The following is a 72,089-nucleotide window of genomic DNA, read 5'->3' on the forward strand; positions in this document are numbered from 1 at the left end:
GAAAAATGTTGGGGAGAGTAATATGTCAAAATTGACAATAGTTGGCATATTCTGTAAGAGCCATTCTCCTAACACCAAATTATAGGTGGATGATACGAAAGAAATATCAAATTTTAAAAATTATTTTTTCTAGATGAGAGAGAACTATCTGTAGGTGGAAGCAAAAAATGATGCGTCTATTGATAAGTTATTTTGAAGATATTCGACTTGGGGTTTATCATATTTTTTTAATAAAATTTTATATATATATATATATATATATATATATATATATATATATATATATATATATATATATATATATATGAATGTACGGATATTTTATATGTGTCATCATATAATTAGGTAATTTTGAATTGAAAATAATATAACACTCAATCATGTAATAACATACATAGATATATATCTATTTTATATACATGAAGTGAATATGTGTAATATTGTCTTTTTTTTTTTTAAATACTCTATTCCACCGGTAACAGACACCTGCCCATAACAAAGCACCGGCTGCCTGGTGCCACTCATCACAACCGGGTCGCTAGTAGCAGACCCGACGCCAAATGTATAAATTGAAGAAAAACACGGGTTATAAAACACTACTGAAAATTTTAAAAGCAAGGGTAGGAGCTGAAGAGCCAGGACATCTGACATAAACAGAATCTTTTGTTACGATTTTTAGGGCTTGAAGAAATTCATTAACTCAGGTGAATATAACCTTTTATCTCTCTTAACAAGTAAGTTCTGCTTCTCTTATGCTTTGTTGTTTGACAACTTACTTTAATCTAATGGTGGAAACACAAATTTAAACTAGCACTGAACAGGTTGAATCTATTTTTTGTTCTTTTTTGGATTTTGACTCTACAAGAAAATAGTTGGACCCAATAGAGCTTTGTGCAAGTACTTGGTTTTTATTTTTATTTTTATTTTTATTTTTATTTTTTTCTTGTTACTTCATATATTGAAACAATATAGAGGCTGAGATACAGATTTTTGCTTTTTTACTTTCATTGCCAGTATTTTCACTATAAAGAAAACGACTTCTGTTTATAAAACTCTACTGGCTCAAATGCGGGTAATTATTGCCAATTTAGTCAATATTATGAAGTGGGTGTCTAATAATTTATGTGAATTTCGAATGTTTCCATGTGGGTATAATAGGGAAACTCTAAGTTTCGATGCTTTCTTAGAAATCACACAGGGATGAGGGCTTAAGTCCATTGTCTTATATTTTGATTTTATTAGCTGAGTGGCTTTATTGTAATTTATGTTAAATTCTTATCTTCTCTTGTTCTTGCTACATTAAAACCATATCTTATGGTGAGAAGCTCATAAAAGTTTATTTCTCTAATATTTTGCTTCTTTGTTTTTTAATTTTTTTTAGTGATGGGATGTGAAGAGGGAACAAGCAATGGTGATACAGAGTGGTTGAAAAGAGGAAGGGGGATTAATGGGATAGAAGTTGGAAGGGTGCAGGATTTTGGTGGAGGGAGGTCAGTTGCAAGTGAGGGTTTTCGGACCTACAAGAGGCGGAAGCATGTAAGGTCAACTGAAGAAGCCAAATTTTTGGAGGATTCCTTCAGAATTCAGGTATGTCTCCAAGAATATATGTGATTAAGCTTGGAGGATCAATTTTTTTTTTTCTTTCTAATAGTCAATCATGAAACTTGTTTTTTCTTTCAAAGTGTTCAAGGACCAAAATGGCTTGGAATTGATGCAAAATTTGTTTTAGTGCTTCTAGTGAGTTGAAACCCTCTGTTTTGAATTAGACACATTGAGAAAAGTTGGCTAATGTTAAAAGCTTTAGCTAACTAATTTATCTTTCATTCCTAAATTTATATTAGGACTACTTTAATGGATAATTAAGGTAGATTAAAAGTTTTATGAATTTAGGCATTCCTATATCTTGTGTTTTCTCATGTGTTGCACATGAATACATACATATATATGGATTCAACTATGTAATTTAGATAACCCATTGCAATCTTAGTGAGTGGCTTGCATTAATCTTCACAAATATCATTCTAATGCTTGGCTATAATCTGTTCCTTGTGCATAATTGACAGTACTATATTCTGTATCTGTCAGAAATATTGCTGGAATTTATAGTGTATCTTAAAATTATGATATTTGGAAGCTATTAGCACAATAGTCTGTGCCGAACCATCTCTATTGGGCAAAGCTTACAATTGCTTCTTTAGTGATGCAGTGAGATTATAGTGAAGAAAAACTTGAATATAAAATTCCAAATATCATTACAGAGAATTATATGCTCTTTAGTATCTTTGCGCAAACTTGAAATTTTGATATCAACTTTTTTTTTTTTTTCACAATTCAATTGCACGTTGTGTCATCTTTAGTGAATAGTTTTTAGAAAGAAAATGTATTCACATGTGTCCCTATCAGCTTATGTGATCTTTAAAGGAGTTTAAGGTATTGATGTTCCAGGCCTATAGAGTTTTGGCACATTGATTAATCAATATGCTAATGCATGGATATGATTGTTTGATTTTGAGCCATGAGCCATCCAAATTTTATTTTTTTCTGCAATTTTCTTAATGTTTTCAGTTGTTTATCTTATTACATGACACGTGGTGTTTTACAAATTGATGAATGGCTGAAATGACTTGGTATTGTAGAATCATCATTAATTGTGGCACATAATCCAACAAAGGTATGTGTTTTGGACAAGAGTTTGGTGTGTATTCATACGACTGAAGTTAATGAAAATTTAAATTTATTTGCAAATGAATGTACTTGCTTACCTAGAATAATTGGCCTGGTTTTGTACTATTTGTTATTGCTATCAAAATAGTGGATGAAGATCCTGCTTTCTTAGATGGGTGTTCAGGAACAAAATGGGGCAATTTATGGATCTCCGTTTTTTAGTATCACTGTTTCATGTTTTGGCTACTATATTGTTGGATATAATTTAATTCTGTGGAATGTGAACCTTAAAGTTGTCAGATGTTTGCTATATTAGATAGGCTTTGAGAGTAATGGAAATAGCGCTACCCCAGGAATCAATTTAAAAATTTTAAATCTGTGAACAATTTTATATAGGCATCATGTGTCCATGAGAAATGAAAATAACCCATGCAAATTGTGTCAGTGTGGTAATTTAATTTCATTGATGGAAAATATAATTGTCTATCTTCTTTTCCCAATGATTGCTTAATGTTCAGTTTGTAAGATCTTTCCTGATGCTTCTTGTCATCATAGAACCAACCTGATGTCCTTTTGATTGTTAGGGAACTGTGGGAAATACTCATAGGCATTCTGCAAAGAACCACCATCTGAGGATAACTTTCAGGCTTTTTTGAATAGTTCATTTGATTGTTTGCAGAGGAAAAACAGAAATGCTGTACTGATTCAGATGCTTGGGTCATTTAAAGGTGTGGGTGGTATAGAAGAGTGTATCCGTGAAGCATTTTTCTTTGATCCAGAAATTGTTTGCTCGACAATTAAGGTCTGTACTGTGACTGAAATTTCTTGTGTTCATTATGATATGAGTTGTTTTTCTATGCTTCCTTTTTTTCTAGATAAATCTGTAAAATTGATTTTTATCTTAGGGATCTGATACTCATGGTCAAGATAGGAACAAATGCTCACAAACTGGGATTCTTAATGGATGTCAGTATTCAGCTAAAGGTTGTAGTGTTGTCTCTGGTGGCCCTTTAAATGCATCTAATCCTTCTATCATGACCAATATGTGTCGGCGGGCTTTCTTTGATATTTTAATTTCTGAAAAGTTCAGCTTACTTTGTAAGCTACTCCAGGAAAATTTTGGAGGATTGAGGTTTGACAAATTTATCGACTTTAGTGTGATTCACGCAAGGATGAAAGAAGGAACTTATGAAATTTCACCTATCCGTTTCGTTGATGATATTCAACTGGTAATATGTGTAATTTTTTCCCAAAATTATGCATCTTATTTGCTTGCTAGCTTGTATTAATGGTGGAAGGAAAAGTGATATAATCTTTGTGTTTTCAAATAGCATAATTCTCAATTGTGTTATTAATGTGTCAATCTTTTGCTACATGCAACTTTCTTTTTGTGGCCTGAGAACATGTTCTAGGGAACTGAAGTGCTTTAAAACCTCTTTTATATCTAGCTTTGATATTTTTTATTTTTAGGTTTGGGGAAAGCTTCAAGAGATTGGTGCTGAAATGATTTCTCTAGCAAATAGTGTTGCAGAATTTTCAAGAACTTCCTGCAGTGAGCATGTATGACTGCTCACTGATGTTGCTGTGTTTAAATATTTTCTTTTATTACTAAATCATTTTCTTCTGATTCTAAACTTTCGTTCTTCCTGTTTATGGTTACTCATAAAACCTTCTTTCTCAATCTTCTCTAATGTTTTCCTTCCAGGTTGGAGGCCCAATAAAGTATGATGAAGAAAAAAATGAGGTAAACTTTCTTAACGTATGTCAGTTTGATTTGCTGTCTTCTTTACTTGGTATTACCAATAAATTGAATCCTCAAGAATCAGATAGATGTGCATTTTTACTGTCGCTATAAGTTATTAGATCGCTTAGGCTGCATTTGTTGTTTTGGAGGATATAGATTCAGAAGGTCTCAAATGACTTGCAATATCACACATTTTTTTTTTTTGCGCATAATTACAATTGGACTTGATGAAATTTTATATCATTTATTGCTGTTAAGGTGCTTCTTAATGATGGTAACATTTTCCTGTTAAAATTTGTTTTGGTATTTGATCACTGTTAAAAGAATTTCAGTCCCCCATTTTGTCTTATATATTACTTTCAATTTATCGTTTTATCTTAACTTTTGGTAGGAACCTTTTTTTTTCTGGCCTGAACCAACTCAGCTGCAATCCTAGACTTATCTTGCTTAAAGTTCTCCTCTACACACTTATCTAGCTTCACCATTTTGCTTAGGTTACATATACACATCTTGAAAACTCAGGGTATAGTGAACTATTATTTCTGTGTCATGGTGAAATTGAGAGTAAGATAACTTGGGCCATGTTAAAAAAGTAATGTTGCAGAGTATCAGGGTGAAACTTTGAGTTTATTAGATGGAAGAACTTTAGAATTTTGCACTGCATAGTTTGATCTTTCTTCTGTTTCCTTTAATGATGTACTAAAATGCAATTTCAGTTGGTCCTGAGTAATTGAAATTATTTTCCCATGTAGCAGTTGTTTTCTGGAGAAACCAACTTTGATGCTAAAATGGCACAGCCAGAAGCAGGTGGCATGAATAAGGTTTGCACTTGCAGGCGCTGTGAGGAGAAGGCTGATGGGAAGGATTGTCTAGTTTGTGATTCATGTGAAGAAATGTACCATGTTTCCTGTATTGAGCCAGCTGTTAAAGAGATCCCACCGAAAAATTGGTATTGTGGGAGCTGCACTGCAAAAGGCATTGGATCGCCTCATGAGAACTGTGTAGTGTGTGAGAGGCTGAATGCCCCCACAAACCAAGGAATTCTGGTTGGTGATGGGACCAGTCCAGCATATGAAACATTTATTGAATTTGAAGGTAAGTCAAACAGTAATACAGATGAAGTCCAAGAATCTGAAGAGAAAAGATACCTGATGTACCCTTGTGGAATTTGTGGAGTTAGGGTAGCATCGTGCGATGAGTTTCAATACTGTGACCACGATTACTGCCCCTATAAGCTCTATCATAATAGGTGTTTAACACCAAAACAGTCGAAATCCTATGGGTCTCGTTGGCTCTGCCCTTCGTGTCTGTGTAGAGGATGCTTTACTGATAAAGATGATGATAAAATTGTTTTATGTGAAGCTTGTGATCATGCATACCATATCTATTGTATGGAGCCGCCACGCAGCTCAATTCCTAAGCATAGATGGTTTTGCAGAAAATGTGAAGCCGGACTCAAAGAAATACGCAGGGTAAAGGAGGTGTATGAAAATAAAAAGAAAAAGAAAGGAGATAAGAATATAAAGGCATATGAAAATGGACAGAAAAAGAAAAGCAAAGAGGATATATCACATGAAAATCTTGAAAAGGATCTGAATGGGAAAAGCGAGGAGGAGTCAGATGGAGGTAGAGGCGGAATGGACATGCTTTTAAATGCAGCTAAGACCTTAAATTTTGAAGAGTTTGGCCGCAAAGAAGAGTTTAAACTGAAGAGGGGAAAAGATTAATATTTGATGGGTTTTGTGAAAATGATTTTGATTTTATTATGATGCTTCTCCTGATACAAGGAATTTCATTTTACCATATTGTTTGGGAAAACTAATATTTTGTTAGGTTAACGATTTTGTTGACTTTCTGATACAGGACTTCTGGGTTAGACATGAATATGGAGGGTGGAGGCTGTATATTGGTGGCTGGCAGTGTGTGAGAGATGACATTATATTGTCTTTGGTTCCTGCCAAAGTGAATTTTCTGGGAACCATTGGATTTTGGTTGGCGGAAATGTTTCATTTAACATGGCTGCTCTTGTTTCCACATTTTGTACTATTGGTACATAATACTGGTATCAGAAGCTTAATGTGAAGGATTTTTTTTCCAGTTTTATAATGGTGTTGTGCAGTTGGATTATGGAAATGCGCTACATTAGTAGCTTTTTGCAAGATAATATTAGATTATTTTGATAATTTATTTTTTATTATTAATATTTATTTTATTTGGTTTTATAATTAATAAAATATTTTAATAATATTTTATTATTAAGTTGGTAAGACAGATAATAATTTAATAATTTTGTTATTTGGTTATACAATTAATAAAATATTTTAATAATATTTTATTATTAAATTGATAGGACAGATAATAATTTGACCTCATATGTGAAAAGATTATCTACTTAATTTTGTTATTCAGATAAAATTACAAATGCCCTGATCCAACACTCACTGCCACCATTGACCACAGCCAACACCCCCCACCAAAAATTACAGAGATCACCAGAAGAAATGGAAAATAGAATTCTTCGGAAAATCTTTCTTGTCTGGTTAACCGATACCATTGACTTTACTATCAATTTGTGATTTTTCTACTTGAATTCTTTAGTGAAGATGAGATAAGACGAGATTAGAACACTAAGTCTTAGCCATCGTCGATATGAAACATAAAATCAATATCGATTTTGTTGATTTTGTCGAGATGAGAATATGAAACTGAGGTGGATTCCATCGATACTGGTGGACTCTTCACTAATTCCCCACCTTTTGATTTTAAGTTGTTCTTCCCTTGCCATTGCTCCTCCAATCTCTTACCCCTTATTTGTTGCGATTTCTCCCCCGTATTCACACTTTCAATTAACTTATTTAAAGGTGTTTATGTACAATTATGTTTTAGGATTATTATATTACTGTATCATCAAATATAATAATTATTTATATAAACTAATTTAATCAAACATAATACTAATATATTTTTAATAATCTTTTTACTAATCTATTTTTATTATAATATTTCGATACCCAAACCAAATATACCTTATGAATAATAAAAGATGGATAATTTCATTTCAGTAGTTACAACATTCTCTAAAACAAAACCATGTGTTTTAATTGAAAATATGTATCTTGCTCTTATTATATCTTTTTAATAATACTATATGTATAACTTTGTGTATAAACAATAATGTATCACAATGTGATTGGATGTTATTTTATCTTTAATTTTTAATTATCCAATTACATGATAAGATATTATTATTTATGTATAAAATTATGTATATAGCATTACTTATATCTTTTTTATGTATTAGCGTATTATATTTACTTCTCAGAATTAGAGAGGAATTGCGGTTTTCATTTTTGTTATTGATTACTAGGGAAAAATCAAAAGAATATGATCTTATGAATGAATCTGAAACTTCCCACTATAAACGGTGTTAATAATAAATTTATTATAGAATAAAATAAAGGCCAAAAGACTATTCCCACCCAAGGTTTAACCCATTTCCAAAAATATATATATGTAGGGTTTTAAAAATCTAAACATTTACCCATAGACTGTTAAATCTAACCAAAATCATTAGTTATAAAGGGTAAAAATGTTATTTTATTATTAAATCCTAAAAACTTTTTTCTCTGTTGACTAAAAGCCATTCTCGTCGTCGGTTGGCCTTCCACCATCTTTTCCTCCTACCGCCGGCCTTCCCCCCAGATCAGTTTAGGGTTGAATGATGTTGTTTTCGTCTCTTTGATCGAATGAAGATGATTTGTCTTTGTCTGACTGATGGATCGACATTAGAAGATTTGTCTGATGCTGATCTATTGATCGCATCTTTGTTCGGTTGAGGAGACAAAGACGGTTTGTCTTTGTTCGACAAAACTAGTATAGGGGGAAGGTTGATTGTTGGAGGAGAAGATGGTGGGAAGACTGACTGATGGTAGAAACGACTTTTGATTGTCGAAGAAAGAAAAAAAAACCTTGGGGGAAAAATAAATTTTTCAAAACTTGATCCTTCGGGAGAAAACATTAGTTTTTCAAAGTAAGAAAGAAAATGATACAAGCTTTTGGAGTTTTAAGGTATAGTGGTAAAATAATGACTTTATCTTCTATAACTAACGATTTTGATTAAGTTTAACAGTCTATAAATATGTGTGGGTATTGAGTTTTTGAAATCCTATATATGTATATTTGTGAATGAGCTAAACTTGAGTAGGGATAAGTCCTTTGGCCTAAAATAAAATAAAAATGTGGTTGGCCGGCAAGTATTTTATCAATAAAAATCATTAACCCTGACAAATAATATGGTGGTGAGTCTATATTCTTCTCATTGTCATACAACTATAAATTACACAGAACGCAAATGAAAATTCAAAAACTAATAAACATAACATAAACCAATGTGTAGCATTGATGTTTGGCTATACCTATTGGATATCATTATCCATTTTTCAGTGACATTTAACAATTGAATGAGCAACATTATATGTATATTTTGAGCATGCCTGAACAATTTCATTCTCCAGGTTTCTTTCGATGTCTTCCTCGAAGATGGTATCATAATTCATTAAAAAAAAAGTTTTTTAGATAATTAGCAGAGGTAAGGATGGACTAAACCCTAAACCCATTTCTTGTTAGCAGAAAGAAAAAATTGTTAGAATCAACCAGTCCGAAGAATATAGAGACCTTCTCGTTTCCAAATAAGTGACTTCCTGCTAATAGTGGAGCTCTTTTTGGGGGAGATAAAGAGGTTCTGATTCCTTCTGCCACCATCACTTTCAAACTCGTCTACTCAAACGAGAGTTTAACTTCCTGATAACCAGAAGTAAAAACAACATCAAAAGAGAGAGCTTCTAGAGGCCTGGTATTTTCAATTCAGTACCTACTACAATAACTCACCAACAAATTAAGCAAGCAGTGTCAATTAATGTTTGCACGACATGGAGTTGCTTTTGCCGAATCCTAAAAATTCATCATCTCTTACAACATTAGGCTTTTTGGAAAGAGCTGCCACTGTGAACACTGATTGCCCTTCTGTTGTTTACAATAGCACATGGTCTCAAACCTATCATCAATGTCTCCAGGTGGCTTCATCATTATCGTCCATGGGCGTCGAGAGGGGCCAAGTTGTGTCTGTTGTGCCTCCGAACGTTCCTTCCATGTATGAGCATCAGTTTGTTGTCCACTATCCTGTACTGTTCTTAACATTTAACAGCATCAACACTTGCCTTGACGGTCACACATTATCCATACTCCTGCGTGACAACGAATCAAAGGTCGTTTTTGTTGATCATCTCTTGAATCCTCTTGTTCTTGAAACTCTATCTTTGCTCCCACGTAACACCAAAGCACGACAACTTATCCTGATTGACGACGACGTAGTCTCAATGACTCAAACTTCCCTTACGGTTGATTTTATCAACACGTACGATGGGATAATCGAAGAAGATGACACAAGGCCAAAGTTCAAGTGGGTCCAACCTAAAATGATTGGGATCTAATGGTTTTAAATTACACATCCAGTACTACATGATCTCCCAAAGGGGTGGTCCTTTAGCTGGTGTACTTATGGACACTACCAATATTTCATGCAAATGGGTGGTGCTGCATGTGGGGTATGGTTGTAATGGGTGAGTCCAAAATCTGTCTACGTAGATTCGATGCATCAACGATCTATGATTTGTTAAAAAAACACAATGTCACCTACATGTGTGGTGGATCCTGCGATTAGATAGAGCATGAAAAGAGATGGCTCCATTCCTGATGAGGTTGTTTTACGAGGTGGGTCAGTGAAGCTAGGTTATTTTAAAGATTCTGAAGGGCATCAAGATGTATGAGCAAGAATGGTTGGTTTTATACGGGATATGTTGGGGTGATACATCCTATTGGTTATTCGGAGATCAAAGATTGATCAAAGGATGTGATTATGAGTGGTGGAAAGAACAAAAGTAGGGTGGGAGTTGAGTCATTGTTGTATTCTAATTAACCCAATGATAAATGAAGTGGTTTTGATGGCTCGACTGAAAAATTTTAAGGTGAGATTATGAGTTAGTGTTGTATACACACCTTATTCCCAAAGAAGCGAACAATCATTCTTTATGACATGAATATGAATATACATTCCTCAAAAGTGAACACCCATTCTAGAAGTCGTCTAACAAACTTTAAAGGATGTTAAAAGATACATAGTAATGCAGGTCTAAGATAATTTATGAAGTAGGGCATGAGCTTTAAACATGCATAATCGGAGTGAAAGCGATAATCAAGTTTAAGAAAAAGTTCATAAAGGGCTTAAGTATACGTTCATAGTTTTCATAAAAACATATCACAATTTTTATGTGCATGAAACCAGTTAAATATTTTACATGTTCTTCAAGTTCTTTAGGGTGTAGAGCCATGTGAGACAAGATCATGTAGAACATATATAGACTTAATATTCCCGTTGATATATGTATAAGACTTGATCTTGTAGTACATATGTAGGCCTAATGTTCCCGTAATATATATGTGGGACTTGATCTTGTTAGTTTTAAAACTTTTATAACATCTATGAAAACATATATTCTTCATATACATATTTATAGTAGAATACACTCTAAATTATGGTGTTATGATGGTCTAATATATTCCTAATATGTTTGTGTGTATGAAAAGAGGGATTATATAGCTTTGTTTTGCACGTGGCTAGGGTGCTGAATCAATCCCTACCTTAATCTAATATGATCAGCACAATTATGATTTTAAGAAAATTTTGTTTTATGAAAATGTTTTCACCAAGGTTTTTATAACAAGATATTCATGCATTACATTCCATATTAACAAGCATTCAAAAGCATGAGACAGTTGCACTTTATCTTTCCAAAGCAGTACACAACAAATCCCTTAAATATGTGTGACAAGATCATTACACAGATACTAAAATAGTTAAACATATTTACCAGCTATCAAAGGTTGAGGTAAATTAAGCCAGAAATTAAGTTGCAGAAAATATAATCTGATTATTATATCCAAACATCAAAGATCGCATAGATGAGGCAAGCATCCCTTCATCCAAAGCACTAAAAATCTTCTTCTTAATATCTTTTCCGTATAATCCATTAACATCAAATAGTAATCTGCTGTTAATTAATATTTATTTTCTCATGGATCGATTCTAATTAATTTGATTCGATCTAATTCTAATTTGATCTAATTCTGATTTGATATTATTATGATTTGATGTATATTATTTTTCCTGTTTCATAAAATTTAATTTTCTTTATTGATTAGTCTGTAATATTATAAATTATATAATATTTTATCAATAATATTTATTCAGTTTACAATCCAATTCATAACCTAAACTTGTTCCTCGAGATATGCCCCTCTTTTTAGAATTTTGAATTCATTCAAGAAAGAAATCAGAGGCAACAGGATATGCCCAGTAGCCATTCATGTAAACACATTGAAATTCCTCGACAAGCTTAATTAAGTTTAGTTGAATTTACACCAACCGCGGCATTCAAAACTAAGAATATAAAATTTTCATTTACCAACACGAATAATTCAGAAAATTAAAAAAAAATCTTTCAGCACAAAAAATAAAAAATGATAAAAAAGCTAACCTGGGCGAGTTTATTGCCCTGGGAATGAAAAGATTCGGCAAGTGGTTTGGTGTCCAAGGGCACACGAGGCTCATTATCACCGTTCTTTGGGAGGTCTTCATCAGCAACGCAGTCGTCTTGGTTAAAAGCGAGAACAGATAATTGTGTTTATAGCCACTTCATGTTGTTCTTTCTTGTTCTTGTTCTTCTTCCATGTTAGTTTCATCTCCTTCTGTCTGCTAATATTTCTCAGCAGCCGAGGTGGTCGTTAAATCAGAATTCAGAACTTCATCAATCAGAATGTGGCTTCGGAAAAGTCCAATTTTTTGTTAATTGGGCAAGGTGATCATAGGCCCAACCCAACCCAATTTTTAAATTAAGTAAAAATTTAAAAATCATAATAACCCAAATTTTAAAAATGGATTCATGGAATCCCAGGAACATCCTGGGAAATTACGCTTTGAAATGTCGATTCAAGACAGAATTCCTTCTGTAATCCGCCTTGTAAGCGAAACACACTCACCAGTGCCCCACACGCCTGCTGTAGAATCCCAGGAACATCCAGGGAAATTACACTTTGAAATGTCGATTCAAGACAGAATTCCTTCTGTAATCGGTCTTGAAAGCGGAACACACTCACCACTACCCCACACGCCTACGGTCATGCAACTGATGAAAATGAAATTAAAGAAATATATCATCCATACAAATGAAATGGATCAGCCATTAGATTACTTTATATATATTTGTAATAATCCATTTTAAAGTTAAATCCCAGTATTCCATCTCTAATTAACAAATTATGTAGGGTCACGCGTTGCCGACTTCCCTAAGTGTCTTTTTATAGTTACTAGAATGAGTAGACAGAAACAACGTTTCCTCTTTCTTCTTCTTTTTCTCCTGTTCAGTTGTTGTCGTCGAAGGAGTTAAGAAGATGGGGCAGAGTTTAAGCGTGGAGTTTTCTGGAGACGGAGTGACACCAAGGTCCCCCAAACATAAAAGGGGTTTGATTCCAGCAAAGAGGATGGTGGTGAGGAAGAAGATATTAAATAACATATTCCAATCTCTTTCTTCTATGTTCCATTTTCGCTGCCCTTCTTCGAGAGCCATTCAAGAAGAGGAATAGCTACCGTCAGAGTGGAAACTTATGAAAATTGTATGTACTTTCTTGTGTGTTAGAATAAATATAAATGGTGGTAGTTGATGTAGTGATGTTCACTGGGTACTTTCGTTTAGAGCGAATTGCCCTTTCTTTTCTGTTTTACGCTGAAAGTAATCTTTGTTTTATCTAAGGATTATTTAATGGCGATGGAGCTAGAATATTTTATCTGCCTGGGTCGATCAGTTTAAGTCCATCAGCATTTATGTGGTTTGTAAATATTAAATCCCATAATAAATTATACGTCAAGTGGTTGATTTATGAATTACGGAGATGAAGAAATTTTAATAAATCATAAATTCTTAAGCACAAAAACATGCCATTTTCTGTGCAGTCGAGGGTACAGCAGATGGAGCTAGGGCCGAGTCAAGCCATTCTTTAGATGTATTGACTTGATTATTATTGAACCGAGTTAAAAAAACTCAATTTCATTTCTCAAATTAAAATAAAATTTGTTGTTCATTTCGGTAAATTTGTAAGCTCACTTAAATATAAATATAATATTAATAAACTTATAAAAATTATTAAAAATCTTATATTTATTAAACTTATAAAATTTTTCTTTTTAATTTTGAATATAAAATAATAATTAATAAATATATAAATTATAATTTATTTTATTTATCTAAAAATTATGTTCAAGCCAAAAACCTTACGGTCCATTTTAAGATTTGTTTTAATATGGTCCAGCTTAAAATAAGTATAACGAGCTTAAAGTATTCGGTGATAAAATTGCTCATTTACTCAGAATTTAATGCGACAAGTTTGATGTCGAAATCCTCACCATGCATCATGAAACACACGGTAAACTTTATTGGGCTCTGTGCCTCATTTTCTTCGGCTCATACCGTCACTGACGACATCATTTTTGTCTTCCTTCGTTTTCATTCCACCACCATCATTAATGCACTTATGTCAAACTTGTTCGTTTCTATAGATTTCAGTAGCCGTCATATTCCTTCTGGCGTCTAGAGTCCAAGCTACCGAGAAATTTACGCAAACGCGGGATCATTGTCCGCATGGCCTTGTGAATTAACGGTGATACCGATGTCTGGTTCGGAAAAGGCTAAATACTATTTTTCACCTAAAATTTAGTATAAAAATTTTTTCACCTATTAATTATAAAAAATTTAAATATTTATCCTCCTATTAAATTATATTATTATGATTAAGAATAAAATTATTATTTAAAAAAATTTTAAAAACTAAAAATTTATCTTTTAAATTTAAAAATTAATAAATTTTTCTCCTAAAATTTAAAAAATTAACTTTTTCTCCTAAAGTTTTTCCAAGATGCTATCGATGGCTAAAGATAATGGTGTTCTCTCTCCCTCTAGGTTTCTCCGTCAACCTTGTTCTGTTCCCGATCAAGCTCGATCGATGAGAGCTAAAGACAAAGATATTCCTTCGTCTCGAGATGAAGACAATGATTTGTCTTCACCGAAGAGAAAGACAATGTATTGTCATCTTCTCTCTGATAATAACGATCATCATCTTTGTCAGAGATAAAGACGAATCGTATTTTTTTCTGAAGACAACCAATTTGTCTTTATCAATTGGTTTTGTAAGCTAGTGATGGCTAAAAAATGAAGCATTGATGAGAGAAAGCTGAGAAAGAGGTAGAATGCAACCGTCACCAGCAATGTCTAGAAAAAACTTAAGGGGAAGATGAAGTTTTTCAAACTTTAGAAGAGAAAATTTTGTTAGTTTTTAAGTTTAAGGGGTAAAATGTGATAAATTTTTAGTTTTTAAATATTTTTTAAAAGACAATTTTACCCATGAGAATAACAGTAAAATTTAACAAAATTATGGGTATTTAGATTTTTGATTGTTAACAAATAAAAAATCATGTTTACACTAAACCTTGGGTGGGAAATAGTCATTTGGCCTTCGAACGTTTATGGAGTGCCACCAACCTGATCAATCTAAGAAATTGAAACAGGGGAAAAATACACACACAAGAGGGGCACCAGTTTTAGCATTACTTCCGCTTCATGAATGGGTCATGGTTACTCTTCTTTATTCACAAAACAACTGTGAATTTGGCCAAATAAATAGTAGATTTTTAATGGGTATAAAGGTTAGGATTTTTGTTTAAATTATCAGATTTTATTTATGAATTTAACGAATTTTAAATTTAAATTGGTTGTTAATTAATAAAAAAAATCAATTTATGGTTTGAAACAGTAATTTTGGCTCAAAAATTATTGATTTTCTAGTCAATAAATGTGAAACATGCAGTAGACACAATTGTAAATACTAGATAGATCATACTTACCTACCCTGTTAATCAAATAAAGGGTATTTGGTAGATGGATGCCTCTAACAAAGAGCAATTTACAATTTGTAAGCGTAACACCTATCATTAGGTAAAATGATAATTTTCACCCAGGGCGAAAGGAATTTTACATTTTTTTTAAAAATCTTTTTACAAAGTATGGTAATTAAATTTTCTAAAATTTTATTTGATTTTTAAATTAATGAAAATTTTGTTTTTTCCCTTTTAATTTCAAATATCAATATTAAGAACACAAACGAAGAATGAGACAACACATATCATAAATTACGAAGCCAACACAGAGATGTTCCACATGATATACCACTTTAAGATGAAATTGGTCGTACGAGGACATAAAGACACTTTAGGCAAGGTTTAGAAAGCTAAGTTAAAGCCAGAGAAAACTTTTTTGTGAGATTTTGTTTTGGACCTTTCTAGATATGGGAGAGCGTCAATTTAGTGTGAGCATCAATTCAATGTGGTCCTCATATCATCCATCTCGTGCTCCTTCAACAAATCAATCTTGGGGACTTGAGCTTAGAGATTTGGTTTTGGCTAAATAACAGTAACGTCCATTTTAGCTCGTTAGAGTTTGTATTGGTGACAAGATTGAGGTTTAGTTATCAAACTGATGTATTATCATATGTGTTAGTCTTAAGGTTGAATTTTTTGAAGAAAACATATTTTTTGGGATGTAGTTCAATTACTTATGGGGATCCATATTTGATTTTTGAGTTGCAAGCATTGAGGGACAAAAACTAGGATGTTGTAAAGATTATTATCCTTTATTTTCTTTACCATGGACTTTTCGGTACAAATTATAGGAAGGTGAATATGGATGAGCCTTTAATCATTTTGGTCAATGACTTGACAACTTTTAGTTGTGACCCATTGTGTGTTTCAATATAGAAATTGATGGTAGTAACTATGAGGTGTGCTATACAAAAGAAGTATGAGAATGTTGCTAACCTATATCTACCTTATGTAGATGTCACTTCGATGCAAAATTATATGATTGTGAGATTCTCTCTAGTGTTTCAGATAAATATTTTCCATTATTACATTTGTTGACTTCTCCTTTCATGTATATGATTTAATGACTAAGAACATCGTTTTTTATTTTTTTATGTATAAACATATGAAACCTTATATAACCTAACATATTCAGTTAAGGCCTTGGGATTAGGGAGGATCTCCTATATGTTGAGGTGGACAAAAAAATCCTAAATTCGGAGGATCTGCCAACTATTTTTTATGATCAGGTTATACATACTTAACACTGTTTAGTATTTGTTTTATTGCCACATTCTCTAAACAAGTCTATGAGATAGGATTCCCGTAGTATAGACACATTCATATGGGATCCTTCTGTTAGGATCTCAAATATAAAGTATAAAACTTGAATTCTGCATTAAAAAGTATAGACTTCTAGTGCGGGATTTATATAACTTTAAGTTCTTTAATCTCAATAACTAATTTTTTAGGTATGGTTCTCTTAAGATTCATATATTGCAATAGCATTGTAGTGTTTACCTAGGGTTAGTAAAGAGATAGACAACTAGCTCGTATGAGCGCTGGAGCTGTAAAACGTAGTGATATATTAGAATCTCAAGTGCAAATATTGAGGCTTGGATTTAATATTAAAAAATATGAGTTTCGAGTATGAGGTTTATATGACCTTAAACTTTCCAATCTCAATAGTTAACTTTTGAGGTGAGATTCTCTTAAAGTTAGTATCACCTTTCAATCATCAAAAAATGAATTGCCACCTACAATAGTCATAAACTATATGATTGCCAGTTCCAACCACGTTCATCTTCTCCTCTTGAAAGGGTTGGATCACATTGCAACCTAGAACCATTGCAACATGTTGAAGAGTTGGTTAACATGATACATCCTCACTTTGGGAGGGATATTTCAGTTGTTACCTGATGAAGCATTAATATTAATTCCAATTTCTATCTTTTACTATTATCATTTCTTACGAGATCTTCTCAACAGTTTTCAGAGATTTTTATCAAAATATATTGACATGATATGATTATAACTTATACAGAGATAAAGAAAGATAAGTATCATAGCTTTCTTTTTTTAGCTTCATCCTTTTTAAGCTGGGCAATTTCATGATATGGTCTATATGGATATTAATTATAAGCTTCCTGCATATTTCAATTCATGATGTAGGCTAACACGTATCGCTTCGGCCACCAAATATGTTGAGATAAGAAGAAATGTGTATTCTTTTATGGTAAACACCGTTTCATTTATGATGACTAATTATTAAGGAAAAATTTTCTTTTTTTTTGAGTTACCCCTTACTAACACGTCTTTTATGACAATTTTGAGACAAATATTTTATTTTTCAGGATAAAATTTTTTACCATCTTTTATAAAATTTGTTGTAGTGGTGGTTGTTGTGGGCTCACGCTGGCGATGGTTGCACCGTGGTTGAAAAAAGCTAAAGGAAGAAAGAGAAGGAGCTGCTTGGGCTTCACTGTAGATTCAAGAAGATGGGTTATTAGATATTTAGGTCAGAAAATAGCAACCTAATGTTTATTAATCCTTATTTATCATATATTTAAAATATGCATATATATATATATATATATATATATATATATATATATATATATATATATATATATATATATATATATATATGTATATAATTAACATAAAAAAAATGTCTTCTAATTTCTTGACAAATTCAACCATAATAATAATAATATTAGCAATAAAATTATATGAATTAAAAGTATAAATCTATGCATAAATGATGATATATTTGGATGTGAGTAATGATTTTAAATTAAAAAATAAATACTAAGTCATTTGTAACAAATTAATTTTAATGCACAAATTAATACTCATGGTAACATTTTTAATTAAATATGTCAAATGAACAAAATGAGAAAACAAAATTGGCATTGTTAGAAGTCCAAGTCTCCGACAGCATCTAGTACCTAATTAAATATGTAAATATTCCATCCTTTAATTATGCCATTTACAAAGCATGTTTCCCTATAGTGCGTTAGTATGCGTCACATGCCATCTTCAAAACACAAGATCTTTTCCTATAGTGCTCTAAAGAATCTATCTTTGATGTGGGATATCTATATATTTTTTCAATAAATTATATATACATATTTTGAGTACGTAAATTGATACACAATTATGTATATTATTACGTACTTAAATGATTTTGAATTAAAGATAAAATAACACTCAATCACCCGATAATATATATAAGTTTATATTTATTTGTATACTCAAAATAAATAAATTAAAAATAATAATTTCTAGTGCAATAGTTATATTTATAAAATTAGCCAAAAGACATATTCCCACCCAGGATTTATTGTAAACTCAAACTAGTGTGTGTTAAGTATTAAATATCTAAACTTTTACTTATAAAGTGTTAAAATTAACAAAAACAGTTAGTTATAAATATAAAATTATTATTTGATCAGTAATATATTAAAAATAATAAAATATTATTTGCTTCTGCATAAGTTTAAAAAACTAGCAATTTTTTCTTAAAATTAAAATTTTAAAATCACTTTTTCTCTTCTACTAGATTTTGCATTTTTTGGCCCTCTCTCCCTTTGGCGACTTTATCTCTTTCTGGCGATGGTCCTCCCTTCTCCCTCTTCTCCAACGTCTTCGTCAGAAGAAGGGGGAGAAGTGAGGACAGTTGGAGGAGGGACATAAGGTCATTAGAGGGAGAGAGGATCGGAAAATGCAAAATCTAGCAAGGAGAAATTAAACTTTTCAACTTTTAATTTTTTTTTTTTTTGGGGTAATTATTAGTTTTCTAAACTTATTGAGGAAATGAATAATATTTTATTATTTTTAATATATTACTAATTAAATAATGATTTTTTCTTGAAACTAACTGTTTCTGTTAAATTTTAATACCTCAGTGATGAAAGTTTAAATTTTTAACACTAAACAAGTACCAGTTCAAGTTTACAATAAACCTTAGGTGTGAATATGTCCTTTGGCCTATAAAATTAGGATCTTAATTATGTATAGTGGTACTTCACTTGTTTACATTAGATTAATTACAGAGAAATTATTTAATTATTTAATTATAGATAATGGCAACAACTTTAGTCCAAATATAATGTTAGAATCTTGACTTTATTTATTTAAATAATAAAATTATATATACATATTTTTTAATATACAGATAATATATTATAACATAATTAAATTATTTTAAATTAAAAATAAAGGAAATTCAATTATATGATAACAAAATATTTATAATATATCTAATAATATCCTAAAAAATATATATACATATAACGTTGCTAATATTTAAAATGTGTTTACTTTTTTTGTCCAAAGTAATTTTTCTAGTTGATTGCCTATTCGTAGGTGACGCGAGGAGAGCTTATTACTCAAATTTTGACCGAATATAATTCGTTCTCTTTTGTCACAGAATAATTCGTCAAGTCTTGGATAAGCATGAGCGAATGCCTTGTGATTAATATAATTAATTAAAAGTCTAAATATTTAATGTTTGAGAATCGGAGTCCCTTGCATTTCACATTTGGCCAGAATATTCGAAGCACTACATATGATGGTAGGAATTAAAAATGGAGATTATTTTTTTTGAAAGAAACATATGATAAACAAGTTCATTGATTAATTGCACAAAGCTTGTACTTCCATGAACTCACATATATGAATTGTGCTCATTATTGTCATGCACTGAAGAAAGTTTGTCTTTGCGAAACGGCTGATAAAATTCAGAATTAGAAACTATAAAGTTGCCTAAATGGTTCTTTATGATTGAGCTCAAAAGCATGGGGACTTTTTAACAGGCATTTTCTATTTTGATTTACACTTTCTTACTTAAAATCTAACGCGGTTAAGGGAAAATAATTTTGACTAATATGCAAAAATTAAAATGCCACACTAACCCTAGTATACACTCTCTCTTTATTCTTCTCCACCTTCTTTATCTTTTCTCCTTCTACCTTTCCTTTCCGCCATCTCTTTCTCTTCCTTCTGCTTTTAATATTCCTTCTAATATTTTGGATAATGTTATGGGTGCTCTGTGATTTTTTTAAAATGTTTTCTATTTGATGATCACATATTTCATTTTGGATTCTTTTGTTGAAGCGTGGAGGAGCTTGAGATTTTTTAATTGAAATTTGAACAAGATGATGCGCTTGGACACCCGGGGCTTAACAAACTTGCCCATATGACATCCCTTACAAATGATTTTATTAGAAGTTAAATGTAACACCCATGATGAGTACGTTTCGAGGGCATTCTGGTTATTTCATTTTATTTGGATTACTTGAATTCGAAACAATTGTGCATCTTGGTTGTATGCATGTTCATGTACTTGAATAATTTATGCAACATGAATGATCGTAAAAGGGGTAAAATAGTAACTTGGACTTGATGAATGACTGTACACTATTGATGTTAAATCATGAGCAACAATTATAAACAAATCATGTCTTCAGGTGTTAAAAAGCACAACCTTAATAATTGAAACTGCCTTGACGATCGGGTATAGGAAACACATGACGATCGTGTAAGGAGAATGCATGACTGTGCGTGACATTTTTATTGAAATAAATTATTTAAAGGCAAGCATCTACGACCGAAGGCTATTTCACACAAAATTTTTATGACATTCTAACTGTTGAAACGCATAAACTAGAGAGAGAGACTGAAAGTTTGAGAGATTACTTCTTGGGTTCATAACACTGTATCCATGCAATTAAATAATGCTTTACAATATGCTAAGCAATATTCTTAGTGAGTGTTTTAATTTCTTCCTTCTTTTAATTATTTTTAACTTGAAATTGTGAACCAGTCTTACATAAATACAAAAACTTATGTCGAACTCAATTAAAACATCGATGTGTTACATTATGTATCTATCTGTATCATTATTTTTTTCTCATCAATTCCAAAGACGGTGAGGATGACAAATTATTCAAACATGAAGAGAGATCTATGATGATTGCTTTAAAGTAAATAGATGTAACACCCATTATCAAACTCCTATATGTTAAATTTCAAAAATTCAAATACCTATCTACCAGCCATTAAAGTTAATAAAATCTGTTAGTATCAAGGATATAATTATCATTTAACTAGTAATATTGAAAATAATAATTTTTTATCTTATTTCCTTACCTTAATTTTAAAAACTAATAATTTTTCCTCAACTTAAGTTTTGAAAAGTTACATTTTCCCTACAGTTAGGGTTAACTCAAAAGGGCAACACATTTTTTGACAGCCTTCTTTATCCGCTTCAGCCACCTTCTTAGCTTGAGACATGCAACATTCTTTCTCTGACGCTTTTTGTCACTCATGACAACCCATCTTCTCTAGAATCACCTTTGTGGATTCATTTTGGACGAAGATGAAGAGCCAATTTGTCTTCGTTGTCAGCTCTTCAAAATTTAGGTTAAGAGGAATTGTTAGTTTTTAAATATTTTATTTTTTTAATATTATTAGTTAAATAACAATTATACCTTTAATGCTAACGAATTTTATTAACTTTAACAATCGACGGATAGATATTTAGATTTTTGAAATTTAGCAAATGAGAGTTTAATAATGGGCTAAACCTTGGATGATAATAAGTCTTTTGGTCTAATTTATAATGCAATAGTTCTATTTATAAAATTAGGATCTTAATTATGTATCGTGGTAATTTACATGTTTACATTAGATTAATTGGGAAAAAATTATTTACTTATTTTATTATAGATAATGGCAGCTACATTACTCGTTATAGAATTAGAATCTTACTATATATTTAAAATGTGTTTGGTTGTTATCCAAAGTAGGTTTTCTAGCTGATTGCGCTTAGGTGCAGGTGTCGTAAGAATAGAATTCGTTTTCTTTTGGCACCCAATAATTCGTTATGTCTAGGAATAAGCATGAGTGAATGCGTTGTGATTAATATAATTAATTAAAAGTGTACATATGTTTGAGAATCAGTCACCAGTTGAATTAAAAATGGAGAAATTATTTTTGAAAGGAAAATATAATAAATAAGTTTATGATTTTGAGGAAAATGCAAGTACAGGAAAGAATACGAAATTAAAGAACTTCTTTTTCGATCCACATATGTATGAATGAATTAGTTTAAAAAATAAAAATGAAGTTTAGTTGATTAATTTGCACAAAGCTTGTACTTCCATTAATGCACTTATTTGAATTGTGCTTATTCTCATGCACTGAAGAAAGTTGTCTTTGCAACAGTTATAGAAACTACATAAAGTTGCCTAAATGGTTCTTTATGATTGAGCTCGAGAGCCTTAGGAATTTTTAACACGCGTGAATTACATTTTCTATTTGACTTACATCTTCTCACCTAAAATTTAAAGCGGTCAAAGGAAAATGATTTTGACATAGATGCAAAGAATTAAAGTGTCGTACTACCCCATTATACCATCTCTCTTGCTTCTTCTTCTCCTCCTCCTTCTTTATCTTCTTCTCCTTCCTCTTTTCTTCTCCGCCACCTCTTTCTCTTCCATCTGCTTTTAATATTCCTTCAATTCAAATATTCTGGATAATGCTCAGGATGGGGCCTGTGATTTTTTGAAAATATTTTCTTCTTTCTATTTGATCCTCACAATATTTGAATCCTTTTTTTGAAAAGTGGAGTTAAGCTTGAGATTTGTCAATTGAAATTTTGAACAAGATGATGGGCTTGGACACCTAGGCCTTACACAATCTTACCGATACTTACCAAAGAATAATAATAACAAAATGGATAAATGAATAAATAATATATGCTCAATTAACATTCTATTGTGATAAATGAATAATAGTGATACTTAATAATGTGGTAACATGTTGTATATCAACACAAAGTACAATTTTTTGTTATCAAGGGGTGGAAAGTGTTTTGGGTCAAATCTTGTGTGGAAAAATGTCATTTACTCTTTTAACGTCGATAGAGCTCAAGATTTGTGTGATTCAACGACAATGAAATGTTGAACCCAAAAGAGACGAGTGAGAATTATTACCCTACTTAAACAACTAATGAGTACTAATTTGAGCACGTATGATAATATTTTAATTAAATAATTTTAAATTAATAATAAAGTAATATCTAATCACGTAGTAATACATCATCATTGATATCCAAATTGACATTTGTTATAAGTGTATATAGTATCACTCCTTATTTTATAATTTGATCCCACTATTCTAAAAGTATAATTAATTTTCATTTTAATTTCTTGTAATTGTCATATGATTTCCAATTTTTTATTTCTTGGGTTCATAACACTGTATCATGCAATTATAATTTATAGAGATTGAGTAATGTTATGTGCACAATATTGTGTATAAATAATGACGTATCATTATATGATTAGATAGTTGAAAATTAAATATAAACCACTCAATTATATAGTGATCACTTTTGAATACATTATCAATCGAAGTTATAGATAATTTTTTTTCAATTAAATCTGTTAATTTCTTCGAAAAAAATAAAAATAATTAATTAATCGAGAACAACAAAGCGTCACCTTTGAAAAAGAAAAAAAATGTTCTCAATTACTTGTAGAAATTAAGCTTACAAATCGGTATTAGCTAAAGAAGATAGTGCTTGCTTTTCGTACTGCTTTAAAATTTGAAGGGTGGAAATTTTTATCCCAATAACCATCAATTTGCTAGAATGTATAATCTAATTAATTACGCAGATTTGATGATCAATGCACCATTACATAAGGCTTTACGTAATTTCCTTCCACTGGTGGAAAGTACGATTCCAAAACACCACCGTCCCAAGTCTTTCTTTCAACGGATTTCAATGAAGTTGGCTTGATGCTTCCCTTCAGCATGCAGGATGTCGACTCTTAAGCTTGCTATATAAATGAACTCATAGTCACTTCTAATTCCTTAAAAGCCGATCGAGCTTCCAAAGCTGCAGTGAAGCATTATACACAAACAAGAAAGGGTGGACATATATAAGGTACTTCTCTTAAAGCTTGTCTTTGATTTCATTTATGGTACTGAACAGACTTTGAGATTATACAATTTAGCACTAGGGTCGTTTCTCAAAAAGGCTTTCTTATTTTTTATTTATTTATTTTCTGTGTTTCCGTTTTACTGATAAAGATGGGTGACAAAACTGCTAATCAGAACCAAGTGTCCATTGACTTGGATCGTCAAGGCCGCTCCAATTCCTCCTATGATGATGGTCCTCTCAAGCCAACTGGTAGCTTTGTTTCTTAAGCCTAGTTTCTTAACGCCATTAAAAGTATATATATATATATATATATATATATATATATATATATGTATACGTATACGTATATATATGTATATGTATACGTATACGTATATGTATATATGTATACGTATACGTATACATATACATATATATACGCATATGTATACATATACATATATATATATATATATATATATATATATATATATATATATATATATATATATATATATATATATATATATATATATATATATATATATATATATATGTATATGTATACGTATACGTATACGTATATGTATATATGTATACGTATACGTATATGTATATATGTATATGTATATGTATATGTATATATGTATATGTATATCTATGTATATATATATATATATTTTTCTGTTAATAATATTATGTTTCCTAACTAGGAACTGCTGTGTGGGCTGCGAGTGCTCACATAATAACGGCTCTTATAGGATCTGGAGTTTTGTCATTGGCTTGGGCCACAGCTCAGCTTGGGTGGATCTTTGGACCAATTGTCATGCTCTTTTTCTCTCTTGTCACATGCTACACTTTTACTCTTTTCGCTTATGCGGTTTGTCTCCATTCTGGGAAACCTGCCACCCGGGAAAGAAACTACACTTACATGGACATTTTCCAATCGGAGCTTGGTAAATTTTTCACTTCAGTAAATATATTAACAAATTGACATACTTTTTGTTACTATTAAGCAAAGTCATGACATTTGATACCTTATTTTTAACTTCTTACGTACTTTTCTCAGATGGGATTCGGTTCGAGATAAGTAGAGTTGTTTATTACACAAGCCTTTTTGGAGTTGCCAGTGGCTACACTACAGAATCATCTGCAAGCTTAAAGTGGGTTCTATATTTTCCTTTTCTCTGTATATTTTAATTCTTGTACTTATTTGGTAATGACTGATGAGTCTACTAATTTTTTGTCAATCAGTGCTATCCAATGGTCAAAGTGGTTTCACAGTGGTGGTGACAACGGCGGTGAATACCACATGAATCGCAACCTATGTGTGGTTATTTTTGGTGTAATACAAATTTTTTTTGCTCAAATTTATGAATTTGGAAAGTTAAGGTGGGTTACAGTAATGGTAACCGCGGTCACATCCCTTACTTACTCAATGATTGGTCTTGGTCTCAGTGTTGCTAAAGTTGCAGGTAATTACATATAGCTTTATATGTTAATATATTGTTACAAATTTCAACTAAGTTGGAGTTCATTTCTAGTCCATGCACAGCTGACTAGGGTTTTTTTCTCTCTTTAATTACCAGTAACTGGGAAATTCATGGGAAGTCCAACTGGTATAAGCATTGGCACTGTTACTGAGACCCAAAAGATATGGAGGGTCTTCCATGCAATTGGAGTTATTGCATATGCGTATTCTTACTACATCATCTTAATTGAAATACATGTAATATCTTATTGCTTCTTTTTTATTAGAACAATGATATGAAACCAATTTTGAGTATTCAATATAATGTGTAATTATATGATTAGGTGTTACGTTATTTTTAATTCAAAATCACCAAAATCATATAATCATACATTATTTGAGTATCCAAAATTGATTACCTATAGTTTTATTATTTTTAATATTACCAAAAACAATTTAAAAAGAAAGAAAGAAAGAATTGGAATCTCGCACTATAAGGAAAAGATAATATTCATACCCCTCCACATATTTATCATATTTGAAGTTTTAGCCTTTAATGAATCTCATATAAAATTTAATTCTACATGTACTCAAAATAATTTAATATATATACGGGATTCTTTCATGACTCATGTTGTTTAAAACTAATGATGTTAGAGGTATGTATAATTCGATGCAAATAGTAAAATTGAACCAAATTGCTTAAAAAATATGATTTAATAGATAAAACTATATTTAATATAATTTTTCAATAAGCAATTAGATGTATAATATTTTTTTTTATTTTGTCATTTTTTTACATGTATATTGTATATATATTTCATATTTATTTTATATGTTTATATTATATTCTAGCAAACTATAATTCAATTAATTTTATTAAATATTGTATATTTAGAAATAAATGATTTTAATATATTTAAACCGTAATCCAAACTAGAGCAAACTATATTTTTTTCAATTTGGTTTGATTTGAAACCTAAAATGGTTTAGTTTGATTTGAACAAATTTCAAACCGTTTTTTCAATTTAGTTTGAAAAAATCTTTTAAATTACACCAAATCAAATCATGTACACCCCTAAATAGCATCTATAAAATTCTTTCAATTATTGGTGCATGGCTTCAAGTACTTTATTGAGATTAGAGTGATGTTTTTTGCACACTCTTGAATATATAATTAGATACATAGATTATACGTCATTATATGATTAAGTAATTTTGAATTAAAAATAAAGTAACAGACAATTGTATAATCACATATCATCTATATACTCAATTATGTACTTAAAAGTATATACATATAATTTTACAATACAAATAATGACAATCATTATATAATTTGATATTGTTTTATTTCTAATTTAAAACTATCTAATTATATGGTGACATGTAATTATTTATACACATTGCTTGCACACATAACATTAATCCTAATTTTATTGTTGAGATTAATAATAATTATACCATTAACTTCTCATTATCTCAATACCAAATTTTGATTTATCTTTTGCTTTAAAAGCATTTCATCAGTTTTTTAATCTAGCTGATGAGTAGCATTACGTACATAAAGTTGAATACAAATAATAATATATAACTATTTGATCAGATATTATTTTACCTCTAATTCAAAATTCATTCATCACATAATAATACGTTATTGTTTGTACTTAAGTTTTTGTTTATTAATTATATACATAGTTTTATTATCATCAACAGATAATTAACTATTTCATGAAATAAAGATTTAAGCATTCTTTTTTTTTTTTTTGTATTACAGATTAAATATTGCAAGGAAGAGAAGTTATTTAATATTCTCTTAAGGGAATTAGTGAATGTTAATAGCATCTCTTGGAAATTTTTTTGCTATAACCTATAAAGTGAACTAAATTAACAACTTGTGTGATTTCAGGAGACGATCAAGTCTCCAAGCTTAGAAGCCAAGACAATGAAGAAGGCATCAGTAATAAGTGTTGGATTAACAACATTAATCTACATGCTCTATGGCTGCTTTGGTTACGCTGCTTTTGGAGACTTATTGCCTGAAAATCTCCTCACTGGTTTAGGATTTGATCAACCATTTTGGCTTCTAGAGATCGCCAAAGTAGCCATAGTTATTCACCTCATTGGAGCATACCAAATTTACTGCCAACCCCTCTTCACATTCATTGAAAAAGAAGCTTCTAATAGATTCCCGTCTAATATGCTTATCACCAAAGAGATTCAAATCCTAATACCTGGATTTAGGAGATACAAACTAAATTTGTCTCGCTTGGTTTGGAGGACAATTTTCGTGACTATAACCAGTGTGATTTCAATGCTCCTTCCGTTCTTCAACAATGGGGTTGGTCTCCTTGGGGCCTTAGGGTTTTGGCCATTCACAGTCTACTTTCCTGTTGAGATGTACATAAGGGAAAAGAAAATACAGAAATGGAGTACAAATTGGATTTGCCTCCAAATCCTAAGTTTTGCCTGCTTCATTATTAGCATTGCTGCTGGCATGGGCTCTATTGCAGGATTTGTTCTTGACCTCCAGACTTTTAAGCCTTTCAAGTTTGCTACCTGATCGCCATTCATCACGCTTTTTCAAAGACAATATATAATTAAGCTTGTGACTCCTAAAAGAATTAGTCTTAATTATATGTTGAAGAAATTATCAGTTGTTACGAAAACAGTTAAATGTTTAGCATACTGTAATTTAAAAAAAAAAAAGTTAGTGTTCAATAAATGAAACAAATTAAGGGTTGTTTGGTTGAGTAATTTATTATTATTCTAATAATCTATATTTTATTACTAGTATTAATTTATTTAGTTTGTGAAATAATATAATATTTCGATAATATTATATTATAAAGGTAATGTAAAAGGTAATATAATATAGAGAGCAATTTAATTATCACATCCATATTATATTTTAAAATATAATCAACGTAATTTTAATTTTATTATAATGTTATACTTATTAATTTTTTAAGACAAAAATGTCATAGTTTTCAATTAAAATAATAAGCAACATGAATAAATTTTTTGGAAAAAATATATTGGCAATAACAAAACAATTTGAAAAAAAATATTTAATTAATTAATTTTATAGTTTCTCAATCAATAAAATTATATCTACAAACAATGACATATTATCATATAATTGGGTAATATTTTTTTTAATTTAAAACTATTCAATTACATAGTGATATATCTTTGTTTGTATATAAAGGTGATGCATATCATATAACACTACTATTTGACAATATAGAAAAAAATCCTAATATATTATTAAAATGAAATATATTTTAGAAAATATACAAAACAAATATTTAATATAAGACATGTTAATTTAATCAAATAAAATACATAATAACTTTCAAAAGTATTTAAATAAAATAATATCTTAATATTATTTTATTAAGATATTTTTTTGTTACTGTTAACCATTTACAATAATTATTTGTATATATCAAATTTTATCAAATATAATATAATTTGTACTTAATAATCTTTTAAGAAATTTATCTTTATGATAATATTTTATTTTTATAATAAAAAATTATTTGAATCAAACACAATCTTAAGGTTTTTTCAATTTGAATAATCACAAGTCTCTCCTATCATAACTAGTATTCAAAATCAATCAAATGGAAGAATTATAACTCAAGAACTTTTAAAATGGGTCAGAACTAAATTATTAAAAGGTTCATGTTAATTAATTAAGATAAAAACCATGAGTGTCCACCTCCACGATGATAATAATGGGAATTATGTAGAGATGACGAAGGTAGTTAATTAATTAAAGTGATTGATCAAAATCTCAACCCAAAACTGATGGATAGTCTAAAAAAGATCATCAGTTGACACCTAAAATTGAATAACAAGTTTAGCTAGATTTGTCCATGATCTATCGAGCTAGACCTATCCGGCATACTCGATCATGCCACGGACCATGCTAGTTCAAGGCTTACTACAAAGCAGGTCTTGCGGACCATGCCAACCCATCAAAAAACCAAGGTTCAAGGTACAACGCACAACATCTTAGGCCATGGCTTTATGGACCTTTTGCCGCTTGACCACTTGCTTTCTAGGTCGGCTTGCCAAATTTCATTATTTATTTATTTTTAATTTTTATAAATATATATAAAACTAAAACGCATATAGAGATCACAAAAAAGAAGTACCATAGGTTTCATCTTTTTAGCTTTATCCTTTTTAAGTAGGGCTAGACCATGATATGGTCTATATGGGTATTGATTCTAAGCTTCCTTCATATTTCAATTCATGATGCGGGGTGAAACCTCCTAGCCTCTTGCCACAGACTTGATTTGTGTTTATTCGAGTACCCTCATCAAACTCCAAGTATATATAGCTCGATCGCCCTCTAAATTCCTCTCTATTATTATTCTAGTGAAGTCAAGTTTTCTCTTGAGCTTGTCAAAAAATTTCAATATCTCTAGTTTAAGAGATAATATGGGAGAAAGCGGCCGCCTAGGTGAGGATTTGGCAGCAGCCGTGGTAGCACCAAGGTTCATAACAAAGAAAGAGGACATATTTCCAGTGACGAGGATGGTAGTGAAGAAGGCGAGTACTCCAATCTGTTTCTTTACTTTTCCACTTTTGCTGCCCGTCTACAATCTTTGTCAAAGAAGCATACAAAAAGAATAGTTACTTGGTTAATTTTTATTCCATTATTGTGTTGATCAGCTTTAATTTATTAATAGTGTACTATATACAGACTATCAAATCCTTGTGATTGGAAGGAGACATTAATTGGGAGCAATATTATGCGTTATTATTTTAGATATATAAATATGTATATATTTATATATGTTATTATATAATTTTTAATTAAAAATTATCTAATCATATGATAACATATATAAGTGTATATCCCTAAAATAATTTTTACATATAATTTTATTAATTAATTAATAATTTAATACATTCCTTTAAAGAATGTTGTCCTATTAGGGAAAAAAAACTTTAAACAAGAGAGTTTATAAAAAAAAAAAAAAAAATTATTAACTCAAATGAAGTAAAATGAAGTAAGGGAGCTTGATTATTTTTCAAAGTTACTCTCAATTATAAGAAAATTCTTTGATTCATGGATGGATTACAAATGAGGATGGAGGCCTATATATAGTGTTCATAGGCAAATAAAAAATATATATATTTTTTCTAAATCTTTTGCAATTCCCATTGCTAAATATTTTGGTCATCTTTTGCAATCTTGTCGTCAAGTTTAGTTTTTAGAATTTTGCATCATCATTTTTTTTTTTTAATATGTTCTTTAACTTTAAAGCTCTTCTGCTTTTATTTTACACAATTCAAAGGAGCTAGTTATGGTTCTACTTTAGAGAATTGAATTTTATTTATGGTAAAGGGCAAAGGACTGTTTCACACCCACATTTTAGTCCAATCTCAAAAACATGCCTACACTGATTAAAAAACTTAAATGTTCATTTCTATACTAACTTTTGTTAGAATTCTTTGTTAGAGTAGAGTGTAAAATCATCATTTTACTATTAAATATTAAAATCTTAAACATTTCTATCATTTCCCCTTCTTAATTTAAAAAATTTATAATTTTCCCCTTAAATTGAATTTGAAAAATAGGATTTCCCCTATAGGGTTTTTTCTTCTATCTTCAATGACCGCATGTTGTTCCTACCGTCCACCTAAGTTCCCACTATCTTCTTCTCCAGCAGTCAACATTCACCAAACCAATTTCATCAAACGAAAACAAACTATCTTTGTCTGACGAAGACAATTCGTCATCTTCGTCTCTTCAACAAAACAAAGACAAATCATATTTGTCCAATGAAATCAATCAAGTGGAAACATCAATCGGGGGAGAAGAAGATGGTGAGAAGACTGGCCGACAGTGAGAATGACAACCGGTTGCCGAAGATGGAAGAAATTACTTGGGGGGGGGGGGGGTGAATGTAGTTTTTTTAAGTTTAATAATGGGAGAGAATTGTTAATTTTCTAAATTAAGGGAGGGAATGATTTAAATTTTTAGGGTTTTAGGGTTTAGGGACAAAATAATGATTTTATCTTTAACTCTAATAGAAAATTATAATATAAATTAATTTATAAATGGGTGTTTCAATTTTTTATTTGTTTAAGATTAGCATAAAATTTGGGTGGGAAATAGTCCTTTGGCCATTGAAGATTCCCCCCGATGGACCCAGAATACTTCAGACTGATACCAGCAATGAATTTTGGCAACTTTCGTTGACTCCGGTTTTAAGGGCTGGTTATTTTTATGAAAGACTTCTCTGCTAGTGACTCGTCTATTTCATTGACTACTTTCAGACGACAAAAAACCATTGATTACATATAATGCAACTAAATTAAGATTAAGGATTTGTTTTCCCTTTGATGATTCCGAGGACAAATTAAGCACATCGTGAAACATTAATAATATAAATCTCTATCTTGCACCTTATGATTATTCTATGTACTTATATAACCCTATACCCTTTGGAACTATGGCTTGTTTACCACTATTATACAATTACAAAACTATCCAGACTGATAAATAAAAGAAGATCAAATGACTATTTCCAACCTAATGTTCGAAAGAATGATAAATTCTCGTACTTTTAAGTTTAAGGAAACTGGTTTTCCGTCAGTCCATCAAAGTCAACCAGAAAATTCAGTTTCAGGTCCAAACTTTTATCTCTTATAATAAAGTGATGGCCAATGGCGTTCAGTTCCTGGTACTTCGGTAAAATTATTTATGAGCCATTTTTGTTTTCTGTCATATCACCAATCACAAATTATCACATTAATTTGTATAAATAAATTTATATACATAATTGTATTCAATATTATATATATTCCTGGGGCTGATTTCTATGGAATGAAAATTGTTATAATTTTTACTTTCTAGTAAACCAGCAAATGGTGAGAGGCTTGTGGACAAACATTTGTAATGATTTGGCGCCAGGGTTTGAATTTTTAAGATAGATAAATTTTTTAACGTCTTACCTTAAAGTTTTTAAAAATTCTTCAAACGTTTTTATGATTAATAACAAGTTCTTAACCTCCTGAGTCCTTACCATGGATTCTAGATAGAGATGTGCCATTTTTGGACTGCAATTGACCTGAATTTAAGAAACATAAATCTAAATAGTTTTGGGTCTTTGTTTCTCTTTGAATGGCAATATATAGTTGCCCCCATTTTATAAAGGCCGAAGGACTATTTCCCACCTAAGTTTTAATGCAAAGACAAATACACATTCATATAGTTTTAAAAACTCAAACACCTACTCATGACTTAATTTTTGTTAAGAATTTTAGTTAGTATTAGGGGGTAAAATTGTCATTTACTAAAAAATTAAAGTTTTATCACATTTTTCTTATCAAGTTTAAAAACTCATAATTCCCCCCCACCCAAAGTTGGAAAGATGACAATTTTCCCCTAGGGTTTTTCCTCTTCTCTCCGACGATGATTCACCATCATTGGTTGTCAGTCGTTCTCTCCCTCATCGAGTAATGCATGACAAAAAGACCAAAATCTCTTCATCGCTTCATCATGTGACAAAAAGATCGAGACATCTTTGTCACTTTTTTGTGCGACGAAAAGACCAAGATTTCTTTGTTGTATGACAAAAAGATCTTGGTCGCTTATTTGTGTGTTGGCCAGTGAGGGAGAGGATGGCTAACAGCAAATCATCACTAGAGAGAAAAGGAAAAATTTTAAAGATGAAATTGTCAATTTTCAAACTTTGGCTGAAGAAAAATTGTGAGTTTTTAAACCTAAGAAGAAAAATGTTATAAAACTTTAATTTTTTAAACTGTTAATAAATAACGGTTTTACCCCTTATCCTAACTGAGATTTTTAACAAAAATGGGTTATAGGTAAGTATTTGAGTTTTTAAAACCCTATAGGTGTGCATTTGTCTTTGCATTAAAACTTGGGTGGGAAATAGTCTTTTGGCCTTTTATAAATCAACAAATTACATAATTCGGAAGTGGGCTCATCTCATGAATTAGCCACTGATAGATCATAATCAAAGTTCCCTAGTAACTAAGATTCCCATCTTATCTTTTACACCTTAGTCGTTAATAATAAGGTGCAAGACAGAGAAAGAGAGACTATTGACCACAATTAAGAAGAGATTGTAAATTGCAAATTTGTTATTTATAAAAGTAATATGTCGTTTTATAACAAGGTGTGCTTCATGTTAGTAAAAGGGATCCTTCGACTGAGAAAAGTTTAGTGAGAAAGGTTTCGTTCTTTTTCAAAGGCGGCAGTAAATTGCTTATCAAAGTTCTGCGGTGTCCTTAGAGAAGTGAGATATTTCCAACCAGTATCTTCTCTTTTCTTTTTATATGGGGCCTTGTTTTGTACTCATTAGTTGATTGCTCCACCAGGATCTTTAAGATCCCAATATGATTCAACTGGCTGTCGCAATCACCAGAAAAAATTGTCCTCTAATTTCACTGTGGCGTGTTCTTTGGAGCATGAAATGGCTAAAGCTAAATTCTAACGGCCTGGTTTTGGTTTCCAAGTGATAGAAAGTGAGAGTTTTAACTTTTAAAGCACCCTCTGAGAGAAAAGAAGAGAAGAGTAAACAAGCAGAGGCGGAGAGATGGACGTGAAGACACTTGAAGAAATGACCCAGGTCAAGAAATTCAGCGATCAAACTCAACCAACGGCTATGGCCGAAGCCGAGACAAAGCCCCGGTTCCAATCAAAGAGAGCAAGTGTTTTTCCAGCCAAAAGGAGGTCAGTGAAAAAAATGGTTGTTAATAAAATTGTGAAATCTATTCCTTCTTGTTGCTGCTCTTCCAAGGCCATCATTGAAACCTGACAAGAGGTAGCCTCACGAAAGTATCATTGACGTGTCCTGTTTTTAGAAGTTACATGTACTTCTGGTTTTAACTTTTCGCTAGAAAATTATGGTTGAAGGGGGTTTCAAATTATCAGTTTCTGTGTTCTAAGTTGTAGTGATTTCTCTTTTCTTCTGAAACAGTCAAGAAAATGTTAATCAAACTCAGATTCTGATTCACAAGATAAACCTTTTCATGAAAGAAAAAGTCTTGGTTCCGAAATTCTGTATCCAATTTCTGAAATTTAACAGTAGTACCCTGCAATACGATACTGAAAGTAAATAAATTCTGATTTTTGTCTATTCTGTAAATTTTGTAGATATTAATATAAGCCGTCCACAAACATTATTATGAATTGCCAAAAAATATATTAGCCAAGATTGCTCTGCCTCTCTTTCTAGGCATATTGAGGAAATTGGAAGGCCATATACTAAAGCTAGAAATGTTAATGATAGGATCAAAGAGAGTGGGCGCATCAGAAAAAGAATGAAAATGATACAGCCGTCTCACCAAATTTAGATAATACATGATGGATTCTCAAACTAGCATATGCAGAGAGAGTGTTTGTTGATAATGCGGCGCAAGCCAATTCAAGACAAAAAGCCTTTCAAAAAAAAAACAAAGCTATTGGTCCATCCATTTTCCCAGAAACCCTGCCACGGAAACTGACGTTTTCGTCGTTGATAACCATCCCTACTTGTCTACGTCGACACCATTGTGGATCAAATTTATATATGCGTATTCGCACGAAAAATTTTATTCAAATCAAATTATTTTTTTTAAATAAAACTAATTACATTAAATATGTTAAATTACACAGGCTAAGAAAAACTTAAATTCTTCATCTTAAAAGTATACTCTTTTTACCGGTCAAACCTGAAGGATTTTGGCAACAAAATTAAAATTTTTAATTTATGTTCACATTATATGTAACAATGGTATTGAAAAGTTTATATGGTTTTTCAAGAAATAAAACATAGAAACATATAAACTACCTTGTACCTTGTAATTTGATTTGAAGTTTGGAAGCTTGAATCACTTAAATAAGTGATCTCTTGACTTACACCATTCAAGGAAGAAAAATGGAAGAAAGGAGAAGGCTTTCCCGGCAAAAAAGAAGAAGAAAAGAAAAAATGTATATTTTTCTTTATTTTCTCTCACATTTATTGCATTAAAACTTGATAATTATCAAGTTAAAACATATGTTTAATTCTCATTGGTGGATACATAAGAGAAATGAGAATTTGACACATGTTAATTCATTTATGCCCAAAATTAATCATTTTAACTTTCTAAACAATTTAAAAGGTGTAAAATGACAATTTTGCCCCTTTTCCGAATCTTATTCGAAAAACACAATTTTTATCCTCGGAAAGTGCTAGCCAACTATGGATAAATATTTTCAGCTTCATAACACCATTTTCTTCCTTAAAATATAGGTGTGACCTTCAAGGTTCATAGTGACGTAGCTGTAGGCCCCATATCGGACGATACGTTTCATTTTATCATTATATAACCTAAAACTGTCGTTAACCAATATACTTCATTTTCCGCTACAAAATGAAGCTCCCACTGATCATGTGGTATCATCTAGCAATGTCTCATGACCTCTACATCACAATGAAATACAAGTTTCACATAATATCAAATGAACCTTTCTTACTCACACTTACCATGTAGTTCAATCCCTCCGTCATTACATCCAGATTAAACTTGGATTCATGGAATGTCAAAATCTAATATTTAATCTTTTCGAATATCAAGTAATACATCATAATGTGTCACATCGAAACTCTTTTCTTGTGGTCTTTTATCTACACTGGTCAGTGTCTTAGATTTTCATGTTTCTCGATATTCGTATGGAAACTCGAGAGCAGTCGAGCTGACGGATCCTTGTATGATCATCACTTGTCCTCTCGCTCAAGCAACATATGATCAAAACGGCTTATGAACGAGACATGATTAGTCTTGTGGTATACACCGTATGAACCATACGTTCCAGAACGAAGCACAATTGTGATATCTCAAGTCAAAGGATCTATACACTAGTATGATTCACGATGTATCATTGACTACATATTAATGCCCATGTGATCATCGTTCAGCGGTCACGTTCGATAAACAATATAATAGAATAACCTTTGATCAGTTCTCTAACCATTAAATGGTTTCATTGTTTACCCATGTGTATATCCACCATGTCTAATATCATCCATTGATATACTGTGGTGATATAGCACACACCCACTATGCAATACTATTGCCCAAACAGATTGTCTATGCAGGAAACGATTTGATGACGTTTATTAAAACTCATCGGGACCTTTCACATGTCGTATGCATGTAGTTAATATGGATATAATATACAACTACAACATATATATATATATATAAGTGACGTTGAAAACATGTGAAGTATGACAGAACTTTTCTTTTATTAATAATGTATATGCAAGATATACAATCCTTAAAATCAATTAAAGCGATTGGTTTTTAGGGAATATTCTAACAAAACCACCCTTAGTTTGGTTATAATGTTTTAAATATTATCTTAGTAATTTATCTTTTATTACTTATATTATCTTATTTATTTTGTTAGTGATAAAATATTACAGTAATCTTCTATTACCAATGTTAACGTGATAAGTAATATAGGTGATAATCTAATTATCACTTTTACCTTAGATATTAAAAAATTATCAAGACAATCTTGATTTTATTATAATTATATTATTATTTATTAATTTTTTAAAACAAAAATAAATTTATTTTTAATTATTATAACAAATAATATAAAAAATATTTAAAAATAATTATATTTATTTAAGTAAAATAATTTACTAATATCTTTTTATTATCGTTAACCAAAAAAATTAATTATTTATACCATATATTTTTATCAAATTTTATCAAACATGATAATTATTTATACTCAGTAATCTATTTTTAAGATAATCTTTCTATTTTGATAATAAAATATTTTTCAAACCAAACGCCCTCTTAAAGGATGAAATGATATATATTTAGAATGAATAAAAAATTAATATACATATACTAGAGTGTGTTTGATTTAAATAGTTATTTATTTAAAAACTAGAAATTACTCAAAAAATATTATTTCGAAGATTATTGAATATAAATTATTATTATATTTGATTTATATAGGTAAATTAAAGATGATAAAAGAATTATTATATATTATTTTATTTAAATATTCTCAAATATAATTATTATAAAATATTAATTTTATATTAATTCAAAATAAAAGTATTTTAATCTTAAAAAATTAATAAATACAAAATTAACAAAATTAAAATTATATTAATAATCTTTTAATAATTAAAATAAATAAATATACCACCATATGCCATATTACAAACCAATATACATTTTTATATTAAGTTGAGTTGCAATTACTCTCAAGCTCCAAAGGCTCTATTCTTGTCTTTTATGCAACTTTTTCTCTACCAAAAGGTATCCTTATGACTTTGAAGGATTTTTTAATTGAAAAATCAGCCACAACACAAAAAGTCCTTCGACAATTAATTCATTATTCAAGTCCACTTCAATTTATTTAGTATATTGATTTATATTTGTTCATCTCTTCTGACTTCACCATTGGTCAGACTGACTTCACCATTGGTCAGACAGACTCAGGATTATTATTATGAGTTTAAGAGGGTCTTTGGAATTAGTTTTTGTATCGAAGACTCTAAATCTGAATTCAATCTAAAATAAAATCGTGTTATAATTTTTTAACCATAAATTAATCTAAAATATTTTTAGTTTAACCTAATTTGATCTGTATAAGCCCAAACTATATAATAAATAAAATTATATCAAAACACAATATGTAACTATATGGTTTGTTATAAAATAACATATTTTATCAAATATCAAATAATAACATGATTTGTTATAAAATAATACATGAAATGATATTGTGACATAAAACAATATTTTATCAAAATGAAATTACTCTATTTCAAGTTAAAGATTCAGAAGGGACATCACAATGTATGAGCAGGAATGGTTGGTTTTATACAGGAAATTTTGGGGTGATAAATCTTTATGGTTATTTAGAGATCAAAGATTGATCAAAGGATGTGATTATGAGTGGTAGAAAGAACATAAGTAGTGCATAAGTTGAGCCAGTGTTGTATTCTAATTAAACCGACGATAAGTGAAGTGGTTGACATGGGTCGTCCTGAAAAACTTTTAAGGTGAAACGTGTGATTATGCGCTGCAAAGAGAACGTAAGTAGTATGCAAATTAAGTCAGTGTTGTACTCTCACCCTAATCCCAAAGAAGTGAATTCCCCTTTAAGACATGAATATGAGCATTCATTCCTTGAAAGTGAACACTTAACAAACTTTTAGAAATCGTTTGATTCTACGGATTTAAAGATCACTTTAGATAGATTATTTTGTTTGATTTATTAATAATAAAATATTACGATAATCTTTTATTATCAATATTGATGTGACAGGTAATATAGATAATACTCTGATTACTCTTTTACTCTAGATATTAAAAAATTATCTAAAAAATCTTAATTTTATTATAATTATATTATTATTTATTAATTTTTTGATAAAAAATAAATTTATTTTTAATTAATATAACAAATAATATAAAAATATTTAAAAATAATTATATTCAAGAATATTTAAGTAAAATAATTTATTAGTATTTTTTTATTACCTTTAACCAAACATAATAATTATTTATACTTAACAAATTTTATTAAACATAACAATCATTTATACTCAATAATCTTTTGAGTAATCTATCTTCAAGTTAATTTTTCTATTTTAGTAATAAAATATTATCAAAATCAAATATCCTCTTAAGAGTATGTAATATTACCTAAATATAACTAAAATAATTTATGAAGTAAGGCATGAGTCGTGAACATGTATAACAGTGATAAAAAAAAAAAAAAAAAGCAAACCTAAGAAAAAGTTTGTTAAGTGCTTAAGTTCATAATTTTCATGATAACACATCTCTTTTTTTAATAAATGAGATTGGTTAAATGTTTTACATGTGTTTTAAGTTCCAAAGGGCGTGAATCTATTTGAGATGTCAGGCCTAGTATTCCCCTGCTACAAGTTTAGGGCTTAAAACATACGTGGGCCTAAATATGTTTGACAAGATCTCAGTATTCATCCACTGAAGGAAAATTTTAAAAAAGGGCTAAAATACCCTTCTACTAAGTAAAAATACCTAAATTTACTATTCTTAAGCAAATATGCCCACGAGTTTTTCTAAAATATCAAAATTACCCTTTCACTCATTTATATAAACCCTCATCACTCACTCTTATTACACACACTTTTTATATCACTCAAACACTCACTCTCATTCTCATTCAAAATCAATTAGTAGAGTTTCGTTCGGACGAAAGAAATTCATATTTTTAAATTCAATTCAAAAAAAGATTATTCATCAAAAAAAGGTATTTATACCAATCTTAGTCAAAAAAAACTTAATTTTATTTGTTAAATTTAGTTTATATGTCATAATATAGGGTTAAATACAATGTTAGACAAATATAGAGGGTTAAATACAATGTTAGATAAATATGAGGTTTTTTTAAATATTATACAATATATAAAAGATTTAAATAACATGTTAAGAATAGATTGGCATGTTTTGATACAAGACAACATACAAGGGTGTTAAATAAAGAAAGAGATAATTATGAGAGATTAAATGAAATTTTATTAAAATTGGGAGGGAATATTAAACATTGTAAGAGCATTATAAATTAAATTTTAGAAATAGATAGATATATTTTGATAAGAGACAACATAAAAGGGTGGTAAATGCAATGTTAGGTAATTGTAGGAATACATGTTGTCATCATCTTCTGTGTAACATGCGGGGAAAGTATAAACTAGACTCAAAGGTATAGTGTTTAAACAATTAAAATTGTAACAGTTTATCTTTTTCATACATTTTAATTATAATCAGTTCTAATTTAGGGTATTTTCATATGTAGTTTTCGAGTTTGAAATTTGATTTTTCAAATTTTGTGATTTTTGGCATATTTTACGATGAATATTTTTACTGTTTTACGATATATCGATTCGGATTCTTCAAATTTTCGAAGAAGTTTTTGATTGTTGCTATTCTAGAGTATTTCAAATTTTAGAATTCGAATTTCAATTCTGTTTTTTCGAATTTCACCGTTTTAAGATATATCAATTCGTATTTTTCAGATTTTCGAATAATTTTTCTATTGTTGTCATTTCAGGGTATTTCAATTTTTAGAATTCGAATTTCAATTTCGTTTTTTCGAATTTCACCGTTTTATGATATATCGACTTGTATTTTTCAGATTTCTGAATAATTTTTCAATTGTTGTCATTCAAGGGTATTTCAACTTTTAGAATTCAAATTTCAATTTTATTTTTTCGAATTTCACCGTTTTACGATATATCGACTCGTATTTTTTAGATTTTCGATTTTTACCATTCTAGGGTATTTCAACTTTTATAATTCAAATTTCAATTCCGTTTTTTCGAATTTCATCGTTTTAAGATATCGAAATATTATTTTTTACCTTTTGTCATTTCTTTTTTTATTGTTTTCTATTTTTCATCTTTTTATGTGTATATGTGTATGATATACTTTATTTGATTTTCTTTTTTAAATAACTTGTCACAGAAATAATTATTTCTGATTTGAGTGATGTTACTATCAAACGTTAGATTAAATAAAGAAATACTCAAACAACTCATTCTAATAAATATAAAATGAAGAAATAATTTGTACTAAAGTTATTATATCACATATCAATACAATTATACATTTGACACAATAATAAAAATACATTGGTTACATGTTACTGAAGTACAACAATGATAAATCATATAACTAACAAAACTAATTACATCGTATGTCAAGATCTTGTCCCTTTGCCTTTTTTAGATGAACGATGCGGGGCGGAGATCCGCATGGTTGTTCGGCTTTTACATTGGGTTTGTACTTGTCCTGGTTCTTGGCAACGACTACAAATTTTCGATGTCACATTTTCTCCCTACGAAGGACGTCGATTTCTGTTAGAGAGACGACCCAAATGACGACTATCGAGGACGAGGGGCAGAATAACCATTCTTTCTAGTGAGTGCAACCAATCAAATTGATTTCCAAGAGGATTGACAGGGTCCTGATATATTGCATGGTAGATATCGATCAGAAAGAATGGATGAACCCATGCATTAACATTCGTGAGTCTCATATGTCGTGCAACGACGATGGCATGCTTACATGGAATACGTGAAAATTGAAACTTTCTACATTATGCAGGATATTTCACCGAAGTCTACAATACCCGTGAATTCACCAAAACCGAAACCTGATACCGAGTCTGTGTAATCGACCGAACCTCCAAACGTGCAAACTTTGATAAACGACTACTGATCTTCTCCTCCGCTCAAAGGGTGACAAAGTTAGAAAAAAAACATTTAATTAATAACGATTTGATACTTACTTGCATGGTTTCTTCTCTCGTAAAACCATCGCCGCATGGTACCATGAATGAACTCCAGGAGCATTGTGATAGGAAGGTCTCGTGCATGTTTGACAAGGGCATTAAATGACTCAGCAATGTTAGTAGTCATGATGTTGTAACGATGCCCCAGAAAGTATGCTATACTCCAACGTTCAAATCCGACATCACATAGATAAGCTCCAGTTTGAGGGTTCATTGAGTCAAGAGATTGCATCATCGCCCCAAATTCTAATTCTGTGTATGATTTTGCGACTTTCTAATATGCCCCCGTAACTTGTAAGATGGAAAAAATTTTAAGAACTGATTATAATTAAAATGTATGAAAATGATAAACTGTTACAATTTTAATTACTTGTTTAAACACTATACCTTTAAGTCTCGTTTATACTTTCCCCGCATGTTACACAGAAGATAATGACAATAGAAGATGATGACACAGAAGATCCAAAATGATGAAGATATCCAAGGTCTTCTTGATATGTCTCAGTACTTATAGGAATGTATTCCTGTTTTTGTTACATGTACCTCAATTGAAGGACAGGAGGAAGAAAGTAGTGGGGTCAAAAAAGAATACGATTTAAAAAACTTGATTGATTTCAATAATGACCTGTTGTACATTATAAACTCATGCGCTCATGGAGAAAAAGATAAAGATAGAGTTCCCGACTGGGGTGACTTTGATGAAAATGATATGTCCGATATTCCTTCAGAAGATGTAGAGCATGAGTATATGACATCAGTTATAGAGGGTATAGATAGTTTGCAGCTTGAAGATTCCATTTCAATGGGATATATCTAGTTATTATCATCAAGAGCCGCCGCAATAAATAAATGCCCCAGATATCGACCTTTAAGGAATGCAACGTCAATGCAAATAACCGAGCGAAGATATTCTTTGAATGCAAAAACGAAATATCCTAATATCATGAAAAAATTCTTAAATCGATGGTTATCATTCGTTTCAATAGTAGTAACAGTGTCCAGATTAGTACATTGTAGATTATAGCAATAATCTGATAAAAACATAAATGATTCCTCCGGTGAGCCCCTCAACAAATTTATAGCCAAGTTTTTTGCCCGTCAAACCTGTAAGTATGAAATATCAATTTTATATCGGTCGACGATGTCCACAATTATTTCCTTAGGTCGATAAATTTGATCAATCATCACAATCTTTGATCTAATTAATTGACCTAAAGTTCGAGCTTCAGCTTGTCTGTGATGTGCCATGATTTGATCAACTGAACATGTGTGGGTAAGATTCATAAAGTTGATCTCTCACACTTCACCGACTGTGGACTTGGTTGCATGTATATACCACTCACAATTTTCAGCCTTGCACATAATTTCCCATTGTTTCTTGTCATAGACTTTTTTACACCGAATTGAAATCCTTTAAGTAAAAAGAATTGTTTCACAGCGTCTTTCAATTAAACTTTATTATGAAAAATATTACCAACCTTTACACCATTCTCCTCTCGGAGCGATCTAGAACCACCTGATGATGTTGATGGCTATAGAGGAAAATCAGGAAACCCCCTAAATGGATCAGTGGGGACATTGTCAAAAAATTGCCAGGAATAATTTCCACCACCTGAAATAAAATCTTCAAGCTATAAACTATTTATACCCTCTATAACTGATGTCATATACTCAGGCTCTATATCTTCTGAAGGAATATCAGACATATCATTTCCATCAAAGTCACCCTAATCGAGAACTCTATCTTTTTCTTCATGAGTCCATGAGTTTGCAATTTACAATAGGTCATTACTGAAATCAATCAAGTTTTTCAAATCGTATTCTTTTTATGATCTCACTACTTTCTTTCTCCAACCCTTCAATTAGGGTACATGTAACAAAAACAAGAATATATTCTTGTAAGTACTGAGACATATCAATAAGACTCTAGACATCTTCATCATTTTGGATCTTTTGTGTCATTATCTTCTATTGTCATCATCTTCTGTGTAACATGCGGGGAAAGTATAAACGAGACTCAAAAGTATAGTGTTTAAACAAGTAATTAAAATTCTAACAGTTTATCATTTTCATACATTTTAATTATAATCAATTTTCATAATTTTTTTCATCTTATAGGTTACGGGGCATATTGGAAAGCCGCAAAATTATACACAGAATCAAAATTTGGCGCGATGATGCAATCTCTTGACTCAATAAACCATCAAACTAGAGCTTATCTACGTGATGTCGAATTTGAACGTTTGAGTAAAGCATACTTTCTAGGACATCGTTACAATATCATGAACACTAACATTGCTGAGTCATTTAATGCCCTTGTCAGACATGCACGACGCCTACCTATCACAATGCTCCTAGAGTTCATTCGTGGTACCATACAGCGATGGTTTTACGAGAGAAGAAATCATGCAAGTAAATATCAAATCGTTATTAATTAAATTTTTTTTTTTTAACTTTGTCACCCCTTGGGCGAAGGAGAAGATCATCAATCGTCTATCAAAGTCTGCACGTTTAGAGGTTTGACTGATTACAGAGACTCGGTATCAGGTTGTCGATTTTGGTGGATTCATGGGTATTGTAGACTTCGATGAAATGTCCTGCACATGTAGAAAGTTTCAACGTTCACGTATTCTATGCAAGCATGTCATCGTCGTTGCACGATATATGAGGCTCACGAACATGGGTTCATCCATTTTTTCAGACCAATATCTACCGTGCAATATCAAGAACCTGTCAATCCTCTTAGAATTCAATCTGACTGGTTGTACTCACCAGAATGAATGGTTATTCTTTCCCCCGTCCTCGATAGTCGTCGTCCAAGTCGTTACTCCAAGAGAAATCGACGTCCTTTATAGAGAGAAAATGTGACACCGAGGATTTGTAGTCGTTACTATGAACCAGGACACGTACGAACCCAATGTAAAAGCCAAACACCCATGCCGATCTCCAACCTACAGCGTTCATCTAAAAAAGGCAAAGGGACAAAATCTTGACATACGGTGGAATCAATTTTGTTAGTTATATGATTCATCATTGTTGTACTTCAGTTACATGTAACCGATGTATTTTTCTTATTATTTCAAATGTGTAATTGTATTGATATGTGATATAATAACTTTAGTACAAATTATTTCTTCATTTTATATTTGTTAGAATGAGTTATTTGAGTATTTTTTTATTTTATCTAACGTTTGATAGTAACATCACTCAAATTAGAAATAATTATTTCCATGACAAGTTATTTAAAAAAGAAATTCAAATAAAGCATATCATACACATACACACATAAAAAAATGAAAATTAGAAAACAATAAAAAAAAATGACAAAAGGTAAAAAATAATATTTCGGTATCTTAAAATAGTGAAATTCAAAAAAATGGAATTGAAATTTAAATTCTAAAAATTGAAATACCCTAGAATAGCAACAATCGAAAAATTTTTCGAAAATCTGAAAAATACAAGTTGATATATCGTAAAACGGTGAAATTCGAGAAAACGAAATTGAAATTCGAATTCTAAAAGTTGAAATACCCTAGAGTGGCAACAATCGAAAAATTCTTCGAAAATCTGAAAAATACAAATCAATATATCGTAAAACGGTGAAATTCGAGAAAACGAAATTGAAATTCGAATTCTAAAAGTTGAAATACCCTAGAGTGACAACAATCGAAAAATACTTCGAAAATCTGAAAAATACGAGTCAATATATCGTAAAACGGTGAAATTAGAGAAAACGAAATTGAAATTCGAATTCTAAAAGTTGAAATACCCTAGAGTGGCAACAATCGAAAAATACTTCGAAAATCTAAAAAATACGAGTCAATATATCGTAAAACGGTGAAATTCGAGAAAACGAAATTGAAATTCGAATTCTAAAAGTTGAAATACCCTAGAATGACAACAATCGAAAAATACTTCGAAAATCTGAAAAATACGAATCGATATATCGTAAAACGGTGAAATTCGAGAAAACGAAATTGAAATTCGAATTCTAAAAGTTGAAATACCCTAGAATGACAACAATCGAAAAATACTTCGAAAATCTGAAAAATACGAGTTGATATATAGTAAAACGGTAAAATTAGAGAAAACGAAATTCAAATTCAAATTCTAAAAGTTGAAATACCCTAGAATGACAACAATCGAAAAATACTTCGAAAATCTGAAAAATACGAGTCGATATATCGTAAAACGGTAAAATTCGAGAAAACGAAATTGAAATTCGAATTCTAAAATTTGAAATACCCTAGAATGACAACAATCGAAAAATTCTTTGAAAATCTGAAAAATACGAGTCGATATATTGTAAAACGGTGAAATTCGAAAAAAGAAAATTAAAATTCGAATTCTAAAAGTTGAAATACCTTAGAATGGCAATAATCGAAAAATACTTCCAAAATTTGAAAATTGCGAGTCGATATATCGTAAAACAGTAAAATTCGAAAAAACCAAATTCAAATTCAAATTCTAAAATTTGAAATACCCTAGTATGACAACAATCAAAAAATTCTTCGAAAATCTGAAAAATGCGAGTCGATATATCGTAAAACAATGAAATTCAAAAAAACGAAATTAAAATTCGAATTCTAAAAATTGAAATACCTTAGAATGACAACAATGGAAAAATTCTTCAAAAATCTGAAAAATACGAATCGATATGTTCTAAAACGGTAAAATTCGAAAAAACAGAATTAAAATTCGAATTCTAAAATTGAAATACCCTAGAATAGTAATAATCAAAAAATTCTTCCAAAATTTGAAAAATCCGAATCGATATATCGTAAAACTGTAAAAATATGGATAGTAAAATGTGCTAAAAAACACAAAATTCAAAAAATCAAATCTCAAACTCGAAAACTCAAAAACTACGTATGGAAAAACCTTAAATTAGAAAAAAACGAATATAAAATTCGAAAACTACACGTTAAGAAACCTTAAATAAGAAAAATTTCAATTTATCCCCTAAAGACATTCCTATTATAAACAGGTCCAATATTTTTCCTGGCCCCTCAGTAATTTTGTAGTCTATTAGCGCCCCTGTAATTTCAAAAAAGAAAATTTCCCCCCAACCCACGGTATACACAACAACAGCCCACTGTCACGTGGCAAATTTCAAAAAACCCACAGTGGACTGAGGATTCTCACATAGCTCCCTAATATTTTGAAAACACTATTAAACCCCCTAACCCATTGTCGACAGTGGGAGAAATCGTTCGACAGTGGGAAATCAAACTGTCGAACGTTTCGAAAGGGATTTTCAACCAAAAATTCGTCGTTTCGACCTCCAATTTCAACACAAATCAAATCTATATAAGCTATAACACAAAACTTCTCAACCAATTCAATAAAATCAACCAAGAATCAAAACATTTTAAGCATTGTTCAAAATCAAAACCCTAAAATTTCAAACCGCAAAATCTCACTCAAATCTCAATAATATGAACAATAACTTGATTCAAACAAGGTGACGAAAGATATGCTAACGTTCCGTGCCATTTTCGGTTGCCGAAAACCACGAAAATCATCAGAAATCTGGTCGATAGTGGGATGACCATGAGACAAAGGAAAATTTCAAATTTTTCCCTGTTTTTAAACAGTGAAATTATAGTGAAGACCGGGAAAATTTGCTGTGTTTATACATGGGCAGTTTCGACATTTTACAAAAATTTGGTATTTTTGCTTTAATCTGAATTTTTTAGATAATTTCGCTTAAACCCCCTTCCTTTCGCCTAATCCTTATAATTTCCCTATACTAAAATAATTAAACATATATCAAAGGTTGAGGCAAATTAAGCCAGAAATTAAGTTGCAGAAAATAATCTGAGTGGATATATGAGGCAAGCATCCCTTCACCTAAAGCACTAAAATTCTTCTTCTTAGTATCTTTTCCGTATAATTAAATGTATAACCATTAACATCAAAGAGTAATCTGCTAACTGGTTCCTCGAGATATGGCCTTCTTTTTAGAATTTTGAATTCAATCAATAAAGAAATCAGAGGCAACAGGACATACCCGGTTATCATTCATGTAAACACAGCATTACATACATTCAAAATTACTCGACAGGCTTAATTAAGTTCAGTTGAATTTATACCTACCGCGGCATTCAAAACTAAGAATATAAAATTTTATTTACGAACACGAATAATGCAGAAAATACCAAAACAAAAATTCTTTCAGCACAAAACACCATAAAACTGATGAAAAAGCTAACCTCGGCAGAGTTGATTGCCCTGTGAATGAAAAGATTAAGCAAGTGGTTTGGTGTCCAAGGGCACCTGAGGCTCATTATCACCGCTCTTTTGAAGGTCTTAATCAGCACCACTGTAGTCTTCATCAGCACCGCTGTAGTGTTGGTCAAAAGGGAGAATAAAGAATTATGTTAATGGCCACTTCTTGTTGGTCTTGTTCTTGTCGGCGCAAAGACTACACTTAGGGTGCGTTTGGTTGGGAGAATTTATTATTACCTTGGTAATCTATCTTTTATTCCCTTGTTTGATTTGTCAGTAATAAAAGATTACAGTAATCTTCTATTACCAATGCTGACGTGGCAGGTAATATAGGTGGTAATCTGATTACCACATTCACCTTAGGTATTTAAAGATTACTGCGGTAATCTTGAGTTTATTATAGAAAAATTATTATTTATTAATTTTTTGAGATAAAAATAAATTTATTTTTAATTAATATGACAAATAATATAAAAAATATTTAAAAATAATTATATTCGAGGGTATTTAAGTAAAATAATTTACTAGTAATCTTTTATTACCTTTAATCAAACACAATAATTATTTATACCTATCAAATTTTATCAAACATAGTAATCATTTATACCCAGTAATCTTATAAGTAATCTATCTTCAAGGTAATCTTTCTATTTTAGTAATCAAACATTACCCAAACCAAACACCCCCTTAATGTTTTAATGTTGCAATTAGTATTGACTGACTGAAGCTCCACATCAGGTTTTATTCTCTAGGTAGAGCTCAGTCTCATCGAATTAGGATGTCTCTGGCTCTCTAGATAATTGACTGAAGTTCAACTCAGACGCACTAAAAAAATCCAACAACTCATATTTTTAATCGATTGTCGTGAAGAATCGCTGAAAACAAACTTACCAAATCAGTCAACCAACCATAAAATCAGTTAAATTACAATGGAAAAATTGACTGTCTTCAAAAGACAACTAACCTAATTTGAATGACTCCTTCAAGATAGGGATCAGATAGGTAAGATGGGAGTGCCCAGATTGTCGTAACCAGGCTTGAGGCGGACACCCATCTCGCAGAGTTATAGCGAGCCATGACCACTCATCATATCCCCGTTAAACTGCCTGAAGGATCATATCGCCTCAAACTTCTTGTCAGCTTTTTATAGCAAAGTCCTCAAGCCATTCGTTGCTTTCTTCCCGATGTGGGATAAAAAACAACACACGCAAGCACAGTTTAAGTAAATTAAGAAAGTAAGTTTCGTTTATGATCCAAACGTCGTCTCTTCTTGGAGTTTCCTCTCCTTTTGTCAGCTAACTTTTCTCAGGAGCCGAAGTGGTCACTGGTCGCTAAATCAGAATTCACGACTTCTTGTCAGTCGGAATATGGCTTTGGAAAAGTCCAATTTTTGTTAATTGGGCAAGGGGCCCAAACCAATTCTGCATATAAAGTATAAACCCAATATATTGATAATATTATTGAGATCATTCCATCTTTGCAGATAAATGAAAGTAATTCCTTGGTTAATTTAGCAGCAGCATTGGCGTTATGGGAATCTCTTCAAGAGCAAGTTTCAAATATATTGTAAGTTTATTGAATTAATAAAGATGAATAGTTCATATAATATCCCAATTTCTTTAAAATAGATTCATGGAATCCTAGAAAAAATTCTGGGAAATTACATTTTGGAATGTTGATTTCAGGACAGGTAACAGATTCTTCCTGTAATCCGTCTTGCAAGCAACGCTCGCTCACCCCTTCCCCCTGGGTAGCACGAAAACAGAAACATCAAGACGCAGAAATATATTTTTTTAAAATTACAAAAAATGGAAAGATGAAAAAACGTATAAATATTAAAAATATTAAAATGGTTTATAAATACCAAATTTTTATTTAAAAAAATACAATAATCTGTATTTGAAAAAAAAAAAACACAACAATTGGACACTTTTTCCAATTCTTCCAAGAAGTATTTGCAATCCAATGCTAATATAAATAAAATCTAAATCAGACAACACTAATTTCTGAATGAATATTTTACTGTTCAGTCTCTTCTTTTTTTTTCCCTCCGCATATTTCAAACTTCTCACTAGGTTCTTCTCGTGTTCTTTTATCCTTTTTTTAATCTTCAAAATTTTGACAACAAAACGCATCACATGTTCTTTTAATAACTACTTGAGAAACCATGTTTATCAAAGACTGATTCATATCTCTATAGTTTAATCGTCAAATTGAATATTGAAGACAAATATGAAGATTAAAAAATAATATACCAGATTTGCTTGAGACTTTGGGCAGCTGGAGAGAAAGTTGAGACGCCGCGCCAGAGTTGGAGTCGGAGACGGGGAGGATCCGAGATGTACGCTTGGGATGGACAGATGTTAGGTTACTGGAAATTGAATGAAATTGCGAACAAGGAAGAAACATATTGCTTTAGGACGTTTCCTATTCTTAGGGATATGTCAAGAAACGCGTTTCGTATTTTTGTAAAATAACCAAAACGGCCCCAAAACGTTTAGTATCAGTTTTGGGCCGTTTCAAAAACTGAAACATTTCGGAAACGCACTATGCAGCACGTTGTTCCCACAATGAATATGTCTCAGAACTACCCCACACGCAACTGATGAAATTCAAGAAATATATGGAACCCAAAAGGAAGCTGGAGCGGTTTGAGGTTGGATACTGACTAAGGATGTCTAAGGGATAAGAATGGTAAGTCCATATTACGATAAAAACTTATTTAGTTGGTATAATAATTATGAGATGGTTTAACAAATCTAAAATCTCATCTATTTGATGAGATAAATATAGTCTCAAAAAGAACGGTTCAGCTCCTCAGAAGATTTATATATATATGTGTTTGAGACCTGGTGTAATGATGCTCAGTGGGTACTTTTGTTTTACATTGAAAGTTTTTCCTTTTCCTAAGGATTATTTAGTGGCGATGGCGCTACAATATTTTATTTTCTGATGTTGATGGATATGGAGGGATGAAGTTCAAGTCCAGCATTTATGTTGGTCTATTTAAGGAAGATCCAAGATGTGTGGTTCGTAAAATTAAATCCCAAAAACAGTACAAGTCAATTGGTTGATTATGAAGGCCAAAGAAATTATTCCCACCCAAAGTGTACTCTTTTTTTAAGTGCCCACCTTTCATTTTTTAAAAACCTTTTTATTCACCTATAGGCTGATAAATTTAACTAAATTCATTAGATTTGAAATTTTATCTCATTTTCTTATTTTCTAAACCCTAAAAATTAATTATTTTTTCTCAGACAAGTTTTAAAAAGTAACATTTTTTGTCGTAAGGTTTATGTTTCATTCTTCAGCGTGATCTCCTTCCCCTTTGGAAACTTTTTCTCTCTCCGATGGTCTCTCTCTCTCTCCCCATTTTTCCCTTTAACCCACGTCCAAGCTACCTTCATATTCGTGCGATAGGGAAAAGTCTTTATCTTCCCAAACAAAGATGACAGATTTGTCAAAGAGAGAGAAAATATCGAGAAGGGAGAAAGAGATTGTCAGAGATAGCACCGGAGAATGAAACAAAAACTTTAGAGGGAAAATGTTATTTTTAAAAACTTGGTTTAGAAGAAATTATTAGTTTTTAGGATTTAGAGAAAAAAATTAGATAAAATTTTAATTTATTTTTAATATTATAAGTGAAATAATAATTTTATCATTAAAACTAATAAACTTAATAATTTATTAATGGGGAAGAGGATTTTTGAAAAATAATAGATAAAAACTTGATAAGAAAGTGAACTGTGGGTGGCGGTAAGTGATTTGGCCAGTTATGAGTTACGAATTTGAAGAATATTAAAAAAAAATCATAAATTCTAAAGCACAAAAATCTACAATTGAGGCACAGCAGATGGCGCTAGCGTTGAGTCAAGTCGCTTGCTTGATTGTGGCCCAATTTATGTTAAGTTGGATTTTAACTCATTATTATTTAGTGGAGTTTAAACAACTCAGGTTCAATTCTCCAATCAATTGAGCTTAAATTTATTGTTGTCTAGATTGGTGAATTTTTAAGTTTGTGATTTGATTGAATATAATTTAATAAATTTTTAAAATTTTATATTTTGTATCTACACCTCTTTTGATCTTAGTCTTTAATTATAAATATAATGTAATAATTAATAAATATATACATTACAAAAATTTACTAATTTATCTAATTGAACTTAAATTATTATTTTTATCTCGAATTTAAAATCAAACAAAAGACTTTCTTATTTAGGAAGTCAAATTTAAACTTTGCTTAATATAATCAAATCAAACTCGAAACAATTAGTACTCGACTGGACTCTGTTCAATTGCAGAGGGCTACTCTTAGATTTTCTTTCATGAAATAATTATCCAAAAGTCGGTTTCTAATTAATCTATCTTTGCTGAGGACAAGGTTAAAAAAAGGCCATTGGTCCTAGCGTACCATGTGGGAATTCCACGAATGAGTGATTTCGTGCACATGGGATTTGCAATCAGGATTAATCATTTTCACATTAGGCAAATCAAAATAATGGTGATTTTTTTGGGCCATAAGACTTATTCCATGTAAGATGTAGTGAAATTTTAAACTCAAACTTTTTAATTTTTAAAAATCTAAATATTTATCTATAAAATATTTTTTATTAAAAATATTAGTTAAGATGAGAAGTAAAATCATTATTTATTAAAAATTTTAAAAAATTAAAGTTTTATCATATTTTTCTCTCTCAGATTTAAAAACTCACAATTTTCTTTTCACCTAAAGTTTAAAAAATGATAATTTCTCTTCTACGGTTTTTCTCTCTTTTCTCAGACGAGGATCTATCATCTCCAACCATCGGCTGTCCTCCTTTCTACCTTATCTCTCCCTCACAATTTCTCTTCGACCACCAATCAACGGAATCCAAACGAATTCGTTATAGAAATCCAAATGAAAGTAGTCTAAAAATCTAGACTATTTTCGTTTGGATGATGACGTCCAGATGACGTATCTAGACAATTTGTCTAGACCTCATCATCTAGACGAAAGTCATCTGGAAGATTTTCAAATAACTTTCATTTGCATTTTCAAACGATTTTTGTTTATCGGTGCTCAAAAACAAGCCAAGATAGAGAGATAAAGCGAGAGAAAGGATGACCGATGGTCGGAGATGATGGATCGTCGTCGAAGAAAAGAGAAAAACTCTAAGAGAAAAATTATCACTTTTCAAACTTTAAAAGAAAATGTGGAAGGTGGAATTGTGAGTTTCCAAATTGAGAGGGAAATGTAATAAAAAATTAGTTTTTCAAATTTTTTATTAAATAATAATTTTACCCTTAACTTTAACTAAGATTTTTAACAGAAATTACCTTATAAATAAATATTTAAATTTTCTAAAGTTAGTAGATATGAGTTTGAATTTTCATTATAGTTTGTGAATTAATGGTGATGCCAACGAAGCTGCAGGTGCAGGAATCATCTACTTAATTTAGGATTCGAAAACATTAATGCTTATGGACGGCATCCAGCCTGATCGATCTAAGAAATTACTCTCAAATCAAATCAATTGTAAATTTGTTATTTATAGAACCAATATGTAGTTTTATAATAAGGCCTACATCATGTTAGTAAAAGGGATCCTTCTGCGGAGAAAAGTTTAGTAAAAGAGGCTTCTGTCTGTTTCAATGGCGTTGGTCATCGCATATACACCCCCCAAGTTCTGTACTCCTGTATTTCATATCCTTTTACATGAAGTGTTTGAGAAGTGAGATATTTCGAACCAATTTCTCTTTTCTTTTTTTACGCGGACTGGTTTTGTCCTCATTTCGAATCAACTGGCTGTCGCAATCACCACTAAAAGTCTGTCCTCTAATTTCACAGTGGCGTGATCTATGGAGCATGAAATGGGTAAAGCTCAATCCTAACAGCCTTCTTTTTGTTTTTCTAGTGACAGATATATAGTGGGAGTTCTAACTTTTAAAGCACTCTCTGCAAAAGAAGAAGTGAAGAGTAAACAAGCGGAGGCTGAGAGATGGGCGTGAAGACACTTGAAGAAATGACCTGGATGAAGAATTTCAGCGATCAAACTCAAGAAATGGCTATGGCCAGAGCTGAGACAAAGCCCCGGTTCCAATCAAAGAAAGCAAGTGTTTTTCCAGCCAAAAGGAGGTCAGTGAAGAAAATGGTTTTTAATAAAATTGTGAAATCTATTGCCTCTTGTTTCTCCTCTTCTAAGGCCATCGGAGCTTTGAAACCTGACAAGAAGTAGCTTCAGGAATCGGAACCAAACAGAAACAACACTCAATTACAAAAGCATCATTGACGTTCTCGGTTTTAGAAGTTACTTGTACTTTGGTTTTCACTAGAAATTTATGGTTGAAGTGGGTTCCAAATTGTCTATTTTTCTGTCTTACGTTGTTGTGATTGTTCTTTTCTTCTGATACAGATTCTGATTCTGATTCACAAGATAAACCTTTTCATGAAAGAAAAAGAGTTGTTTCCGAAATTCTGTATCCAATTTCTGATATGTAATAGTAGTGCCCTGCAATATGATAATGATTAAATTTAAATGTTAATGATAATTTAATGTTAGGGGTGAAGCTATACGCCAAAGGCACACTGAGAAAATTGAAAGGGCCAGAAACTAAAGCTAGAAATGTTAATGATAGGATCAAAGCGAGTGGGTGCATCCAATACTGAATATGATAACGATTCTCCCAAACTGGAATATGCAGAGAATGTTTGGCAACTTAAGATAAAAGTCCTTTCGAAGTAAAAACAAAGCTATTGGTCCTTGCATTTTTGTAGAAACCCTGCTACACAAATTGACGTTTTTGTCGTATAAATGTTATTACTTGTCTACGTCAAAATCAATATGCATCAAATTTAGCATGCTTATTGTCATGGGTGAGAAATGATGCATATATGAGGATGAATCAGAAACTAATACATGGAATCAGACTAGCCACCCGGCTTGGATGGTAAAAGAGTGGGTTTATAAGAGGGAGAAGTTGAGTTAAGTCGCTTGGTGAGATACCAAAATAAGATTTTTGATTTACTTGATTTAGTGATTATGAAATTGATCACTAAATTTAAGGTTTGACTTATTTGATGTGATTGATTTTATTTTAAAGGGATCACTAGACTCAAGTCTTAATCTGTTAGGTATAGTTGCTTACGTTTCAAATGATCTGACTCAAATGAGATATCTTGTTTTATATATAACTATATATAGATATAGACTAATATATCTTTTTCATACTGAGTTAAGGTGGAATCGCAAGTTGGACTAAACAACCAACCAAATTGTGATTAATTTGTGCAAAAGTAGTCTCAAGCTCTTGCGGCTTATTCATGATTATGTTTTCAATGGGTTGTAAGTTATGAGTTCTTAACCTAATGCTCTGTTTTTGTTGCCATATTGTGGCGATCTAGCAAAATATTATAGTATGAAAGCAACAAAATTGTCCATTTGGAGTGGTCTTATACTCTTATTCATAATATTGGAAAGATATTTTCATCCAAGTATTAAATTGAAAAAATTCATTTTGAAACCTTTTTAAAAGGGAAAACAAGTATTTAGAGTAATGTTATTTGCATACATAATGATATATTCTCATGTGATTGAATGATTTTAAATTAGAAATAAAATAATAGTTAATTATATGATAATATGTCATTATTTATATATGAAACTGTATATATTATTTGTCCACATAATTATAACAAGAGAAAAAACATAAGTAAGAAAAGAAAACTCAAAATGTAAAAATTACATTTTTTCTTCATAATCATCAATTAATACTAAAAAGGACACTTGTCCAAATTACTAACATGTTGATTGGTATTAGAAGAGGGATTAATAAACTACCTAAACATTTAATTACCCCATTAATGATCTATTATGGGTCATTAGTACGCTAAATAAGAATCTCTGATAGATTCTTATATATTGTAATAAGATGATCGTGAATTAAATATAATAAAATTATATATACATATTTTGAAAATATAAATAAATATATATACATACTGGAATAGAACCCAAAGTGACTGGAGATGAGTTTACAATTTTTTACATGTCTGAGTTTAATTAAATTTTTGTTAACACCAAGTTTGCTTATTTATAATATAAGAATTCTGCTGCAAGTATATACACTATATGTATATTTGGACATGGTCATTAGATTCGGTCATTTGCAAGTATATACACTATATGTATTCTATAATACACTATTTGAGGAGTAATTGTATACATAATTATCAGTATTCTATAATACACGTTATATATTTTATTATATAATACGATATAGATAAAAAATGATACGTATTATAAAGTATATTGAATTAATACGATATAGTAGATGTATCATATGATATAATACTTATTATATGATACAAGACATATTATCAATACAAATAATATAAGTTTTTTAAAAAATGATATCGACAAAATTTTTAAAGAAAATAATAATATAATAAAGGTGTATATGAAAAATCTTAAATTTTTAAGGGTGTTTATAATTTTTTTTTTAAATAATGATATATAAATTAGATTTTTTTATTATTATTTAATTTTTAAAAAATTGTATCGTACGATAATATACAATACTTGATACACAATATAGAAAATTATATTTTTAATTTACAATATAATATACTATTAGACTATCATGATTATACATAATATTGTAAAATCTTGTTGAATGGTCAATCCATTAACGACTAATAAAATGCAATTAACTTTAAATTCACCAGGAGCTACAAAGGAAAACACAAATAAATAATTAGTGTTGGACCGAACTGAGCTAGCTGGACTAGAAAATCGGTTCAATTTGATTATATTCAATTTAATTCAAATTTTAATCTAGTTTAAATTAAGAAATTTGATTTATTTTGAAATAAAGCTAAATTTAACTTAGAGTTCAATTCAGTTTGACTTATGAATTAAATAGATAGTTTGATTTAGTTCAAATTTAACACATAACTTTATTCGAATTATATTAATTGATTATTAAACGATATTATTTTGTCAATAAATTATGAATTTAAATCAAAGTTAAATTAAATTATTTTTATTTAAATTATCTTTAATATTAATTCAACAAACTCAAATAAAATTATGTAATATTTAGATTAAACTTAAACTAAACGGTATTTGGATTTGATTCATCCATGTCCATCCTAATAAGTAATAAGCAGATGTGGATGGACATAAAACAAAAATTGGCGGGCCGATGAAAACAAACGGGTCATGATTTCAAGACTTGGTGGAAGACGAATAGAAGGAGACGTCCCATCAATTTTCTGGTTCTTTGAGTGCCAAATTTCTGGTCCTCTTGTTTGGTCGGTGATGTTTGAATTCTGTGAATTTGCGGAGCTGAATTTCATAATATTAAAATAATTTTTATAATTGTAAAGTAAAATTTAATACACTTAAATTTTAATAATAAAATAAAATAAACATTTAAATTTTATTATATAATTAAATTATTTTAAATTTAAAATAAAATATTTTTTAAATATAAAATAATATATTATTATTAATACCCAAATTATATTCATCCTAAATATATATAACATTACCTGTATATGATATTTTATTTAAATCAAAACATGAATTCACAGAGTCATTAAGGTGTTAAATTATTTATTGCAGAAATGACAATAAAAACAGTAAGAATAGTGTGGGTACACAAGCGCGCGCGCACACATACACATATCTATTTATTTATTTATTTATTGCTAAATGTATTGCAAGGATACCTTCACCAAAGAGGATAATGAGGCACTCATGTGCTTTTTTATTAGACATGATCAATGAGCACAAACAAAAAATCCAACTTCGAGTAGTCTTGTATGAATGACAAGTCACAAGATACTTTAATTCCAAAGTGAAGTCCAGACATACGCTAAAGGAGAGCTTGTCCTAAGATGGGTGATGCCAATAAATAATCATAAATGATTGCGCATTTAGACTCAACTAGGAAGGTCCTTATAAAATAGCTAAGGTACTATGACCAAGAACTACAATTTGAAGCAACTAACAAGGCTAAATTCTTCAAATTGTGGATTCAACACCCAAAGAGAAGAGTAGCTATCAAATAGTGACAAGTTGTATGATATATGAATAGATATATTATTTACATATGAGTCAATTTCAGATATAAGTAGAAATATTTAAAACTGGTAAACTTAACAATAACAAATATAAAATTTCACAATTATCACTATTATCATGACCTCTTCGAAGATACAATTGTCATTTTTTATTATCATGATACCACTTTTACTGATAATATCAATTATAATTGGAATACAATTAGTCTCATACCATTTTGGGAGCATATGATCCTCCAATAAAAATTATCAAGATTCATTATATTATTATTGTTGTATTCAATTACACATGTAACATTAAATTTTTTAACGATACTATATGTATTCATTTTTATCTATTTTGAATACACAAATAAGTATATTTTATATGTGTCATTATGTGATTAAATATTATTTTATCTTTAATTTAAAGTCACTTAATTGTATGATGACATATATAAATATGTATCTATTTACGTATTCAAAATGGGTATACACAGTTTTATTGTAATTTTTTTTCTCATATATAATACCAAAAAAAATAGTAGTAGCAAGAAAAAAACAATTAATGGATAAATATTTAATTATTATAAATACTATTTTTATAATTTTAATAATTAATTATTTATACTCTCGTTAAAAATAAATAATTTTTTTATTTTAATAAAAAATTCTTATTAAAAATTTATTTTACATTGTTAAAAGGTTCTTAACGATTATAAAAATACAAGATATATTATCAATACTAATAATATAATTTTTAAATAAAATAATAATATAATAAGAGTGTATATGAAAACTCTTAAATTTTCAATAATGTTTATGATTTTTTTTAAATAATAATATATCAATTAGATTTTTTTATTATTATTATTATTTTATTTTTTAAAAATTGTATCGTATGATATGATATAATACTCAATATATAATATAAAAAATTATATTTTTGATATACAATATAATATATGTTTGATTACTATAATTGTACATTATATTGTAAAAACTTAGTGAATGGTCAATCCGTCAACAGTTGCTCCGGTTTGGACACTGCAGTTAGAGAAATTAAAAAAGGGATGTCATTAACTTTAAATTCACTAGAAGTTATAAAGGAAAATACAAATAAATAATTAGTGATAGATTTGAATCCAGCTGGTTAGACAAAAAAATTGATTAGATTTGATTTAATTTAAATTTGAATTGAGTTTAAGTTGAGAAATTCGATTTATTTTGAAATAGAACTAAATTTGAGTTAATACGAATTTGGTTCAATTTAACTCACAAATTATATAAATTGTTTGATTTAATTCAAATTTAGTTCATAATTTTGTTTGAATTACATTAATTAATTATTAAATAACATCAAAATATTTTTATTTAAATTGAATTTAAACTATTATTAATATTAATTAAATAAATTTAAATTAAATTATTTTTTATTTAAATTAATCTTATATTAAAAGATATTTAAATTTAATTTTTTCTTTTCCATCCTAATATCCCAATAAATAATAAGCGGATGTGGATGGACATGAAACAAAAATTAGTGGGCCAATGAAAACGACCGTGTCATGGTTTTAAGACTTGGTGGAAGACGAATAGAAGGAGACATCCCATCAATTTTCTGATTCTCTAAGTGCTAAGTTTCTGATCCTCTTGTTTGGTCGGTGATGTTTGACAGGCAAATCAAATCAACTGAACAGGATTTGATTTGAGCTCAATTTCATAATATTAAAATAATTTTTAAAATTACAAGATAAAATTTAATATATTTAAATTTTTATAATAAAATAAAATAAACATTTAAATTTTATTATATAATTAAATTATTTTAATTTAAAATAAAATAATATATTATTATTAATATTCAAATTATATTTATCATAAATATATATAATATTTTATTCAAATCAAAAACCATATGAATTCACAAAGTCAACAGGTATATATATATATATAGATTGCTAAGTGTATCAATGGCAAGTGATAGGAAGGGTGATGCCAATAAAAAATCATAAATGATCGCGCATTTAAACTCAATTAGGAAGGTCATTACAAAATAACTAAAGTATTACGACCACCAAGAGCCTACCATTTGAAGCAACTAACAAGGATAAATTTGTTAAATTGTGGATTCAACACCCAAGAGAATACTAGTTATCAAATAGTGATAAATTATCTGATATATAAGTAAATATGTCATTTAATATGAGTTGATTTAAAATACTACTTATCAATAAAAAATGTAAAATTTAACGGTTATCATTGTTATTATGATTTTCTCAAAGATATAATTGTCATTTTCAATTATCATGAGATTGTTTTTAATGATAATATCAATTAGTCTCATACCATTTTGGGAGCATATGATCTTTCAATAGTGACAAAAATTATCAAGATTTATTGTATTATAGTTGTTGTATTCAATTACACATATAACATTAAATTTTTAAGTAATATTATATATATATATTTTTACTTATCTTGAATATACTTATATATGTCATTACGTAATTAAGTATTATTTTATCCTTAATTGAAAGTCACTTAATCACATAATAATACATATAAGTGTGTATTTATTTGTATGTTTAAAGTGAATGCGTATAATTTTATTATAATTTTTTTTCTCATATACAATACAAAAAAAAAAAACATAGTAGCAACAAGAGAAAAATGATAAACGGATAAATATCTAATAGTTATAAATATTATTTTTATGATTTTAATAATTAATTATTTATATTCTAATTAAAAATAAATAAATTTTTTATTTTAATAAAAAAATTATTATTGAAAATTTATTTTCTCTTCTTAAAAGTTTTTAACTATCAGAAAAATGGTTGCTTGAAGTTGAAACAAAATGGAATACCTGGAAAATGGAGAAATGAAGAGTAGTGCATTCATATTAATCACCAAAATAGTTGGTTAACTTTCACTCCATGATTGCGTTGATCAGCCTATTTTTTTTTTTTTTTTGGTAGATAAAATATATATGCACAAAAACCTAAAAAAACGGTCAAATACAGTCTAAGCTCATCTCTAAGGGGATAACCCAAAAGCCACCAATACAAACAAAGCCCACAAAGATAAAAATTAAATACAGGTGGGGCAACTCAACATAAAGGCCCACCAAAAAACCAAAAGTAAGGGCATAGAGAAGACCCACAAGCCTAGGTACCAAGGCCAAGCCAACCTAAAAAATAAAACACAACACTCAGGATCTATAATAAGCTACTGTCCAGAAAAGACCCAAACAACATCAACCAAACTAACTCAACATAAAGACCCACTAAAGGAGAGCAGCAGAAAGAGGCTCACGGGAAACCAGTAAACTCAACAAGAAACAAGGAGTCCAGGTTTAGAGCGCCAACAAAACTCCAAGGCAGGCAGGGAAATCTTCTAAATATCCTGCGGCAAACCACTGATGCAAGCACCTGCAGAATCTCCACAATGCGCAACAGCTGGCCAAACCCCAAGCAAAACACAGACACGACCCAACAAAAGATTGACAGCAGGCAAATTCCAGGGCATTCAGGAGTTGGAACCAAGACAATACAAGTCCGAAACATGGCAGCAGGACAAGAATATGTAGAACACATCTGATAGAACTGCAGTGCCAAAGTGAAACATGATGAGATAAAATTAGAAACATCTTGAACTTGACCTGATGCACAGGACCAGAAAGGAAGCAGCATCTGGAGGCAGGACCTGGCAGCAGGAAATTGCACCTTGAAAGCAGGAACCAATTGCATAAACTCCAAACCTCAAACTGGAATCCAGATACAGGGCATAGAAGCAAGCATTGGAGAAAAGGCAAAGAAACTCCAAACGGACAGGACCTGCAAAGGGAGGCGCAAAAGCTTTGGACAGAAACCACCCGAGCCAGAGCAAACAGATGAGCTGGGCCACAGAGACACCCAGGAAAACTGTTGGACCTTGGAAAAAGCAGATGGCCACCAAACAGGCAGAGACCAGCAGGGATAGATGCAGTGAAAGAGAAAGCTGCCGACACACCAATATCCTAGATACTCCTGCCTTTCAAATGGTTGGTACAGACCCAGTTAACCCAAACAGAGTTACTTGTGTGCTATGATTTTATGCAGCTTGGAAAGAAGAATGAAATGGGAAGACCAAGGGCACACCAAGCTACTTGAAAGGCAAGGCACCTTCCTCAAAATACAGAATGTCTAAAACGGCTTTTTTTTTTTTCGCTTCGATTGAAACCCCGACCAACTATGAAACCTATCCAAAACCTCCTTGATTAGCTTTACAGAATTCACCTCGACCTTACAGAAAATAAGAAGGTTGTTAGCCAAACAAAGGTGACTAATTTTGCTCTTCTTACATTTCCATTGATACTCAAACTCCTTTTTTGAAGCGATTTCTTCAAGGATGCGGAAAAAACCTCCATCGTGATGACAAAAAGATAAGGGGAAGTTGGATCTCCTTTTTAAGGCCCCTAATACTTTTGAAGAAACCCTGAAGTTCCCCATTATGAAAGACTTTCTCCTAGTGGCTCATCTATTTAATCGACTTCTGTCAGACAACAAAAAACCAATGATTACATGTAAAGCAACTAAATAATGACTAAGGATTTGTTTTCCCTATGATGATTCTGACGACAAATTAAGCATATCTTTAAACATTAATAATATAGATTTCTACTTTGTACCTTTTGACTATTCTATGTAATTATATAACCATACATACCCTTTGCAATTTGATTTGTTTGCCACCATTATACAAATACAAAACTATCGAGGTTGATATATAAAAGAAGATCGAATGACTATTTCCGACCTAATGTTTGCTTTAACAATAAATTTTATTACTTTTGAAAAAGCTATTTTTTCGTCCGTATGTCAAAGTTAATCATAAAGTTTATTTTAGGTCCAACTGTTTACCTTTTATAATAAAGTGATACTTCGGTAAGAATATTTATGAGCCATTTTTGTGCCATATGGACTCTCTCTTTTCAAACATTATAGAATAATATTGTTTATATAAATAAATTATATAAATTTATTTATATAAACTGATATTATAATATTTAATTGAGTAGTATTAAAATGAGAGAAAAAGTAAAAATCGTATCACTTAATCACAAATTATCACATCAATTTATATAGATATAGTTTATTTGTACTTATAATTTTATTCAAAATTATATATATTTCTTGGGCTAATTTTTGTCTCTAATGAAAATTGTTATAATTTTTATACTCTAGTAAACAAGCAGAAAGTGAGAAGCTCATGGACACACATATATAGTGATTTGGCTTGGGGGTTTGAAATTTTAAGATAGATAAATTCTTTTAATGTCTTTGCTTCCCTACCAATAATTTTATAAAAATTCTTCAAACGTTTTAAGATTAATTACAAGTTCTTAACCTACTTTCCATGGGGATTCTAGTTCTAGATGGAGATGCCATTTTTAGAAGAGATTGTTAATTGTAAATTTGTTGTTTATAGAAGTAATATGTAGTTTTCTAATATGGTCTACAGAGAAAAGTTTACTAAAAAAGGCTTCTTTCTTTTTCAATGGCGGTGGTCATTGTATATGTACCCAAGTTCTGTACTGCTGTATTTCGTATCCTTTTACATGAAGTGTTAGAGAAGTGGGATATTTCGAACCAATTTCTCTCTTCTTTTTATACGCGGCCTGGTTTTGTACTCATTTGTCGATTGCTCCACCAGGATCTTTAAGTTCCCAACATGAGTCAACTGGCTGTCGCGAGCACCAGTAAAAGTTTGTCCTCTAATTTCGGCGATCAAACTCAAGAGATGGCTATGGCCGAAGCCGAGACAAAGCCCCGGTTCCAATCAAAGAAAGCAAGCGTTTTTCCAGCGACAAGGAGGTCAGTGAAGAAAATGGTTTTTAATAAAATTGTGAAATCTATTGCTTCTTGTTTCTGCTCTTCCAAGGCCGTCGGCGCTTTGAAACCTGACGAGAGGTAGCCTCACAAAAGTATCATCGACGTTCACAGTTTTAGAAGTTATATGTACTTTGGGTTTTTGCTAGAAATTTATGTTTGATGTGGGTTCCAAACTATCAGTTTTTGTGTTCTACGTTGTAGTGATTGCTCTTTTCTTCTGAAACAGTCAAGAAAAGGTTAATCAAACTCAGATTCTGATTCACAGGGAAAACCTTTTCATGAAAGAAAAAGTGTTGGTTCCGAAATCTGTATCCAGTTTCTGAAATGTAACAGTAGTACCCTGCAATAAGATAAAATAATTCAATTAATCGACTAAATAATCAACTAACAATTAAACCACGCTCTCTGCAGGTGCAGACATCAGATACTGGAAGTACACAAATTCTGATTTTTGTCCACTCTGTAAATTTTATGGTTATTAAAATAATAATAACGTCCTGCCTATATATCTATTAGGGTATAATTAAATATATATAATGTGTAGTTATATGATTTTAAATTATTTTATTTATAATTTAAAATTATAAAATAATAATTTTTTAATTTATATAGTTTCAAATCTTCAAAGTACATCTACAATAAATAAAAAACGTAAACACTTATCATAGGTTAATTTCTATTTCAAACTCAAGGATAAAATTGTTATTTTATCACTAAATCCTGAAACTCCAAAATTTTATATCACCTTTTTCTTTTAATCTGAAAAACTAATAATTTCTCCCTTTCAAATTTCTTAAGGGATTTTTTGGGAAACAATAACTGTTCTCTCCCTCTCAATAATGACTCTCTGTTTGACGTCTTCCTTTCGTTTGAAACCCTCTTTCTCTAACCAATTTTAAATCCAGATAAAACTCTTTATTTAAATGACGAAAATATTATTTAAATGAATTATTATCGTTTGGACTATAAAGACGAGTTCAAACCAAGGGTTCGTTGTCTCCAACATCTACCTTTAGTCTAAACTATTATAAATTCTCAACTATGTATTAGCCAAGATTGCTTTGCTTCTATAAGTGTACCTAATCATTATAATAACAAGGAATATCAATGGATGATAATTTAATATTAGGGGTGAAGCTATACGCCAAAGGCAGATTGAGAAAATTGGAAGGCCAAAAGTAAAGCTAGGAATATTAGTGATAGGATCAAAGCGAGTGGGTGCATCCAATAATGAATGTGATAACGACACTCCCAAACTGGAATATGCAGAATGTGTCAGTTGATGACGTGGTGCAAACCAATTCAATATAAAAGACCTTTTCGAAGAAAAAACAAAACTATTGGTCTATGCATTTTCCCAGAAACCCTGATACAGAAACTGACGTTTTCGTCTTTAATAAATGCTACTTGTCTACGCCAAACTCAGTATGCATCAAATTTGGCATGTTTGTCGATCGACCCATTAGCGTTAATTTATTCAGTAGGATTAATTTACCCATAAAAGATTGCTTGATTCGATTGTAATATATATTTTTGATAATTTTATTAATACATACTAATACATTTTTTATATTAAGTTGAGTGAAATCAGATTATTTAATCTTATTTAATAAAATTGAATTAATTGTTATTAATTTGTATAAAAATAATACTATACGTACATACTGTTGAATAAATAAATAGATATATGTATAATATGTTATCATATTATTTAATATTATTTTATTTTTAATTCAAAATAATTTAATTATATAATGATAAATACTATATATATATCTATTTATATATTTAAAAATATGTATACAAAGATTGATAGAATGAGCAAAAGCAAAAGTAGTCTAAAGCTCTAGCTTTTTTCTTGTCTTGTATGCATTTTTCTCTACCAAAAAGCCCTCCTCTATGCATTTTCTCCGAAAGAGCCTTTTCATGAAGGGGACATGCAAGTCCTAATATACTTTTTCTAGCTGAAGTCATAAAAGAATAATTAAATCTTTCGTCTTTCTTATTCCATATTAAAGAGTTACGATCAAATCACTAGGAAAATTGAAGAATTTTTTTAATTAAGAGAATGGCCACAACACAAAGTCCTTCAACTATTAATTCATTATTCAAGGCCTCTTCAATTTATATAGTACTGATTTATATTTCTTCATCTTTTTTCTGGCTTCACCATTGATAAGAGGGGCTCGGAATATGTTGGAAAAATTAGCCCATTTTGTAAATCGAAAAACAATAAAATGTGTACTGAGAATGCGTTGAATCTTTTGCTGGATGATCCACGGCGTATTAAATTATAATTTACAACTATAAAGATTTTTTTGTTCGAGAAAACCACTGACCAAACTGAGCAAGAAATGGCCTCAGCCACGGAAACTCCTCTGTTCTCCTCAAAGGAAGAGTTTTTTCCGGCCAATAGTCAAGTCACAGGTCCAAAAGGAGAGGCAATGTAAGGAAGAAAAGAATGAAACTTCAATTTCAAATTAAATGTCAGTTTCTGCTCATGTGGTTCAAAAATATTATGTGATATCATTTGCTTTTGTTTATGAAATAATAGTTTGCCAACTTCTCGTATCAGCTAGTTAAATTACCAAATTGAATCCCAATAATTTGACCATGGTTGGGATTCAAATTGAGTTACTTTAAGAGAAATATGAATCACATATCATCAAACTATAATTTTATTTATTGTTATTTAATTAATCATTAAGTGGACATAAGCCACAATTATGTTTAGCCGAATATTAGTCAACTTATATTATTAAATTTTGTAAATTGTCGTGGCACCATATAGCTATAATTTTATTATTTTTGAATAATATTTAAATATTTATTTAATTTGATATCAAGTAAACCCATTAACTTTTGAATGAACCGTTTAATTAATCACTTTATATAATTTTAGTCACTCTTAAGTAGATATAACCAGGTTATATCCAATTAAAATCTATATAATCATCCGTTTTCATATCGAGTCAACTTGTAAAAATATATAGACCTACAACATAACTCATTCTACAACGGGCTGACTCGTGGGCTTCTAGAGGGTCATTTATTAATTATATATTTTTTAATTTTTTCTCATTCTAACCTTTTAGTTTTCCTTATAAGAATAATCACAAATAATTAATAAATTATTCTTCACATTATTTTTTGGTTTTCTCATAAAATTAATAATAATACTTTTTAATTTGTTTTATAACATTGATGGATACTTTTCAATTTCTTATTTCCTATATAATGATAAATAAATAATAATTTTTTTAAATAATTAATAAATTTTAAAAATAATAATATACAATTTTGTGTCAACTCGTGAGCCGAACTTCACAACTTGCAACACCGCCCACATGACCCATGGATTGCTACCGTGTGTACCAAGCCTCCACAGTTCATGCCGAAAAAAACCAAAAGGAGGCTCAAGCCAAGCCTGGGACCACCCAACTCCCTTTCCGTGTCAATTCTTAAGTGGATATTTACATTTTTATATTTGCGAAAAAATAAATACAAATAAATTAGTGGCTTGAAATGATTTGCGTTCGCTTCAACTATGATTACAAGTCAAATCTCACTGGACAAAAGAACAAATTGGTGGGCCCCAGAAATGACGTGTCGTGATATGAAGTTTTAATGGAACACTCAAAAAAGCAGGCGTTCATTTTGGTCGGTGACTGTTAGCGTTACGCCTGCCTCCTCGCTATATTTTTCGAACTTAGTAGTTAAAACAAATAGGCCAAAGGACTATTTTCCATCTAAGTTTGTTGAATTCTCAAAGGTTTTTTTTTGTTAACTATAAAAATATTATTTATTTATTTATAAATAATTAAAATTAATAATAACAAAGATAAAATCATTATTTTATATTTAATATTAAAAATAAATTTAAATATGATTCCATTTCCTCTCCTAAATTTAAAAAACTAACTTTTCTCTCCTAAGTTAAGATTAAAAAGATCATATTTTCTCTGCTAGGGTTTAATTTTCAAACCCCTTCACTTTCTCTAACGCCATCATCGGTCGTCTCTCCCTCCCGACGATTTTTCCTCCATTGACGACCCGCCTCAATTTCACCCTAACCCATTTGACATCGTCTGAGAAGAGAAATTATCTTCCCAAATGACAAAAACGAGATCGATGGATGGATAGATAAATGGTATTTCTATAATTAATAGGAAAAATTTTGAGAATTCAGTATTATTTGGGTGAGAAATAGTCCTTTGGCCAAATAAATAATAGGATTTTGTTGACATTAAATTGTAACTTGTACAAATATTTTTAAATGCCTTACAAAATCATGTTTCAAATTACATGTAGTTTGGTCTTAAAAGAGGGATTAATTAACTACCCAAACTATTAATTACCCCATTAATTATTTATTATCGGTCATTAGTAAGCTAAATATTTATTCTTCTTATCATCTAATCCTTCATTTGTTGTTGAGAAAGAGAATGCCGTTATTATTTTTTCGGTCCCCAAAAGTGGCATATTCTTCGCAGGACTCAAGACCTTACCCTTTTAGTGTGTTATCATCACTGTTGCCAAGCATCGTCTTCGGCTTTCCTTTCCGAAGAAAGACAAAAATAATTGCGGGCGTCCGTGTCGCCGAATTATAGATGCCTTTTTCCTGGTGTGGACCTTCGACACTTCTGTTCGGCTTCATGAAACACGTTTTCTGGCCAGAATTAATCAGAGACTTATAAATAGCTTGGAGTGAGTTTTAAAGGCAGAGAGAAAGAGAGATCGTTTTATCCAGCTACTGAGGAAATTAAGTAAAATGGAGTGCAAGGTTGGAGGAGCACACCCACAAGATGAGCTGAGCAATGGCAAAACTGAACCAATGCGCAAGTCAAATACAGCAACTGTAATTCCAGCAAAGAGGAAATTAGTGAAGACGATGATTGTTGAAACCTTAGCACACGCTTTTAAGTTGAACGGTGCTGGAAGCTCTTCAATATCTGGTGAAGCTACCAAAGATATGAAGAAGAAGTAGAGCAAGCGTGTGATTTCGTATGTTCATTAACTAGTTTTTCCATGTTTTGTGTTGTAGTTCTTACATATATTTAGTTTTAGTTTTTTGTTCTTCTGTTTTGTTACTCTACTTGCATCATTCATCGCCAATTATAATTCCATATTAATTTGGATGAAAATTAATTAATTATAATTCCATATGGTTTTCTTTCTAGCACTAGACCCAAATTGAGTTGGCTTAATTCAATCTGAATTTATTTAGTTTAAATTTACACTAAGTTCGAGTTAGAAGATTCGATTCATTTTTAAAACTGAGCTAAAACTAGAGAGAGTTTGATTTGAATTGACTCGCAATCTAGATAGATGATTTGATTCAGTTCAAACTTGGTTCGTACCTCAATTCGAATTATATTAAATAATTTTTAAACAACGTCACTTTATCAATGAGTCACGAATTCAAACTATAAATTTAAGTTGTATATTTGACCCATAGATTTAAATTATAAATTTGAGTTAAACTCGAATCGAATTATTTTCATTTAAATCAAACTCAAACTATTTTTACTATTGATTCAACAAATTCAAATTAAACTATTTTTCATTTAAAATAAATTTAACCTAAAATATATTCAGAGTTAGCTCGGTCGGTTCATATCGACCGCTATTCTTACTAAAATAGGAGCAAGTCATTTGACCAATTAAGCCATTTTTATATTTGAGTGTTTGATTGTACTAGATCTGGCCGACCACGTTCTACTTCTTCTACATTAGAATTAATTACATAAGATGATAAAGAATTTGTCTTACATCAAAATCATAATTTATTCAAATTAAAAAAATGATATTACAATTACTTTACATGTCTGATTTTAATCCAATTTTTGTAGCACCAATCTTCTAAGTATTTTGTTTGTTGTATATTTGGACATGGTTATTGGATTCGGTCGTTTACAATTATATACATTATTTAAAGAGTAATTAATATAATATTGAAAAGACTTATGAGCGTTAACGGTTGCTCCGTTTTAGACTCTGTAGTTAAAGAAAAGAAAAAGAGAAAGACAAATATTTTTAAAACCACATTGATAGGTAAATAAGTTACCTTATTGGTTTATAGTTCGATCGATTTAATTAGATAATTAATCGATTCAGTTTATTGTTAAAGTTATATATCTTAAATAGTATCAAACATTTATCACATTTTTTATATATAATATATAATTTTAAATATGTTAATTAAACAATTGACATTTTTACATATATAAAAAAACTAATTATAAATTTTATCATTAATTCAATTAAGATTTTACAAATTATAATTTTTTAAAGTTTTAATAAAGATAAATATTATATAATATTATGTAAACTTAATTTTGTTAGTTTTGAATAATTTTTTCAGTTAAACAATTTTATCAAAATTAACTAAATTTTAAATCAATTAATATATATATATATATATATACAAACTACTTTGAATTATGAAATTGAATTATAAATTAATTCACAATTTAATGGGTGAATTTGATACTATTTTAAAAACACCAAGGAAGACCAATAATATGCTTTTAACTTCAAATTAATCAGACGTAAAAACGTCGATAAAAATAAATAAAAAGCAAATGTGGATGGACATAAAAACAAAAATTAGTGGGTGAAAATACACGTGTCATGATGTCAAGAGATGATGGGGGCCTAATTGATGGAAACATTCCATCAGTACATGATAAGTTTCTCATTCCCTTGATTGGTCGGTGGTGTTAAAACCCTATTACTCTTGTAGGCGGTTGAATTTGAGAAATATTTTATTATTAAAATTAAAAAATTATTAGGTATAAATTATTATTATTATTATTATTATTATTATTATTATATTTAATAAAATTTAATAAAAATTAATGAGTATAAATAATTATTATGTTTGATTATAGATAATAAAAAATATTAGTATATTATTTTATTGAAAAATCATCGGATATAATTATTTTAAAATATTTTTATATTATTTGTTATATTAATTGAAAATAAGATTATTTTTATATTAAAAAATTAATAAATAAAAATATAATTATAATAAAATTAAAATTATTTTGATAATTTTTTAATAATTAAGGTCGAAATGTTAATCAAAGTATCTTTTATATTATCGTCATATTACCATTGATAATAGAATATTACTGAAATATTTTATTACTTAAAAACTAAACAGAATAATGTAAGTAATAAAATATAGATTACTAAAGTAATCTTTAATCTCTTTTAATCAAACACTTGTTTAGGTTCAAGCTCGAGCTCGTTTAGTTTATATTTTCAAACTCGTATGCGGGTTCGGATTTATTATCACATGTTCATGTTTGGGCTCATTTGAATAAAATTCATTTTGAACCGAATAAGCTTGCTTCAGATCTAACCCTACCCTAAACCCTTCATCATATGTCTAAATTAGGTATTATAAGAGGGATTAAGTTGCCAGAAAACATAAGATCCAGAACTAATAAAATTCCGAGATATTAATACAATTACCCCATTGCACATTATGTGCCAATAATACTGGAAGGAATGGTGCTAGCAAATCTCACAATATGCTGAAATTTTAATTAACCAGCTGAAGCAAGGTTTTGTAGCCTGTTGTTTATATTCGTCAATTACATCAAATATTCAATGTAAATGCAGCGCATTGCTAAATAAGGAAGTTTCGTTCGTCAGTAATTATAAATTACGGCTTTCTTCAACTGCACAAGAAGTTAAAAATTAATACAAGGTAAATTTATCCCCAAGTGCAAAGAGTACGGTCAGGACAAATATTTG

The 72,089-nt window shown here is 30.1% G+C and overlaps 2 protein-coding genes, 1 non-coding gene and 1 pseudogene across 7 annotated transcripts; 3 read left to right on the top strand and 1 right to left on the bottom strand.

Annotated features, from left to right (window-relative positions):
* Nucleotides 1-577: 577 nt before the first annotated feature.
* On the top strand, nucleotides 578-6,511 carry LOC123206207 (PHD finger protein EHD3-like). 5 transcript variants are annotated; one of them, XM_044623355.1, is made up of 7 exons: nucleotides 578-704; nucleotides 1,382-1,587; nucleotides 3,344-3,466; nucleotides 3,570-3,893; nucleotides 4,135-4,224; nucleotides 4,370-4,408; nucleotides 5,161-6,511. In XM_044623355.1, exons 2-7 carry the CDS (start codon nucleotides 1,384-1,386, stop codon nucleotides 6,133-6,135), a joined length of 1,755 nt encoding a protein of 584 aa, XP_044479290.1. In that variant the 5' UTR covers nucleotides 578-704; nucleotides 1,382-1,383; the 3' UTR covers nucleotides 6,136-6,511. The 5 variants fall into 5 exon arrangements, with proteins under 5 accessions (XP_044479290.1, XP_044479288.1, XP_044479289.1 ...); XM_044623353.1 differs by having other exon boundaries at nucleotides 590-734; XM_044623354.1 differs by having other exon boundaries at nucleotides 590-734; nucleotides 5,164-6,511.
* Nucleotides 6,512-9,336: 2,825 nt separating this feature from the next.
* Nucleotides 9,337-10,127, top strand: LOC123206221 (annotated as a pseudogene).
* A 14,406-nt stretch (nucleotides 10,128-24,533) lies between these two features.
* Nucleotides 24,534-28,397, top strand: LOC123206222 (amino acid permease 3-like). The gene is made up of 6 exons (XM_044623376.1): nucleotides 24,534-24,633; nucleotides 25,077-25,319; nucleotides 25,433-25,526; nucleotides 25,618-25,838; nucleotides 25,953-26,092; nucleotides 27,744-28,397. The coding sequence occupies exons 1-6, from the start codon at nucleotides 24,534-24,536 to the stop codon at nucleotides 28,395-28,397; spliced, it is 1,452 nt and encodes a 483-aa protein (XP_044479311.1).
* Nucleotides 28,398-49,385: 20,988 nt separating this feature from the next.
* Nucleotides 49,386-49,490, bottom strand: LOC123206238. The gene has a single exon (XR_006499960.1). It is a non-coding gene; the product is annotated as a small nucleolar RNA Z279/snoR105/snoR108 (small nucleolar RNA).
* Between the last annotated feature and the right edge of the window lie 22,599 nt (nucleotides 49,491-72,089).

The sequence above is a fragment of the Mangifera indica genome, unplaced genomic scaffold (genome assembly GCF_011075055.1).
Source record: "Mangifera indica cultivar Alphonso unplaced genomic scaffold, CATAS_Mindica_2.1 Un_0028, whole genome shotgun sequence".
NCBI classification, from domain to species: domain Eukaryota; kingdom Viridiplantae; phylum Streptophyta; class Magnoliopsida; order Sapindales; family Anacardiaceae; genus Mangifera; species Mangifera indica.

What these genes read in the sequence shown, in the direction of transcription:
- LOC123206222 (XM_044623376.1), top strand. Translation starts at nt 24,534, where the DNA reads ATGGGTGACAAAACTGCTAATCAGAACCAAGTGTCCATTGACTTGGAT. An exon ending in GAATCATCTGCAAGCTTAAA is followed by an intron (nt 25,527 to 25,617) that starts GTGGGTTCTATA and finishes TTTGTCAATCAG; the next exon opens with TGCTATCCAATGGTCAAAGT. An exon ending in TCATCTTAATTGAAATACAT is followed by an intron (nt 26,093 to 27,743) that starts GTAATATCTTAT and finishes GTGTGATTTCAG; the next exon opens with GAGACGATCAAGTCTCCAAG.
- LOC123206207 (XM_044623353.1), top strand. An exon ending in AGGATTCCTTCAGAATTCAG is followed by an intron (nt 1,588 to 3,343) that starts GTATGTCTCCAA and finishes GATTGTTTGCAG; the next exon opens with AGGAAAAACAGAAATGCTGT. An exon ending in ATGATGAAGAAAAAAATGAG is followed by an intron (nt 4,409 to 5,160) that starts GTAAACTTTCTT and finishes TTTCCCATGTAG; the next exon opens with CAGTTGTTTTCTGGAGAAAC.